Source organism: Mytilus edulis, chromosome 13 (genome assembly GCF_963676685.1).
Source record: "Mytilus edulis chromosome 13, xbMytEdul2.2, whole genome shotgun sequence".
Classification (NCBI taxonomy): Eukaryota; Metazoa; Mollusca; class Bivalvia; order Mytilida; family Mytilidae; genus Mytilus; species Mytilus edulis.
The window spans coordinates 13,953,513-14,025,601 of NC_092356.1; the positions used below are offsets into that span (position 1 = coordinate 13,953,513).

Below are 72,089 nucleotides of genomic sequence, written 5' to 3' on the forward strand. Positions count from 1 at the left end.
GTAGGGGAAATTTTGACTGCCAGCCGAGAGGAGGATAATGTTGGACAGAAAGTTAGCCTTGCAACAAGCCACATCCTACTGACACCTCAAAAGATTTGTGGCAAGGGTTCTTTAACATGCAGAGTTGCACTGTCCCTACAGAAAGGACCTATACTTTTTAAACTGCCATTCCACTTTTTGTTTTGTTTTAAATATGATAACTTTAGAAGACTAAAAGGCGGTGGTCATAAAAATATCAAAATAATCGCACCCTCAATGTTTATTATCTAGAACTCTGTTTTCTATTTTGCTTTCATATTATTTTTTGGTATTTTCTTTTTTATATATTTTTTTCTTTTTTTTTTACAGAGCTCTAGATAATAAAAATTTCAGATGTTAAAGTTTGGAGGTATTAACAAGTCATTCTAAATCAGAATATTGCACAATTTTAATGTTAGTGGATTTTCTCATTGTTGAAACCCATACAGTAACCTATTTTACATTAACATCATTTGGTCTCTGTAGGATAGTTGTCTCACATCTCTTGATATCACAACAAATCAATTTGTAGGTTCTATAAAGTGGTCCAATCCTATGGTGAAGGGAGGGGGAATTTTGACTGCCAACCGAGGAGGATATTTTTGGACAGAAATTTAGCCTATTAATTTAACAAGCCACATCCTACTGACACCTCAAAAGAGTTGTGACAAGGGTTCTTTAACGTGCAGAGTGGCACTGTCTGTCCCTACAAATAGGACCTATACTTTCCCGCTACCTCTATGTGTAGACAACATTACTGTTGTTGTGACATTCTTATTTCTAAGCCTTAATTTATGTCCGTTACAACGCCCTTAGGGAGGAAATAGTAGCAGATAGTACTACACCCTCAAATGGATTGTAGAAGTCCAGTTTACAATAATGGTACTTTCAGCACCATAACCGGCTTTGGTTGTCTTGTCCAGCTCTTAATGGTCCAAAATGCTGTACAATGGATTATGATTTGAAAATTGAAGATAAAAGATTAAGTTTTGAATATATCTACTTTTTTTCTTTGAAGATGGCAAATCAAATGATTAATTCATTAAAAATTCAGAATAACTCAAATCTTTACACCACACAAACGCGCCAACAAAGAATGTGCAATGAAAAGAATTGAGTTATTGTTTGAAACATCAAAAATGTTAAAGTTTCACGCATTGTTTTTTATTTGAACAGCAATTTTCAGATCTCAGGACAAGTTTTCTTTGGAACACACTCAGGACAAGTTATCTTTGGAAGACATTAAAAATTTCTGTTTTGCAAAAGATTAAAAGTTTTGGATACTTTCTTTTTTTCTTTGAAGATTACAAATCTAATTATTAAAAATCTAATTATTAATTCATTAAAAATTCAGACTAACCCAATCGTTTACACCACACAAACTTTCCGCAGTATCATATTTATATTTTGTCCATTCTTTTTTCTTTCTTTTTTTCTTTTTTTTAAAATATACCGCAGTGCCAACAAAGAATGTGCAATGACAAGAAATGAGTTATTGTTTGAAAATCAAAAATGTTAAATGTTCACACATTGTTTTTATTTGAACAGCAATTTTCAGATCTTAGGACAAGTTTTCTTTGGAACACATTATAAATTTTTGTTTTTCAAATGATTTCAACTGACATAAACAAGAATGGAAAGGTCGAAATTACCAAAATGCTAATTTCACTATTATTGGTCCTTTTGTCGTGCCCAGCTCTTAATGATGGAAAACCCTGTATCACAGTAACATTCCTTTAAATGAACTGGAGAAGTCTTGATTACAATAATCATATTGCTTTTTACTTTCAACACTATTGGATATTGTGTCAAACCAGCTTTAGATGGTGGATGGAGTAATTATGGAGATGTTAAGAATTGCACAAGAGGTGTTCCTGCTACCTCTCCATATGTAGACAATGTCACTGTTGTTGTGACGTTCTTATTTCTAAGCCTTAATTTATGTCCGTTACAACGCCCTTAGGGAGGAAAACTACACCCTCAAATGGACTGTAGAAGTCCAGATTACAATAATGGTACTTTCAGCACCATTGCACGGTTTGGTTGTCTTGCCCAGCTCTTAATGGTCAAAAATGCTGTACAATGGATTATGTTTTAAAAATTGAAGATAAAAGATTAAGTTTTGAATATCTTCTTTTTTTCTCTGAAGATGGCAAATCAAATTATTAATTCACGAGCTCTAGATAATAAAAATATCAGGTGTTAAAGTTTGGAGGTATAAACAAGTCATTCTCAATCAAAATATTGCAAAATTGTAATTTTAGTGGATTTTCTCATTGTTGAAGCCCATACAGTAACCTATTTTACATTAACATCATTTGGTCTCTGTAGGATAGTTGTCTCACATCTCTTGATATCACAAGAAAACAATTTGTAGGTTCTCAAAGGTGGGCCAATGATGAAGGTAGGGGAAATTTTGACTGCCAGCCGAGAGAAGGATAATGTTGGACAGAAAGTTGGCCTTGCAACAAGCCACATCCTACTGACACCTCAAAAGATTTGTGGCAAGGGTTCTTTAACATGCAGAGTTGCACTGTCCCTACAGAAAGGACCTATACTTTTTAAACTGCCATTCCACTTTTTGTTTTGTTTTAAATATGATAACTTTAGAAGACTAAAAGGCGGGGGTCATAAAAATATCAAAATAATCCCACCCTCAATGTTTATTATCAAGAACTCTGTTTTCTATTTTGCTTTCATATTATTTTTTGGTATTTTCTTTTTTATATATTTTTTTCTTTTTTTTTTACAGAGCTCTAGATAATAAAAATTTCAGATGTTAAAGTTTGGAGGTATTAACAAGTCATTCTAAATCAGAATATTGCACAATTTTAATGTTAGTGGATTTTCTCATTGTTGAAACCCATACAGTAACCTATTTTACATTAACATCATTTGGTCTCTGTAGGATAGTTGTCTCACATCTCTTGATATCACAACAAATCAATTTGTAGGTTCTATAAAGTGGTCCAATCCTATGGTGAAGGGAGGGGGAATTTTGACTGCCAACCGAGGAGGATATTTTTGGACAGAAATTTAGCCTATTAATTTAACAAGCCACATCCTACTGACACCTCAAAAGAGTTGTGACAAGGGTTCTTTAACGTGCAGAGTGGCACTGTCTGTCCCTACAAATAGGACCTATACTTTCACGCTACCTCTATGTGTAGACAACATTACTGTTGTTGTGACATTCTTATTTCTAAGCCTTAATTTATGTCCGTTACAACGCCCTTAGGGAGGAAATAGTAGCAGATAGTACTACACCCTCAAATGGATTGTAGAAGTCCAGTTTACAATAATGGTACTTTCAGCACCATAACCGGCTTTGGTTGTCTTGTCCAGCTCTTAATGGTCCAAAATGCTGTACAATGGATTATGATTTGAAAATTGAAGATAAAGGCAACAGTAGTATACCGCTGTTCAAAACTCATAAATCCATGGACAAAAAACAAAATCGGGATAACAAACTAAAACCGAGGGAAACGCATTAAATATAAGAGGAGAACAACGACATAACACTAAAATGTAACACATATAGACAAAATCCCACGAGAATAACAAATATAACATATATATATAAAGATAAAAGATTAAGTTTTGAATATATCTACTTTTTTTCTTTGAAGATGGCAAATCAAATTATTAATTCATTAAAAATTCAGAATAACTCAAATCTTTACACCACACAAACGCGCCAACAAAGAATGTGCAATGAAAAGAATTGAGTTATTGTTTGAAACATCAAAAATGTTAAAGTTTCACGCATTGTTTTTTATTTGAACAGCAATTTTCAGATCTCAGGACAAGTTTTCTTTGGAACACACTCAGGACAAGTTATCTTTGGAAGACATTAAAAATTTCTGTTTTGCAAAAGATTAAAAGTTGGATACTTTCTTTTTTCTTTGAAGATTACAAATCTAATTATTAAAAATCTAATTATTAATTCATTAAAAATTCAGACTAACCCAATCGTTTACACCACACAAACTTTCCGCAGTATCATATTTATATTTTGTCCATTCTTTTTTCTTTCTTTTTTTTTTTAAATATACCGCAGTGCCAACAAAGAATGTGCAATGACAAGAAATGAGTTATTGTTTGAAAATCAAAAATGTTAAATGTTCACACATTGTTTTTATTTGAACAGCAATTTTCAGATCTTAGGACAAGTTTTCTTTGGAACACATTATAAATTTTTGTTTTTCAAATGATTTCAACTGACATAAACAAGAATGGAAAGGTCGAAATTACCAAAATGCTAATTTCACTATTATTGGTCCTTTTGTCGTGCCCACCTCTTAATGATGGAAAACCCTGTATCACAGTAACATTCCTTTAAATGAACTGGAGAAGTCTTGATTACAATAATCATATTGCTTTTTACTTTCAACACTATTGGATATTGTGTCAAACCAGCTTTAGATGGTGGATGGAGTAATTATGGAGATGTTAAGAATTGCACAAGAGGTGTTCCTGCTACCTCTCCATATGTAGACAACGTCACTGTTGTTGTGACGTTCTTATTTCTAAGCCTTAATTTATGTCCGTTACAACGCCCTTAGGGAGGAAAACTACACCCTCAAATGGACTGTAGAAGTCCAGATTACAATAATGGTACTTTCAGCACCATTGCACGGTTTGGTTGTCTTGCCCAGCTCTTAATGGTCCAAAATGCTGTACAATGGATTATGTTTTAAAAATTGAAGATAAAAGATTAAGTTTTGAATATCTTCTTATTTTCTCTGAAGATGGCAAATCAAATTATTAATTCACGAGCTCTAGATAATAAAAATATCAGGTGTTAAAGTTTGGAGGTATAAACAAGTCATTCTCAATCAAAATATTGCAAAATTGTAATGTTAGTGGATTTTCTCATTGTTGAAGCCCATACAGTAACCTATTTTACATTAACATCATTTGGTCTCTGTAGGATAGTTGTCTCACATCTCTTGATATCACAAGAAAACAATTTGTAGGTTCTCAAAGGTGGGCCAATGATGAAGGTAGGGGAAATTTTGACTGCCAGCCGAGAGAAGGATAATGTTGGACAGAAAGTTAGCTTTGCAACAAGCCACATCCTACTGACACCCCAAAAGATTTGTGGCAAGGGTCTTTAACATGCAGAGTTGCACTGTCCCTACAGAAAGGACCTATACTTTTTAAACTGCCATTCCACTTTTTGTTTTGTTTTAAATATGATAACTTTAGAAGACTTAAAGGCGGGGGTCATAAAAATATCAAAATAATCCCACCCTCAATGTTTATTATCTAGAACTCTGTTTTCTATTCTGCTTTCATATTATTTTTTGGTATTTTCTTTTTTATATATATTTTTTTTTTATTTTTTTACAGAGCTCTGTAGATAATAAAAATTTCAGATGTTAAAGTTTGGAGGTATAAACAAGTCATTCTAAATCAGAATAATTCACAATTTTAATGTTAGTGGATTTTCTCATTGTTGAAGCCCATACAGTAACTTATTTTACATTAACATCATTTGGTCTCTGTAGGATAGTTGTCTTACATCTCTTGATATCACAACAAATCAATTTGTAGGTTCTATAAAGTGGTCCAATCCTATGGTGAAGGGAGGGGGAATTTTGACTGCCAACCGAGGAGGATATTTTTGGACAGAAATTTAGCCTATTAATGCAACAAGCCACATCCTACTGACACCTCAAAAGAGTTGTGACAAGGGTTCTTTAACGTGCAGAGTGGCACTGTCTGTCCCTACAAATAGGACCTATACTTTCCCGCTACCTCTATGTGTAGACAACATTACTGTTGTTGTGACATTCTTATTTCTAAGCCTTAACTTATGTCCGTTACAACGCCCTTAGGGAGGAAATAGTAGCAGATAGTACTACACCCTCAAATGGATTGTAGAAGTCCAGTTTACAATAATGGTATTTTCAGCACCATAACCGGCTTTGGTTGTCTTGTCCAGCTCTAAATGGTCCAAAATGCTGTACAATGGATTATGATTTAAAAATTGAAGATAAAAGATTAAGTTTATAATTAAAATTCAGAATAACTCAAATCTTTACACCACACAAACGCGCCAACAAAGAATGTGCAATGAAAAGAATTGAGTTATTGTTTGAAACATCAAAAATGTTAAAGCTTCACGCATTGTTTTTTATTTGAACAGCAATTTTCAGATCTCAGGACAAGTTTTCTTTGGAACACACTCAGGACAAGTTATCTTTGGAAGACATTATAAATTTCTGTTTTGCAAAAGATTAAAAGTTTTGGATACTTCCTTTTTTTTTTTTGAAGATAACAAATCTAATTATTAAAAATCTAATTATTAATTCATTAAAAATTCAGACTAACCCAATTGTTTACACCACACAAACTTTCCGTAGTATCATATTTATTTTTTGTCCATTTTTTTTTCTCTCAGTCGATTTATGCGGTATATATATACTACTGTTGTCTATTCATTTTGGTCTCTTGTGGAGACAATTTATTAAGGAAACAAGTACAGCACATGCTAAGAGTGGAATAATCAACATGGAGATACAAAATCCATATATTCAAGTATACCTGGATTATTGCTACATAATAATAGTAGGTTCACAAACAGAAAAAAAGAAGTCTCCTTTGTTGTAATTTTTTAAAGTTCCCAACTGACCTCACCAACGACCCCCAGGCTTAGGTCAAGATATTGGCCAGTCTTCCTATATCGGATGCTCCTTACAACTAGCTATATATGAATTACAGAAGGAATCAAAAATGTCAACAAACTTTGAATTATCTTTATATAAATGAAAACCAATAATAAAAAAAAAAAAAAAGTAATTTTGAATTTTGAAATAAAAATGCCTAAATTGGGGATTGTGAAGTAAAAGTACAATGCAAGATCCTCTGTTTTCCCTAAGAAGCACCTAAATCAAGTCTACTTCAGATGTAAAGATGGACATAGGATGGATATCTAACACCAGCAACATACTTGTACCAATGGCAATCATACCACATCTGATGTTTATATGTAAATGTGATTTGAATATGAAATGTTAGGTCATTGCTCCATTATTAAAGACCCTGCATCAATCTCTGACATGTGGATTTGATGAGAGTTTGTCTTATTGGCAATCATATCAGATCTCCATATTTGTATTGTTGAAGACGGTATGTTGTCTTAGTTATTATGTGTCTTGGCCAAATTTGGTAAGTTGCTGTCTCATTCAGTCATTGACGTTAATTACCCCACATATATCATTTAAAACATATGCCGAGTCATTTTTGGAACAGTTACTAGATAGGATGAATATTCATCTAGTCTTTTTCAAAGCCAACTTGTCTTTGCTCTCTCTCTTTAGGTTTCTTTGGGTGGTAAACGAATAGCAATACCAATTTTGAAGTCTCTAACTTTGACTCAGCAGGGGCGGGGAATAAAGGATTATTGAGACTGCTACAGGGGGATGACCAAGACTAGAAGAGGAGCATACTGTGAACCAACTCATTTTTTGGACAATTTATTAAGAAGACTTCAAAGAAAAATAGTAAGCCGAATATAAATCACGAGTATTTCAAAATAGAATTGCGAAATAATCCGAAAAATTAGATCATCACGATATTTATCCAAAAATGCTAAAAATGGCTAAATGGTCCTTAAGTGTGTTTGTTTGAATTGTTTTACATTTGTGATTTCTGGGCCTATCAAAGCTGATTATGCACTTTGGTTTTTGCTCATCATTGAGGGCCGTACAGTTACATATAGCTGTTAATTTCTGTGTCATTGAGTTTCTTGTGGAGAGTTGTCTCATTGGCAATCATACCACATCTTTTTTTTTTAATATAAAAGCAGAAAAAGTCTCGTGAAATATGATAGAAATGGCAATATGTGAAAAAAATATCAGCTGAGAAATATGATAGAAATGTCTGTATGGTCATAAGTTTTGTGGTTTGAATTGTTTTACATACATGATTTCTGTGCCTAAATAGCTATGCAGTTCGGGCTTTGCTCATCATTGAGGGCTGTACAGTTACCTATAGTTATTAATTTCTGTGTCATTTAGTCACTTGTGGAGAGTTGTCTCATTGGCAATCATACCATATCTTCTTCTATATATATATATATATGGCAAAAAATATTTCTAAGTGACATATGATAGAAATGGAGATACACAAAAAAATATCAGTTTTTTCATTTGAATTGTTTTGCATATGTGATTTTGTGGCCTTTTATGGATGACAATGCGGTTTGGGGTTTGCTCATCGTTGACGGTCGTACAGTTATTGTACCTTAAGCTGTTAATTTTTCGAGTCATTAAGTCTCTTTAGAAGAGTAAAGACTTATTGGCAATCATACCTCATCGTCTTTCTTATATTTACATGAAATTTTTTTTTAAGTGAAATATAATAGAATCGGCGATACACGGAAAAAAAATATCAGCTGCGAAATATGATAGAAATGACAACACAATTCAAAGGTCCACAAAATAAGTTGGTTAACAGTAGTTGGTTCCTATAGAAATGTCAACTGCATGTGTTACAAAAATAGGAAATTAAATTGGTGATAAATTGATTTTAAAAGGAAGATGGCCATTTATCTGTTCCCCATCAAATTAACATTGGAATATAAAAATAATGGTCAATCGAAATGAAAAGAACAAATGTAAACAAAATTCTAAACATGAATAGATCTGAATAGAGAACATTTTTCCAATTTTACATTTCATCACGGCCCAAAGAGATTCCTTATAATACAAGTTAATATAAAGGACTTGGTTATTGTGGGTTTTTTATAATTTGTCCTTGGCCATTATTAATTGAAAATGACTTTAGGGATTATGTTATTGAAACAGGAACTAAACAACACAAAAAACCGGGACCCAAGAGGTCAATATAGTCTCCAACAAAAACAAGTTTCTATACTTTAGGTTAAGTACTTAATTGTATGTTTTTGTGGGTTTCTTTACAACACAAAATTGTTTTAATAGAGTGAATTTTTTTTACTCAATTTTAATGAAAGGAATTCCGAAACACGCATAAATGTTAAAACCAAAGGTTTCTAATTAATTGTTCAATTGATATTCTAAAGTTTAAAAGGTACACTTTGGTTCTTGTTTGACGACTTTAAGAAAGACCACTCTAATGGTTAATTTGAACACTGGAATATTTTATTAAAAACTGAAAGTTTAAACCGGAATATTTTTTCATTATTATTTTTATCCAAAAGTACTGGGGTATTTGTGCTCCACAAACTTCAAAGCAACAATAAAATCATCACAACAATGTGAATACAACATTAACACATAACTTACTTCATTCAATGGACAGCAACTCTTTCCCCATTCATTCTTTTATCTCCCCCTGTTCACCAGCCCGTGGATGTAACCTTCTCCCTCTTTTATCTCTGCAAATACACCAGGCCCTGGATTTCCCCATTCCTTTTATCTCCCCACTTCACAAGTGTCACTGGGTTTCCCCTCCCCTTTCTTTAAGCCATAAAATCCCAGGCCAAGGTATTTCCCTTATTCCTCCCTACCTGCCCAAAATACCAGTCCCAGGTCAATTTTAAATAGATGTTGCTATATTGGACTAGGGGTTAATTGTATAGAACAATGAAAGAAAACATCAGCAAGCCAGCATAAGCTTTACATGTTAATTTATATATGCAATGCTAATTATCCTATGCAGGTATGCAGGTTTATGCAGATTGTGCAGTGTTAGATACATTGTTATACTCGACTTGCCAGTGTTAACTTTGGATATACTTTATATTTTTGTAAAAAAAAAGAAATTTGAAGCCAGCAAGTTATGTAATAATGTTGTACTCAGACACTATAATAATGCAATATCATTCACATCAAGTTGGTGAAAGCCCAAATCTTTTGCTGAATTAAAAATTTTAAACTTATTTAATTGCAAGAATTTTAATTATTTTTTAGATATTTAGTAAATTTTGTAGACTCTTTTCTTTATAGGTATTTAGTCATTTTTGTAGACTTTTTTCTTTACAGACATTTAGTAAATTTTGCAGACTTTTTTCTTTAGAGATATTTAGTAAATTTTGTGGATTTCTTTCATTACAGATATTTAGTAATTTTGTCAACTTTTTTCTTTTAAAAGATATTTTTATATTTAGTAAATTTTGTGACTTTTTTCTTTATAGATATAAGTAAATTTTGTCGACTAATTTTTTACTATAAACACTTAACATATTGTATAGATGCCTATCTTTGTTGAAGACTAGGTTGACCTGAAGAGAGAACATTTTTCCAATTTTACATTTCATCACCCCAAAGAGATTCCTTATTTAAAAGAGGGAAGAAAGATACCAAAGGAACAGTCAAACTCATAAATCTAAAATAAACTGACAACGCCATGGTTAAAAATGAAAAAGACAAAGAGACAAACAATAGTACACATGACACAACATAGAAAACTAAAGAATAAACAACATGAGCCCTGCCAAATACTAGGGGTGATCTCAGGTGCTCCAGAAGGGTTCCATTCTGAATTGTAGGTATTAGGTATTTATCTGAAGTTAAAATCATGTAAGACTAAATTTATGGCAAGTTCTGTCTTATGAAAGTTATTTACTAATGACAGTCAGTCTCAACCCAAAACATGCTATTCTGCACACATACTTAATGAATAAAAAGCAACCATATCCCTCCATCTGGTTAGTACCCCAAACCCTTACTAGAATGTCATACAACAATCTCTCTCTCCCTTGTGCCATCTATCACGCCACTTGAATACCTAACAACCTATTTAGGAAGTATCATGTTAGTAAACCCCCCAGGTTAGTGTTGATACTTCATAGAATGAAAAGATTTTTAAATGAAGTACTAGATATGGAGGGACATAAGTACAATTTTTTAAAGAAATTAAAATATTTTATAAACTTAAATGAATTGATGCAAAACAATTTTCAGTGTAGCTAACTGATTAGTGGAATAACCTTCATTAAGATTGACAGAGACCAAAACTTTGTGCAGCCAAAATCAAAGTTTTTCATGATCATTAAAAAGTCAAAAGAGATATAATATTTCAAAACTAATAAACTGGAAATTTAGAGGAATAAAAATAATAATTTAAATTTTTAAAGGCATTACTGCAGACCTGAATACTAATTCAGAATGAGAACTAGATGTGTCAAAGTGACACGAATGGCCCCGTCCCAAAAAGTTGAAAAATCTGCAATTTCAATATAAACACATGTAGACACAAACATGATGGTAGCTTCACATATCAAAAATCAGCTCAAAATCTGGAGGGGAAAAGAGAGAAAATCCGTATAACTGATTTTCAATAATTTATCAAAGGCCATAGACCGTAATTTCACATATCAAAAATCAGCACAAAATCTGGAGGGGAAAAGAGAGAAAATCCGTATAACTGATTTTCAATAATTTATCAAAATCCATAGACCGTAATTTCAGCGAAAATTATCAGAACGGAGCGAAACTTAAGCTTGACCTATAACTCATCATGGTTAACTAACATAGCAAATATCATCAGCCAAATATCTGAAGGTGTTTAGAAAAAAAAGTCTGTATAACTGATTTTCAACAATTTCTCAAAAGTCCAAAGCCTGTAATTTCGGCAAAAACTAGTGGAGCAGAACAAAACTTAAACTTGATCTGTAACTCATCATGGTTAACTCACATACCAAAAATCAGCCCAATATCTGAAATTGTTTAGAAAAAAAGTCTGTTTAACTGTAATTTTCAACAATTTCTCAAAGAGCAGAACAAAAACCTAAGTTTGACCTATAACTCATCATGGTTAACTCACATACCAAAAATCAGCCCAATATCTAAAGGTGTTCAGAAAAAAAGTCCGTATAACTGATTTTCAACAATTTCTCAAAGCCCGTAATTTTGGCAAAAATTAATGGAGCGGAACAAAACTTAAACTTGATCTGTAACTCATCATCAGGTTAACTCACATACCAAAAATCAGTCTAATATCTGAAGGCATTGCAGAACAACGGAATTACGAACAAGGGTAAAACTATATGGCACCGACAACTTCGTTGCAGGGCCATACAAAAGGTTATAACTAATTAAATAATGAAATAATGTTGAAGAGGGAGATTTTTTTTTAAATCTGAAAAAAGGAAAAAAATGGCATAGAAGAACTATTAAAAAATTTAAAAGAGAACTAAAATAAAAAATGTTGACATTGCTATGGGAACCCTGCCCCTTTTAAGACAGACTTCATACAGGCACTTATCAAGGATGAAAAGAATCCAGCATTATCCCTTAATTTCACATTCCACAATGTAGGCAATCTCTTTAAATAGATAACTCAAAAGTTGACCACACCTAACAAAATACCACACCTAACAAACTGAACCAGCAGAAGGATACAACACTGATACGGCGCTGTGCTTCAATACTTGCCATCACCTAGAAATCGTCAGCAAGGACCAGCTGAGAGCTATAATTTGACAAAAGAGACTTCAATTTTCCCATTGTGAACTTTTCTTGTGTAGCAGCAAACCAATTATACCTGTTAATGAATTTCATGTCTCCTTGCTAATTATTCCACTCTATGCATCTCATGCATGCAAGTAGATATTTTCTTTAAAAAAATAGTTGCTGCTTAAAAAAAACCTTCTGAAACAAGGATTGTTAATGATCGTGTTGATTGAAAGTCATTCTTTACATGTTTTATTGTTAACAAAAATTCTAGATGTGAAAAAAATAATCATATACAGTCAAACCTGCCTTAAGGTTATCACCCTTATTTAAGAGGTCAACTATCTCTAACGGTCTCTTGGATACCATATCAAGAATTTTCTTTATATATTTCAGTGGTCACCTTATTTATGGATCTAGAAATATGAAGTAAATTTGTGACTACTTGTATACCTCTCCCTTCAATTAATACCACTGAAAAGCATTTCACCAACTTATTTAGCCAATAGTATCAACACCTTTAAATGTCTTCTTCAAATTTACAGAGCAAGAATCCACCATTTAATATATTTGTCTGCTAACATATGAACAATAAATCTTCCAACTGTAACACTTAACCAAGTTTCAATCCCAGCCACGTTTTGTGTTTTTTTGGACTGGGAATATTTCAGAACCTCTTTTGACACTTTCCATCAGTGACATGCTTAAAACAGGCTCGACTGTTCATGATCCTTAATACTTAGATCTTAATATGTTATAAAGGGCCTCGGTGGCTGAGTGGTCTAATAAGTTGCTACTGTAATCAATAGTCAGTCAACACTGAGGTTGTGAGTTCGAACCCGCTCGTGTGGGTGCATTCGACTCCAATCCAATATTTCACATTTTTTTCAAAATTTTTACCTTAATTTCAATGGCTGCTTAAAAAGAATCTACGGAACAATTAGGGTTTAAAAAGATAAAAGTTTAAAGTCAATTCTATCCATGATTCATAAACTAAAATTCAGGGTGAAGTTTAAATGCAATAAATCATCTGCAGACTTCATTTCTGAGAACATGTGTATTAATAAAATAAAGGAAACAGATCTTTGGCTTTATATAACAGTTTAAAAAATAAATGTCTTGTATAACAAATCAATTTCTTTCAACTCAAATTTAGAGAAACTCAAAACCTCTACATTCCTTATGAAAAGAGAAACATTGCTGCATGTTACCTTGCGGTAAGGTTGCAGCAATCTTTTTAGTTCGCCAGAAGACCTGAAAGTTGTTCACCCGTGTTTGCCGCTAGCAGCAAACTGTCCACAAACATATGTTAAAAGTTGCTGCAAGGTTGTCACAAACTCTTAACGTTCTTAAATTTAAAGGAACTAGGTAAACAAACTTTAAAGCAGTCCTCAAGTTTGCTGGAACTTCTACACAAACTTTATAGCATACTGAGCATGCTCCCAGTACTAAAATCAGACTTCCTGTTTCTTTGATAACAGGAGGGAAGTTAATTTAATGTTCGTGTTTTCATATAAAAAATAAATGGATGTTATATATGAAATATGTCTGAGTTATATATGATTCAATTAGTTCTTGAAACAGGCCATGCATCATTGATCATGCATCTCTTTGGAAGTTAATTTAGGCAGTTTTTGTATGTAAATTTGCTATTATTAGTACAAAAATTACCAAAGTCACTTAATTTGCCAGTAGTTCACTGCAAACTATATAAGGCTTTGAAAGTTTGTCAGAATTTCACCCCAAAAATTGCCAGAAGTTCGCCACAAACTATATAAGGCTATCAAAATTTGCCAGAGATTCACCACAAATAGTCGCCAGAAGTTCACCACAAACTATATAAGGCTATAAAACTTTGCAGCAAGTCTGCCGCAACCTTCATTTGCATGGTAAAAAGTCGAATTGTTGTTGCGGCAAACTATTTGCAGCAACCTTACCGCAGTGTTTGCGGCAGAACAGTTCGCAAAAAGGCTGATTTTTCAATCAGGGATAACATAAGTTTTCAGCAGTATCATTTTTTTCTAACAGTTCTCCACAATTTTTTTTCATTTTCCTGATCCACCAAAAGATGTGTAATATAAAGGCTGCTTTTCATTTAGAGTAATACGACAACTGAAATGCATTATTAAGCTTACAAGAAAATCAATTCCCTCCCCCCCCCCCTTTTCCCCTTTTTTCTCTCTCTCTGCTTTTGTTACATTTTTAGCCTGGGAACTAAACCATAACAGATTTTCATTAAATACATGAAATATATTCACTGAAAATTCTTTCTTAAAAGTTCGATCATTCTGTAAGCAGTAGTGAACACCACATCTTTTACATAAACTTGGGCCATTTATTTGACTTTGACCAAAATTCTTAAAAAATCCACTATTTTTCGTTGTTTCAAGCATAGATATTTCTACCCATCTGGCAGATTTTTACATCTTTCTGTATAAAGTTTTCACCTAGTACGTTTCCAAAAGTCTTCATGCATTACATTTACACTAATGACTAAAACTATGTTCTATTTTTCTAACTTTATGTCTGTACAACATTTTTTCCGCTTAAACTATACATTTTTTTTCAGCATGTCGTATGACTTTTTGAGAGATACCATGTGACTTACGAAAGAGTTATTGTCCTTTAATCAAATTTTCTGGAAATTGGCCTCAACGAAATGTACAATTGATTGAAATTATACAGCCTTTAATTAGGTAGAAAAGGTAAAAAGTTATTATCCTGAAACCATCTGTCTTCTAAAGATGCTGGCATCAATAAAACATGATACCAATATACGACCAAATATTTTAAATTTTTTGCAGATGTATAAAAATAAAACTAGTTACATGTAAATGTTGACTAAAAAAATCTATACATCAGTGAAATAAGTTTAACAAGAATGTGTCCATAGTACACGAATGCCCCACTCGCACTATCATTTTCTATGGTCAGTGGACAAATTGGGGTCAAAACTTCAATTTGGAATTAAAATTAGAAAGATCATATCATAGGGAACATGTGTACTAAGTTTCAAGTTGATGTAACTTTAACAATGTTTAACTTCATCAAAAACTACCTTGACCAAAAACTTTAACCTGAACTTCCCACTATCTTTTTCTATGTTCAGTGGACCATGAAATTGGGGTGAAAACTATAATTTGGCAATAAAATTAGAAAGATCATATCATGGGGAACAAGTGTACTATGTTTCAAGTTGATTGGACTTCAACTTCTTTAAAAACTACCTTGACCAAAAACTTTAACCTGTACAGACGGACGGACGAACGGAGGCACAGACCAGAAAACATAATGCCCCTCTACTATCGAAGGTGGGGCATAAAAATTGTAGGGGATACTGATTTTTTTTTTAGAGAGTCTTATAACAACAACACTTTAGGGACTGCTGCAGAAAATTTATTGATCGACATGTTTCGGTGCCTAGGGCAGCGTCATCAGGATAAAAACAATACATAAAATCATGTTTAAAATTTAAACGTCACAGTGTCACAATGGTAAGTAACGTTATTAATAGCAACGTACTGAAAGTGAAAGTGAAAGTTCATTGTAAGTATGCAAATAAACTTTTTTTTTAATTATGAAATGAAAAAGCTTCAGCTGTTTGACAATATTCCAAGAAAAAATAAAGTAAGTAGTGCCTAAATAATAAAAGATTAAGAGGAACGTGTCTGAGGACACTCAAGCTTCGCAATAAAAATTTACCAAGTAAAAAAGGGACCTAACTCTAGAACTATAAATGACTCACTGCCCGAAATTGATCTCTGTGCATTGTGGTTCTGTTCATAGTGTATGAGTTTTATAAAATTTAAGGTAACTTAAGCAGGAGTGGGGAGTGGAAAATGGGACAGAAGGATACAGAAAGACAAACCTCAAAAGTAACACTTAATGCCCCAATTAGCTATATTGGGTGCATAAATATTAACTACATGTATATATAGTAAACTAAATTTTGCATCCTACTGTAGGATGCTGCAGGCAAAACCAAAATAGTAGGCACTTTTTTCATAAATGCATTTTTTAAATTGCACTGAAATTGAGGACAAGACTTTACATGTATGATTAATATTAAATTGACATTAATGACCGAGGTGTCCAAATAGTCAACTACTGTATACTGTCAATACTCACAGAGGTTGTGAGTTTGAATCCAACTTGTGGCAGATACACTACAAAAATATTGGATCAACAGGATAGTAATTTTTTCAACTTAGTGTTGTAGATGAATCACTCTAGGCACTTTAGCTGGCATTAAATCAATAAATTGACATTTAAGGAATAGACTTTTTTGTTTTTAACTTTATCCCTTGATTAAAATGAGGTTGAGAGACAATGAGGGAATTAATTACAAAAGATGCTTACCATTATCTTTTCTAGTGTTGCCTGCCACAATGTTTTGGCTAGTGTTGCCTGCCAGCGTGTTATCTAGTGTTGCCTGCCACAATGTTTTGGCTAGTGTTGCCTGCCAGCGTGTTATCTAGTGTTGCCTTCCTTAATAGTTTGTAAATTGCTGGACTGGAAGCCTGAAAATAAACAAGAAGTAATTGTAACAGGATGCTGTTACGAAGTCTCCCAAACAAAGCTCCCATATTTATTACTTGCCATTCATATGGTCCCATGTTCATTTGATTTGATTTTTTGTCCCATACAAGAATATATATGGCTTACGAGTAGGGATCTCCACCATTTATGTATACAAGTATTCAAACAGGAGGGGGTGGTGATGACCCCCAGGGACTTTACCTACATTTCATTTGATTTGTTTTATTGTCCCATACAAGAATATATATGGTTTAGGGGTGGGGATGTTGACCGTTTACAAGTTTTCAAACAAGAGGGAGTGGGGTGACCCCCTCGGGACTTCCCTTTTATATCATTTCATTTGTTTTATTGTCCCCTACAAGAATATATATGGTTTAGGGGTGGGGATCTGGACCGTTTACAAGATAATAGCACATTCTCAAATTGAACAGGGTGGGGGCGACCCCCAGGAACTTCCCTTTAATTTCATTTAATTAGCCTTGTTGTCCCATACAAGAATATATATGGTTTAGGGGTGGGGATGTTGACCTTTTACAAGTCTTCAAACAAGAGGGAGTGGGGTGACCCCCTCGGGACTTCCCTTTTATTTCATTTTCATTTGTTTTGATTGTCCCCTACAAGAATATATATGGTTTAGGGGTGGGGATCTGGACCGTTTACAAGATAATAGTACATTCTCAAATTGAACGGGGTGGGGGTGACCCCAAGGAACTTCCATTTAATTTCATTTGATTAGTTTTATTGTCCCATACATGAATATATATGGTTAACAATTTAGGGGTGGGGATGTTGACCGTTTACAAGTTTTCAAACAAGAGGGGGTGGGGTGACCCCCTAGGGACTTCCCTTTTATTTCATTTCATTTTTTTTTATTGTCCCCTACAAGAATATATATGGTTTAGGGGTGGGAAAGTCTCGAAGAACGGAGGAAAACAAATAGATTATGCATGCTATTTAAAATCAAGCATGATCTTATCTATATAGACCGTCACCAATATTTGACACCGAATGATAACCGGACCAGAGGTAAAAACCGCTTCTTCCAAGAAAGAACAAGTACAGACACTTACGGCCAATCTTTCTTCCCGAGGACAATCAGGGACTGGAACAACCTACCAACAACAGTTACAGCGACCAACACCTTTGAGGGATTTAGAGCTGCCCTGAAGGCATGCTCTGAAAGGAAGTAGGAAAACCCAGTTGTAAATAATTTTAATTGTATATTTTTGCGAACGTTTTAAATGTATTTGTAAATAGCCAAGAGAAAGCTTTCTGTGTTGTCTGACACTGCGTAAAGTTTTCGCACGGAACCATGAACATTCAGTATTGAATCCGGTTCCTTACCTGGAAGAAGAAGAAGAAGATCTGAAGGACATGAAAAATATGGCCGTTTTTTAACCCAAAAAATTATTATGAGTACAGACAAACTGATGCATCTATGAAAGTTATAAGGCATGGCTGGACCTAGGTATATAAAAGTTAAATGAAGTCTATGTTTCAGAACCTTAATTCTACATAATTAACCAAATTTTCCCCACGAAAGGCCTTCCCCCCTCCACTCTGGATCTGCCATGTCTAAATAATAAACATCTACTGATGCCTGTTCTATGGTTGGGTTGTTCAACTTGTTGCCTCTTTGACACATTCCCCATTTCCATTCTCAATTTCATTATTGTCCCAACAATTCAATTTGGATTTTGCCACAGTAAATGTTCCCTTTTATCTTATAAACTCACTGTAAATATGTATTTGTCACAGAATCTTCGTAATAAGTCTTTTAGCTAGGAGCAATATAACTATGGCGTCTTTCTCGTACATCATGAAATACAATCAATGAAAGCGCGCGAAACAGGAAATCCCGTGGCGAGATTACACAAAAAAAGTATTGATTGTCATGCCTTGTTTCAAGAAATGATAATAAAAAAGAATCAATTTTGCTCAAACCTATTTTTTTAAATTTTGTTTTAATCATTTTCTTTCTTTTTTCATCTTTTAAAAGAGATAATTTAGATTTGACCTTGAACTGTACACCGCTCACCTGCAGGGGCGTGTTTTTTTGTTCATCGGGAGAGAGCCAGAAGTGGTCCATTACTGTTTTTTTTAAACTCGGACATCTTCCTGTCCTCTTTTTCCTTTTCTTTGTAAAAGTGTGGTTTAGACAGCAGAGCACAAAAAACATGTAAAAACATGGCGTCGTTGAGTTTAAGAGAAATGCAGATATTATACAGTGTAAGCTTTGCGATAATTAAGCGCTTTTATGGCACGACAGCCTTTGATGGACACCCCCGCAGGAATGATAAGCTTGCTGAAGGTAAATATTTGCTTGCAATAGTGTTTTAATTACGAGACACGAGTTAAAGCGGTATATAAAAAATATAATCACGCTTTCATTGTCTTTTTTTTACTTTTCCGACGGATATTTACCCAGAAAAAAATCTACGGTGCACTCGACTCCGGTGACTTTGCACGTTTTTATTTATTCTAAATGTTGTTTAGTATTTTTCGTGAACTTCGCGCCATGGACAAGCAACTGGGTACTGTATGTCTAAAACTTGTTTACGAAAATTTCTGTAGTAAAGTCTGGATTTTTTTGTAAAATTTTTGACTCATTGCATCAAAATCCCGGCATTTTTTTTAAATGCAATATAAAACACACATTTTGACTGTGGACGACGTTTTCTTTTGGTATATACAATTATTAAAATGCAACGTTTGTTCTATTCGGACTTGAGTACTAGTATACCGTATTTTTATAGTTTTAGTATATTTAAAAAATTTCGTAATACAAATACATACAGATTGGACTCGTAATAAACCTTAAATTTGATTGATATATTGTGGCCATAATTATATTTGTCTTCCCACAACCAGTATCAACTTATTCTTTTGAGACTACCCTTAGAGATTTGTTTGTCATTTTTTGTTTCGCGTGAAGCTAGAAAGTTTCCCCTTCAGAAACATGTCAAAATTCATACAGAAAATTGTGTATTGCCTCAAGACGGTTGGACATGGGGTTCCTGATTCAAATGTCAATATCCCTTCTCAACTTTCAATTCAGTCCTTTTCCCTCAATCTTACTCCTATAGACTTAAATCGGTGAAAACAGTGGTGGATCCAGAAATTTTCATAAGTGGGGGCCCACTGACTGACCAAACCCTAAAAATTGGAGACCTTTCATGGAGATGTACCGTTAAAAATTGTAATGCAAGAATTAAAACGGACGATGAACAGCCATCTTACAGTAAGCGTACAACAAATGGACCAGAATCCTTCCATGCTCACTACAATGCACAGTTTTACATGACTCATCCTGCCATTTTTATATTATTGAAGAACATTATTGAACAACAGTCAGTAAATTATATTAAGATTCGGTACATTGATGAACAGGCTCCCCAATCAAGAATTGAGAAGGAGAAACTCGGTCATTTCTTTGAGATGTGGGCTAAGTACCAATCAGGACAGATAACAAGAGCAAAATTTGTTCACTCATTGGGCTTCAAATATCAATCTACACTGACCTGAAATTGTGATGACAGTACTTGATTTTATTTCATAAGAATGTTTACTTTTAGCTGTACATAAACTTTTAAACATATATCAACAATGTGCTATGACATGAATGTGCTATGAAATGATTTTTAAACTTTTAACAATAAAGAATGACTTTAACTCTGCCAGGTCAAACCTGCCGGTCCCAAGCCCGGATAAAAGAGGAGGGAAGTCATAGATATATATATTAAAAAAAAGCGCAAATGTCCATTTTTAAAAAGCGCAAATGTCCTATGTTTTGAAGCGCAAGTGTCCACAAAAAAAGCGCAAATGTCCTATGAAAAAGCGCAAACGTCCCGTGCCGAGATATTAAGTCATTCTCCTCATTAGTAAGTTCTTTATATTTACCATGTTTAGACAAAAATGCTACCAGTTTTGCAATATCGGTCTCTGTCATATTAGGTTCATGACCTTTAACATTACCCTCTACTACGGAACCCGATGCATTTCCTTCAGCCATAGTCAAAACAGAGTACTCAATATATAAAACGGGACACAATACAAAACGCAAACAGACACATATGAAAGACAACACAAATAATGAAAATGCTGATGATGATGATGATGAAAATGTCAACTTACCGTCAAATGATCTAATGTGCATGTGAAATCTGACAGTGCAAGGACCAGGTGTTCATGCAACAATGCGCACAATAATTCAAACTGAAAAATATAAGTAATAAGATAAACTATGACATCTTAAATATATATATATATATAAGTAATACTAAACCAATATAAAGAATATCTAATACTTAAAATCAAATATTTCTAGTAAATAATGTTAATTGTTATAATTGCTATTCTTAAATCATTTAAATTTCAGCTCCAATCTAATAAAATACTGTCTGGGTTCAATACACTATTGTTTACTTCATTGATATCAATACCAGTCGAATCCACCGCGGAATGTGTAATGAAATTGACATCTGTGATGATTGTAAACACACAACGAAAATGTGTACTATGAAGCTACTCAACTGGAACGTTATCGACAGTCACACCAACACAATATTATGAATATATTAATGGATGAAACAATTTCCTTTTGTTATCGGTGTAAAATTAAACATCCACCAAACTCATTTAATTCGTAGGTTTGCGCAAAATATTCATTACCAATATGCCTTTACATGTTTTCAATCCAACTCCGGGATTTGTTTACAACTTTTTCACTATATACCTAAACAGCGCTGTATACTTTTGGATTATCGTGTCGCCGAGTAGATATCTAGATGAACTGTTAACCAAATAAATGCAAGTGCGTACAGATTCTCCGACAACTCTAAACTACGAAAAACCGTGGCACCAAAACTAGGTCATCTCACTCTCTGAAGGCTCCATTTGTCACAGTGAACTTGACATACACCAAATTAGCTTAATCAGAGGCGGTTTTAGGGGGCCAGGGGGCCCGGGCCCCCCTTTTTTGGGGAAAAAATTTGGTTGCTTATATAGGGAATCATTGATGCGTGACTGGAGCGGGCCCCCTCTTAGGTCAGTCAGTGGGCCCCCACTTGTGTAAATTTCTGGATCCGCCACTGTCAATGGCTTATACTAGACAGTGACTTTAGTACCACTTTAAATAACTGTTAATATACATTTATTTCAACATATACAAATCTTTCAACAAATTCGGAAACAATTACATCCATTCAAAATCTAAATATAAAACCACAAACTACAATGAGACAAGAACTGACGGACTAATGAATTCGGCAAAGCACTTTAAAATTACGCCATGAATTAATATCGCCAATAAAACAATTTCTAGCTGTAATTCAGTAATTTTGAACTATACTATAAAACTATGTAAAAAGTACGGAAAAGTCGTATTGCAGATTATGATAAAACTGATAAAAATGAATGAAACTCTATCAAGAAACTAAATATTATTTTTCAAATAACAAAATTAACTAACCTGTACGTTTAAGCGTCAGCATTGAAATGAGGCTATTCAGTTAATGAAATACTAAAGCTCTATATTATATAAATAAGGCGTACATATATTTTCCCGCGCTCGTGCAATAATATTTTATTCTATTTAAATCGTTCAGGTGTGTAGTGACGTGTATATGAAATTGTGCAGTGACGTATATTAGAAATGTCGTCAGTCTCAGTCAATCGTCATAATGAGTATGATGAAACAGAAAATGGAATGAATGAATGAATGAATGAATGAATGAAATAAATGAACTGATGAATAACCAATCAACCATTTAATAATGCACATAAATACGACGGTGACATAAGGAATGACTGTAACATTTTTTCTGTCTATGAAGAAATATATGTTATTTCGAATAGACAGAAGAAATATATGTTATTTCGAATAGACAGAAGAAATATATGTTATTTCGAATAGACAGAAAAAATATTACAGTCATTTCTTATAATTTAATTCTAAATTCCATTTTTAACCGTATAGAACACCATTAAAAAACGTTAATGATGTCACGGTCACATGACTAAGTTATGTCTATGGGCTAATAACAAAATAACGTCAGCCAATCAGAAGACGAGTTACATCCAAAATTAAACTATATATTGATATAGTACATGTTGTCATGATAATATAACAATACCACAACGTCGCATCAGTGTATAGTGTACCATTTGGTTCAAAAGTGTGTTGTTTTTTTGTATTCAAATACCAAAACTTAGTGGAAAAACATGAAAATGCTCATTTATCAAACAGAGGTATATTTCACCCCTACAAAACTTTATAAATGACAATTCGATTGGTCATAACGTGTATAATGAAGACGATAAATGTGATCTCTTTAAGGGACGACATCAAAAATTCAATGAAGGATAAAAAACTTAATTCAAATAGTTTGGGGGTGGGGTGAAAATTGCTACAAGTTTTGTTTAATTGACATGAATTTTATATATATATCCTTATAGGTCAATCATTTTTTCCCAAATTAAGTTAAGAGGGGGGGGGGGGGGGTAGTGGGTCAGTGAAAAAAACCACTATATGAATTTTAAAAGTTTTAAATCCTTCGTTGAACTTTTGATGTCGTCCCTAACAATATATGATATTTGTCTTATTTCAAATTAAAAAAGGAAAACTGTCCTATTCCATATTTCCCCAACAGACATATGTCAGACATCTATGATACATTTTCTATATAATTGAATTAAATTCTTTATGTTATTCAAATACTCAATGCTTTAATTCAATATCTTTTAATAAATCACTTGAAGAAAGTACCTTTCCTTATAACTGTTTTATTGCAAATGTTCACGGTGTGTTAGCTTGGAAGTGCATCTATTTTACTTGAAACATAAGCATTTTACTTCTCTACCGTCGAAGAATTGCACTCCGTCTGTTTGTTCATTCATCAGTCCGGCAAATCAGTTTTCCACACTTTTTTGCTTGTGCTTGAAGATAGAGATTTGAAAATTAGTAAATAGTTATATCATGACAAGTTACAGATAAAATTTGAATTTTCTGTCGGTCAGTTTTTTTGCAGAGATATTGTCCTTGGACTTATATAGTTAACACCATGACAGTTATGGATAAAGTTAGAATTTTGTTCCAGTACAATTAATTTTTTCACAAGAAGATATCATGACTTAATTGGAGAATTTACCTAATCGAGAATCTAGACAGGGGATATCACTACCTTCTCAGAGATCTAGAAAGGAGATACCATTACTTTAACAGAGATCTAGACAGCAGTATCATTATTTTATCAGAGATCTAAAAGGAGATATCATCACTTTATCAGAGATCTATCATTACTTTATCAGAAATCTAGACAAGAGATATCATTATTTTATCAGAGATCTAGACAGGAGAACTCATTATTTTATGAGAGATCTAGACAGTAGATATCATTACTTTCTGAGAGATCTAGACAGGGGATATCATTAATTTCTCAGAGTTATAAGCAGGAGATATCATTATTTTATCAGAGATCTAAACAGGAGATATCATTTCTTTATCAGAGATCCTGACAGGAGACATCATCACTTTATCAGAGACCTATATAGGATATATCATTACTTTATCAGAGATCTAGACAGGGGATATCATTACTTTATCAAAGATCTAGACAGGAAATACCATTACTTTATCAGAGATCTAGACAGGATATATCATTACTTTATCAGAGATCTAGACAGGAGATATCATTACTTTATCAAAGATCTAGACAGAAGATATCATTACTTTATCAAAGATCTAGACAGAAGATATCATTATTTTATCAGAGATTAAACAGTGCAATAAAATGAAAGTTTGGATTATTGAAACAATGCATGCTTGGTAATTTACAATCTAGGTATCCTAAAATGTGCAAATCTTGTATTCTGTCTACATAGAAGAGAATGAAATTGAATTTTTTATTCTTCTAGAAATTACTGTCAATGGTTATCTATATGAAATGTGTATATTAAGCTATAATACTATGAAACTACTGTAACAACAAGTCTTTACTATTTTGTGTTAAAATAAGCTTAAACAATCATATTGCCCAGTACTGCCCAGCATTACCCATTTCAGGGAGTATTGTCCATCCCGGGAATTCCCGGGCGGCTAATACTTTGCCAACCCTGAGACAGGATATATCATTACTTTATTAGAGATCTAGACGGAATATATCATTACTTTATTTGAGATCTAGACAAGTGATATCATTACTATATCAAAGATATATACAGATGATACCATTACTTTCTCAGAGATCTAGACAGGAGATATCATTACTTTATCAGGGATCTAGACAGGAAATACCATTACTTTATCAGAGATCTAGACAAGAGATATCATTACTTTATCAGAGATCTACACAGGAAATACCATTTCTTTATCAGATATCTAGACAAGAGATATCATTACTTTATCAGAGATCTAGACAGGAGATATCATTTCTTTATCTGAGATCTAGACAGGAGATATCATTTTTTTTTATCAGAGATCTAGACAGGAGATATCATTCTTTTTTATCAGAGATCTAGACAGGTGATATCATTTTTTTAATCAGAGATCTAGACAAGAGATGTCATTACTTTATCAGAAATCTAGACATGTGATATCATTACTTTATCAGAGATCTAGATAGGAGATGTCATTACTTTATTAGAGATCTAAACAGGAGATAGCATTACTTTCTTATAGATCTAGACGGGAGATACCATCACTTTCTCAGAAATCTAGACAAGAGATATCATTATTTTATCAGAGATCTAAATAGGAGATATAATTACTTTATCAAAGATATAAACAGGATATACCATCACTTTCTCAGAGATCTATACAGGAGATACCATCACTTTCTCAGAGATCTAGACATGATATACCATCCTTTCTCAGAGATCTAGACAAGAGATATCATTACTTTATCAGAGATCGAGATGTATAGAGATTTATCACTTTATTGGAGATCTTGAAAGGACCTATCATGGTTTAATCAGAGATCTAGTAAGATTTCATTTTTTTTTTTTAAAGTTTAGTAGATTTCAATACTTTATCAGAGACAGAAAGGAGACATCGATTTATGCCACTTTATATATAAATTAATCGTTCTGCATTTGAAGAAGGTCCATACAGGACCGAGACTGGTCAGTCTAGTACTCTTCTATATGTGCTGTTAATTGTGGGTTCTGGCATTACCTTCTTTTCAATTGTCTAATTGTTTTCATTGATAGAAATGTATGAAGAAAATTATTATAAAAGGTATCTAAACCCTTTTCTCTTCTTTTTACAAAATTGCTAGCGTTAAGTTTCTCAGATACAATATGTGACTTTATTCACTGTACAGAATTAAGTTACTCAGATACACTAAGTGACTGTACTCACTATACAGACTTAGATACAATAGGTGACTGTATTCACTGTACAGACTCAGATACAATAGGTGACTGTATTCACTGTACAGACTTAGATACAATAGCCTAGGTGATTGTATTCACTGTACAGAATTAAGTTTATCAGATACAATAGGTGACTGTATTCATTGTACAAAATTAAGTTTCTCAGATACAATAGGTGACTGTATTCACTGTACAAAATTAAGTTTCACAGATACAATAGGTGATAGGGGGGCAAAGGGGGTCCCAATAACAGCAAAACAGCAAATTGATTTGGCTTATAACAGATAACAAGGAATTAAAATGGATAGAAACAGATAACAGTTAATGAAATATTAAAATAAGTCGAGTCCTTGACAAATCCAGTATTTCTTATAACGGGTATAATCCTTTGTAATGAATTCCATTTTCTATGTACCAAGTCTACTAATAAGTAGAATACATAGTTTAGTAGTGGAACGATGGCTTGAAGACGAAATAAATCTTTGTTTGTAATGAGTTATGTGCAGCTTCGGAACCCAGTACATGGTGGGAACTTTCATTGTACACTGTATTTGGTTCTATTATGAAAAGAGCTGAATCTATGTTCCATATAATATCAAAGGTTAATTGGATGCAAGGACCTAGTCCTTAATTGAGATCCTTGTCAGATATTCCTGGCCATATGTTTTCCTTTTTGTCATATTAAGAATTGTTCTAATTTAGTATGTTCGTTCGTGGCTGTCAGAAAATGCTAACATTCCAATTTTCGATAACAGTTAACAGCAAATACATTTATCACAATAACAGATGACAAAAAAACTAAAAGCCCAATAACAGCTAACAAATAATAAGACAATAACAGCTAACAGCAAATATATTTTCAGAATAACAGATAACAAAGAATTAAAATGCCCCATAACAGCATAACAGCTAAACCCCTCCCCCCCTCGGTGATGGTATTCACTGTACAGACTCAGATACAATCGGTGACTGTATTCACTGTACAGACTCAGATACAATCGGTGACTGTATTCACTGTACAGACTCAGATACAATCGGTGACTGTATTCACTGTACAAAATTAAGTTTCTCAGATACAATAGGTGACGGTATTCACTGTACAGACTCAGATACAATAGGTGACTGTATTCACTGTACAGAATTAATGCATGATATACACGTCTCTTGAACAGGATTTGTCTCCCTTGTGAACCTAATTTATAAAGCTGACTGGTCATGTTTAGTTTTCCTGATAAGATCTATTTCTCAGAAAATAAATAAAAGGTAAATTAAAATTGTTGAGAAGAATGAGTAGTACCTTTGATAACTGAGAGGTACACATATCCATCAGAACTTGACTGCTTCAATACAGTCAGGAGTCTACTTCGTCAGAATTACCTCCCCATTACGCCAGTTCAGTTTTACAATCTTAGAAATGGAAGCCATTGTAGGGATGACGCGCTACCAATTTTGCTCATGGAAACCGATAAATTTATCCACATTGCACCATTACGATCCTTAGATATGTCAGTTGTATTTTAAAAGACAAATGTATCAACTAGCTAATGAGCATCGGTTAATGATCTTGTCTGCATTGATTCAACTTAAAACTATCGTCTGATCGGTTGTCAGTTGGAATTTTTGAAAATTCATAAACATTTAAAAAAATTCTAATTAAAAATTTCGTGGAAGGGCAGACTAGATTTTTTTTTAGTGTATTAGGACTATAAACCCTAGTTTTCAAACACAAAAAATTATATTTTTTCAAAGATATGCATTTTCATCATCCAACTTGAAAGACTGTCGTCAAGTACTTTCAGTAAAAAAATAGCTATTCGAACACACTTTCTCTGTTTTTGTGACTCATTAGATAGGTATTTCACTTGACCTATATATTTCATCTTTTAGTACTGTTATTTTTTGTGTTATAAAGTCAATCTTTAGCTTTGATATATAACAATAAAAGAATCTGAAGCGAGACGATGTATCAAAAAATCTTACTTTGTACGATATCAAGACAAAATATTCAACTGAAGCACGCATAAAATAGGTGCACGCGATTTTCTCTTTTCGATACATTGTTACCCCCTTTTTTGGATTTTTTTCTTGAGTCACATAATGGAAGGGCAGACACGAAAATTTTTGAACTAATAGATTGATATGTTTTCCGTCCATGGTAATTTTTTCAAAAAAATCAGAGGTTATGCATTTTCTTTATCCAGCTTGAAAGATACCCATGTCGTCGACTTGAAATCTAATTGTTCTGCTCAACTCTGTACTAGATAAATTGAAAACTTATGCAAATGCTGTTTTTAAAATTAAACACCTCGTAATTAAGAAGAAAATTGTAATTTTGTTTGTTTCTATTAACTTTTAAAAATTTTGTCACCAGAGGATATAGTATGATAAAAATCAAAATGGAGATATTATATAGTGTCTTTAACAATATTAAGTGGGTAAAATTACTAGATTCAACTGGTGTCAATATATATCAATTAAATTAATTTACATTGAAGTCTATGGAAAATCTAGAGGATTCTCATCCGCATCACCTCTCAACATTGTTTACATAACACAAATGCTAATCATTGATTGGTCAGTTACATGTTGTGATGTCACTGCAGATCTGAGAATAGTAAACAATACAGTACACATTTATCGCCTTCTCTAACAAAGAGCTTCGATTCTTTTGTTCTATTTCAACCGGGTTTATGACTGAATATCTGGAGGTCAAATTCTGTTTTTGTGATAAAGTTCCATTTTCAGACACTATAAGTTATAGGTTTATCATATTCGTTGTTATAAAGATAAATTGAATGGTATTCACATCCGACCTTTATTGCATTTCAGCAAAATTTCCATTTTAATAACAGTAGACAGTTTCAAGACAAGATCATGCTGATTCTTTAAAAACAACAGCTAACTTGTTGTATCTCTGGTGAATATTGGTCTCATTGGCAATCATATTACATCTTATTTATATGTTTATACTAATCACAAGTGTTTACATCCGAGCTTTCCAACTTCTGTGGATTCATTAGTATTTGTTGAATTCCAATTTTGTGAATTCCATGGATACAAGGGAACCAGGATTTTAAAAGTTCATTGAGATACAAATCTTCTATATTAACAAACCCAGACTTAGACAAATTCATGAAATCGAATATACCCAAACAAGGAGGGTTAATGTCAAACCATGAAATTAAATATACACAAACATGGAGGGTTAATGTCAAACCATGAAATCAAATATACACAAACATGGAGGGTTAATGTCAAACCATGAAAAAATAAATGTCTCCATAGAATCCATCAACAACTGTCATCTATTCCAAGTCTGAGATTGCTCCATCATTTAACTGTCATCTATTCCAAGTCTGAGATTGCTCCATCATTTAACTGTCATCTATTCCAAGTTTGAGATTGCTCCATCATTTAACTGTCATCTATTCCAAGTCTGAGATTGCTTCATCATAACTGTCATCTATTCCAAGTCTGAGATTGCTCCATCATTTAACTGTCATCTATTCCAAGTCTGAGATTGCTTCATCATTTAACTGTCATCTATTCCAAGTCTGAGACTGCTCCATCATTTAACTGTCATCTATTCCAAGTCTGAGATTGCTCCATCATTTAACTGTCATCTATTCGAAGTCTGAGATTGCTCCATCATTTAACTGTCATCTATTCCAAGTCTGAGATTGCTCCATCATTTAACTGTCATCTATTCCAAGTCTAAAATTGCTCCATCATTTGGGGCAATATGCGCAATTGTTTCTCCGTAGGCCATAATGGTAACGTTTTCTTCTGTTGCTCAGCCCACATCGTAAACTTGTATATGTATGATGGCTTGTTTCGAAGCTGAGACATTTTTACATATGTGGTTAAATTTTCGGGGTACGAAGTGTGATTCATTTTTCCGTAATTTAGCAAACCCCGAGTATCCTTTTGCGATGTGGCTCCTCATGGTAAAAAATCCCAATTTTAACACAATAAGTTCTTTGAAATTTTAATACTTTGAACACATTTCATAGCTCCATGGTTTTTACACATTTATTCTGTGTTCCCTTACTTTCTAAATTAACACTAATGGTTCAGCTCAGTCATTTGTTTATCATAGAAATGTGTCAAATATCACTACACAGAGATTTTTTGTTTACACGTGACTTTTGTGTTCCTCATTTCAAGGCGCATTAGGGGTATTGTCCCATTTAACTGTCATCTATTCCAAGTCTGAGATTGCTCCATCATTTAACTGTCATCTATTCCAAGTTTGAGATTGCTCCATCATTTAACTGTCATCTATTCCAAGTCTGAGATTGCTCCATCATTTAACTGTCATCTATTCCAAGTCTGAGATTGCTCCATCATTTAACTGTCATCTATTCCAAGTCTGAGATTGCTTCATCATAACTGTCATCTATTCCAAGTCTGAGATTGCTCCATCATTTAACTGTCATCTATTCCAAGTCTGAGATTGCTTCATCATTTAACTGTCATCTATTCCAAGTCTGAGACTGCTCCATCATTTAACTGTCATCTATTCCAAGTCTGAGATTGCTCCATCATTTAACTGTCATCTATTCGAAGTCTGAGATTGCTCCATCATTTAACTGTCATCTATTCCAAGTCTGAGATTGCTCCATCATTTAACTGTCATCTATTCCAAGTCTGAGATTGCTCCATCATTTGGGGCAATATGCGCAATTGTTTCTCCGTAGGCCATAATGGTAACGTTTTCTTCTGTTGCTCAGCCCACATCGTAAACTTGTATATGTATGATGGCTTGTTTCGAAGCTGAGACATTTTTACATATGTGGTTAAATTTTCGGGGTACGAAGTGTGATTCATTTTTCCGTAATTTAGCAAACCCCGAGTATCCTTTTGCGATGTGGCTCCTCATGGTAAAAAATCCCAATTTTAACACAATAAGTTCTTTGAAATTTTAATACTTTGAACACATTTCATAGCTCCATGGTTTTTACACATTTATTCTGTGTTCCCTTACTTTCTAAATTAACACTAATGGTTCAGCTCAGTCATTTGTTTATCATAGAAATGTGTCAAATATCACTACACAGAGATTTTTTGTTTACACGTGACTTTTGTGTTCCTCATTTCAAGGCGCATTAGGGGTATTGTCCCATTTAACTGTCATCTATTCCAAGTCTGAGATTGCTCCATCATTTAACTGTCATCTATTCCAAGTCTGAGATTGCTCCATCATTTAACTGTCATCTATTCCAAGTCTGAGATTGCTCCATCATTTAACTGTCATCTATTCCAAGTCTGAGATTGCTCCATCATTTAACTGTCATCTATTCCAAGTCTGAGATTGCTCCATCATTTAACTGTCATCTATTCCAAGTCTGAGATTGCTCCATCATTTAACTGTCATCTATTCCAAGTCTGAGATTGCTCCATCATTTAACTGTCATCTATTCCAAGTCTGAGATTGCTCCATCATTTAACTGTCATCTATTCCAAGTCTGAGATTGCTTCATCATTTAACTGTCATCTATTCCAAGTCTGAGATTGCTCCATCATTTAACTGTCATCTATTCCAAGTCTGAGATTGCTTCATCATTTAACTGTCATCTATTCCAAGTCTGAGATTGCTCCATCATTTATCTGTCATCTATTCCAAGTCTGAGATTGCTCCATCATTTATCTGTCATCTATTCCAAGTCTGAGATTGCTTCATCATTTAACTGTCATCTATTCTAAGTCTGAGATTGCTCCATCATTTAATAACCCTTGTAAGGAATATTTAGGTGATAGGACATACTCGTGTATCCATATGCATACAGAATTGAAAGATATATGATCTGTATACTTGTATATCATAATTTCTAGACATACAGTAAGTCTAAATCTAAGAAGACATTTCCATGTTTTCTATATGACCCTGTGCTCTATCCGTTCATAGACACAAGTTCTTAAACAAGACTATTAGACATCAGAGCAACATGGGATTATCAAAGCCAAGCATTATTTAATCTTACTCCTAAATGATTTGGAGGAGGGGTGGTGCTCTCTGGACAATTGGTTTTGACAAGGAATGCCAGTTTTCCCATGGAAAGTCATTTGTACTCTAGTGTACTCTAACATACTTATTACTATATCATTGCTGCTAGTTTCGAAATATTGGCTTTCGGCAGGAAATCTTGCAATCCAGTCCATGAAGATGCTGAAAGTGGGATTAAAATATAATAATCAACCAACCAACCTTATAATAAGGTGAAAATTTAACAAATATCAATCACATCAATTCTAGACAATTCTAGAACCAACAGCTTTCCAACTCTTTGACTATTTATGTCCATTACATTATCAGTTCACTTCTAGCATTATCACATTTTCATGTATAATTTCATCATAAACCTCATAAACCCACTTTGACAAAAAAACTGCCAGATGTTGGATGGCTGAACAGACAGACCAAAAAATATAAGGCTCTTCTACACTTGTAGGCATTGCATATATATAAATAGGTGGTTATTTTTCTAGTTTAATATGATAAACAATTTTTTCCACAATTTTTGATTTAATAAATCTATAAACATGATAAATATCCACTAAAAAACACAGATTTATTTGTTGAGTTACTTAGAGGTTTTTCTTTATTTTCAAAATTCACATCATAATTTTCATTGAAGTTTTGTTCAACACACTGGATCACTAACCATTTTGACTAAAAAATCCCTCCACTTTTTTAATTTGTGGTCAGCAGGTGTTCAATTCACTGTTACGGTGGTTACAGGGATGTCAATTTACAAAACTTTAAAAAAGAGGAATTTATTTGTTCTTAAATCTCTCTGACATTGTTTGTTGTATATAATTTCCAGCACAGTTCAGACAAAGTCTACAAAGTTCAGACACTATTTCTTGGTTTTATACTGTTCCAGCATAGAATCAAAGTCTTTGTCAGTAATGTTTAACATCAAGTTGTTGGCAGTCAAGTACACACGGTTCTGTGACTGGGCAAGCTACAAAACAAAACAAAATAATGATAATGATTGTTCTAATAAAAATGTAAAAATTAAAATAAATTATATTTATATAATGCTTATAACATGTATAAATTTGAACTATAAAAAGTTTTATATGGTTTTTAATTTTAGTTTCTTGCGTATAATTGGGAGTTTAGTATGACGTCCATTATCAATGAACTAGTATACATATTTGTTTAGGGGCCAGCTGAAGGACGCCTCTAGGTGCAGGAGTTTCTCCCTGTATTGAAGACCCATTGGTGGCCTTTGGCTGTTGTCTGCTCTATGGTCTACTGCTTTTTGACACATTCCAAACTTCCATTCTCAATTTTATTTTACAATGAACCCATATAAAAGAGGGACGAAAGATACCAAAGGGACAGTCAAACTCATAAATCTAAAATAAACTGACAACGCCATGGCTAAAAATGAAAAAGACAAACAGAAAAACAATAGTACACACGACACAACATAGAAAACTAAAGAATAAAACATGACAAAATACCCTTTAATAAAAGGGGATTTGCAATCACAAAAAAAAATATGCCGCAGATTTCCTGTTTTAGATCATTTGGTTTCCGGTGGACAGTTGTCTCATTGGCATTTATATCACATCTTTTTCAGTGTTCTTATTTTCATAGTTTTTTACTGTCTTTTTCTTTTAAAATAAAGCATCACTTTGTGTTGTTACCCTTATTTCTTACTACATTTTTTGTACTAATGGACTTTTGTTGAATTTTATTTTATCTTTATTAAGAAGATTTTTCTGAGCTCTTGTGCAGTAATTATATTTGTTATGCATCCAAAATAAAAATAAAAGTTCTGTAGTCTTTTTTTTCAATTGCAATTTTTTAAACAACAAGAGGCTGTCACAACGACAGCAAACCGGATTTATTAACATCTATTTATGTCCTGGCAATATCACAAGAACCATAACTGATGAATGCTGAAAGTGAAAATCGTCAATATCAAATTTGACCTCCATTTTGTAGTCAGTATCAACATATTAAAATTTGAAAAGCTTAGATTGAATGGTTCATTAGTAAATGCAACAACGTGAATGGAAACACCATTTTACGATCTTTCAAGAACCATAACTCCTGAACAGTAAAAGTCAAAATCGTCATTATTGATCTTAACCTCCATTTTGTCATCGGTAACAACATATTAAAATTTGGGAAGCTTTGGTAGAACAGTTCATGCGTAAATGCACGGACATGACTGGAAACTCCATTTTTCAATCTTTCAAGAACCATAACTCCTGAACGGTAAATCGCCATTATTGAACTTGACCTTCATTTATATAATTAGTTGTCAATAACAACATATTAAAATTTTAAAAGCTTTGGTTGAACGGTTCATGAGTTAATGCACGGACAACATTTGATTGCCCCCGCCGTACATCCCCAAATCAATAACCAACATTTTTGTCACAAAAATCCGGTTAATAAAATCAGCATAGCGTTTGCAAATAGATTTCGATACATGTGGATTTATGTGGAAAGTATATCTTAAAATCCATTATGTATATCCCTGGGTCAGTGCTCAGTATATATATATATCCAGAATAAGAATTATGTCCTTTGAGACTAGATATAGCTTTTCTTTATTTTTTGGTTAAATACAAATTAACGCATAACTAATTTGAAATGCAAATTACTTCATAATTATTAATCAGTCGATCATACTGGACTATTCAAATACAATTCTAAATGATAATATATAATATTTTTACTTACCGTTCTAGATATACTCTGTGATGCTCTGATTTTTCTTAACTTCAAGTATCCAGGATTTATTGAAATAGCTTCACCAATGTATGCAAGTTAAGGAAAGCAGTCTTATAATGATTGATTGTTGGTATTTTAACAATTTTTATTTGGCTACATAAAGGTACCCTATTTTGATAGGTGAAGGTTGAAAAATTAATTCTTCATTAAATGATAACATAAAAACGTCCCTACATTGGTACCCATAAAAATATGATTTACACTATATCCCATTTGGCATCAGATTACTAAAGATAGAAATCATTTACCATTGACTGCTTGTAAAGAACCCTTCCCACAATGCATCCCATAACAATCCCTGCCCCCAGCTTTGTGCTCCATCATCCACAGCAGACTATGTCTTGAGTCAGCCATATTGAATGACAGCGCCCCCTGTATATGTCTGGCCTTACAGCAGACATACAAACTAAAATATGTCCACCAAGATTTCAGACAATGATTTTACTCTGGTTTGATAAAGCAGTCAATGGCCTCCTAAATAAGCAGTTTTCATCATTTGCCTGTTTCTATGGTGACTGAAAACAGGTACGATGGTTGAATACTTTAAGACAATTAATAGTATGCTTGTGAGTCAATATTAAATAAGAATATAGGAATATGGAAGGCACTTAAAGGGGATTTTCATTTATCAAAAATTAATAATTTAATAAGTGCCTTCATTATTTCCGCAAAGGAGTATGGTTGGTAAGGTCCTAAAATGGCCCTCTTTTTTAGCTTAAATTTCAAATTCGGATTAATTTTCAAAGTTGTATATATAAATTTATAGTAATAAAGTTGTCCAAGCTTATATAAACCTATAATATAAGTTTCATAAATCAGGCAAAAACTGTAGAGGACTAAAAATGCAATTTTCCATATAATTAATGTTTCTAAGTGGCATAACACTTTTAGAAATAATTGATCAACACTGATTTTATAACTTATATGAGACATTGCTGATATAAACCTATGATATAATTTTCATAAAAATCTTGCAACATTTGTTGAAGTGAGAGCACTAACAACACTGGACAGACAGATGGACCCACAAACAAACAACCAGTATTGTGGATTCATTATTATTCGTTGGATATCAATTTTCGTGGATATTGAGGTAACCCTATAACCACAAATTCAAATGTCCAACAAATTACAAATTGTGTATACGAGTTTAAGCAGACTTATGAAACACCACGAAATCAAATATGCAAGTTTTCCTCAATCCAAGAAAATTGGAACCACTGAAAATAAATGAATCCACAGTATTTCTTCAGTTTCCCCTGAAACACATGGTGCATGAAACAATAATTAGAGAAACATGATTCTTACATAGTTACATGTGGATTATCACATTATACAATCTGGCCAAGGCTAAAATTAAAAAATAAGACAACTTTAACCATCTCATTGGATAAATCTGGTATCCACTAGTACCTATGTAGGAATCTATATTAATATTTGATTTTGATCGAATACCCTTGAATGTAAGCAGGGTAGAACTATGTAACAAACTAGGAACCAGACACATTGGGTATAAAGGGTAAATGTGTAACTTTTGGCATCAGATTACTAAAGATAGAACTCATAGACTATTGACTGCTTGTATAAACACCCTTCCCACAATGCATCCCATAACAATCCTGCCCCCAACTTTGTGCTCCATCATCCACAGCAGACTATGTCTTGAGTCAGCCATATTGAATGACAGCGCCCCCTGTATATGTCCGGCCTTACAGCAGACATACAAACTAAGATATGTCCACCAAGATTTCAGACAATGATTTTACTCTGGTTTAGAAAAGCAGTCAATGACCTCTTACATGGGCAGTTTTCATCACTTGCCAAAGTTACCACAGGTTTAGAATACAATGGTTTTTCTTTTTTCAATAGATATTTTGATTTGTGGATACAAGTCCACAGCAAGGACACCTGGCCCAGCTCTAATTCAGACTCATCCAGTATAATACTTTCTTTGTTTAAAAGCAGTCCCAAGAGTAACCTGTGTAAAACAATCTACTGAATTGCCAAAAAAGAAGCAGAACAGCACTATTTTTAGCTAACTATGCAGTATAAGTTTTACTCATTGTTGAAGGCTGTATAGTGACCTAAAATGTTAATTTCCATGTCACTCGATCTCTTGTGTGAAGTTGTCTCATTGGCAATCATACCACATATTCATTCTTTTATATTTACAAATAAGCTATCTCAGACAAAATATCATTTAGTAATGACCTAGATAGAACCATGTGACACAATAAATTTATAATAATAAAGGATATAAGTTTAGCTGCTTCAGCTTCTCCGGAGGCTTGTACAACTTTCTGTTGTCTTTCTTGTTTGGCTTTCTCTACGACAAACTGAGCTCTCTGAGCCTCTTGTTGTGCTACCTAAAACAGTGCATGAAAAAAATCAATAAATAATCCAAAGATTAGGGAACAAAGTAACATAATGAAGCAAATATACCATTGGAGAATTCTAGTGTGTGTTAGTACAAACTTTAGTTTTCAAATTTCAGCATATTAAAAAATGTCAATTTTTTTTCACATAGAAATATTGTGCTGGGCTTGAAAAAATGCATGCTCACAAGGTAATTGTATAGGCAAGTTCCAAACATGCTTATGTAACTTGAAACATTATGAATTTTTGAAGTTTAACGGCAACTGAAGAACAATTCTGCAAAATCATATGTTCACCTCATTTTAAGCAAGGCCGATTTTGGCCTCAAATTTCAGGTTTATCTGATGAAAAGATTTTGGACACTTTTTAAACACTTAAGTGTCTATTTCAGTTGATTCAATTAGTTAACATGAACGTTTTAACTGATCTAACGTGAGGGTACCCAAATTGCACCTATTTTGACAGTTTTTTAACCTACGTTTATATATGCTTCACACAAAAGTTTTCAGTATGTGTTTATTTTGTAGATGTATCATTATTTACTATATGGTTTCACCAATTTAATTTTGAATTCATTTGGAATCATAGAAAAATTGGTCTGAAATAACCTCCAAACCATCAATGATTCTGTAATGAGGAGTACCCAAATTGCATCCATGCTTAAATTCGCATCGTCAATAGTCTGAAAATCGAGCTTTTGTTATTTCTTAAAATATTCTGAACAATTGGATATAAGTCCATGCTTACTCTTCATTTTTTACGAAATGGATACTTGTAACATATTGTACTTGCTGATTTAAAAAAGATGACGTTTTGATGAGCGACGTTTTCGTACATTTTGCTTTTTCAGTAAACAGTCCACCTGTTGATAAATACTGTGAACGTTTTGTGTATATCTAAATATTTTTACCTATGTTGTGCATAGTATCAAATCATAAAAATACAAATTGTTTAGTCTCTATGAAATCTGGGAAGATTTCCGTTGCTATTTTTGCTAAATAGGTGTAATTTGGGTACTCGGTGCAATTTGGTTACCCTCACGTTAGTCATTAAAAATGCTCAGTTTCAAGCTTAAATATGAAAAATCTATCAAATATGCCAAAAAATGCCACTTTTCAGATGGTTTTTGTCAAAAATGAAAGTGGCCACATCCATGGTCATCCTCAACCTTTATATACTGTATGTTATGTATTATCATCAAATACAACTTACATTCCAATATTAAAAATGAACACAAATGTAGCCACTTTCATTTAAGCCCATATTTATGTAGCAGAAGGATTTTACTTTCAAATAAATAACTAAAAGTTTACATTTTAATAATTTTGTAAAATTGCTATGTTTTGGGGCCAAAAAGGGATCTTACTTGACCTACTCCTTTAATCTACATGGAATTTCATAAAGTTTATGTACAAACCCATTTATACAAGAAGAAATAAACAAAGATGAAAATCACAAGAGTGGATTTGCTATGTTTGTTTTTTTCAAATTGGAGATAACAGTATTCATTTAGTTATAAGAAGTAAAGATGTCTCCCTTTTCTTTTTAGTATTTATACATATTTTGATTTTTTTCTGCAAAATTAACCTTAAAATAAAACCAAGTTGATAGAAAATAGCTAGTAAGTATGCAATTCAGGAGTGAATTTGTCTGTTTTTTGTCATAATTTGGAGATAAGGGCTATTCCAGAAAAAAATGTATGGGGGGGGTTGGAAGGCACATTATATTAATAATACATGGGTGATGGGTATCAGAGCAACTTTTCACACTATAATGCACTGTAAGTCTCAATTACAATTGTCTGGGTGGCGGGTACTGACAAAAAGTGCCTTCCAACCCCTCCATACATTTTTTTCTGGAATAGCCCTGCATTTAAATGGTTACAAGAGCGCAATTATTCGTAATGCATTTTCCATAGGGTACCACTAGTGTTCCGTATTTTTTTTCTCAAAGACTACACAAACTAGCGAAAAACGGGTGACAGTTCCTGTTACTAGAAATGCCAGTGTTGCATTACAACAACAAAAAAATATAGGGTCATGCGGCTCAAATTGACTTAAAATGCAGTTGAAAAAGATCGTCTACTTTTTTCGCTTAATGAAAAAGGCATATTTTTAATGGCTCCGACGTGCAGAAATTAAAGATATTTTCTATACTTTGTAAAATATGAATATGATTTTCGGCAATTTTTAAACCTAATTGGATAAGCTTTCGATTAAATGTAATTCCAATCCTGTATCAACCAATCAGAAGCCGTATAGGATTCTATTCTGAGTACCATCTTGGGGTAAAAAACTTGCCGGTTAAATGTAAACAAATAATTGCGCTCTTGTAACCTATACGGTAGTGAAAAAAATTTCCGAAAATTAAGCGCCCGCGCCAAAAGTCGCGCTGGCGTCTATCTAGATGATATCACATCTTCAAAACATTATCTGGTCACTCTCTGAATTTGGAGAATCACTTTTTGCCGGCCGATCAGGCCAAAAATTGGAACTGATTTTTTCGCCAAATACGGTACTGGTCAAAGACACATGAAGATAATGTAAATTTATTGGCCTAATTTTTCGAAGGTCATCCAGCACTGATCATATTGTCGACAAAACCGTTCTGATATGGAAAAGCTACATCGAATTTTGAAGAATGGCTATTTATGAAACCATTTCTTGAAAAAACACATTTTTGAAACAGACTATAGTATTTCTAAATGTTGAAAATATGATAATATTACTACTTTGGCAAGAGTAACTATTCTTGTACTACGATATTCAATGCCAAGATTAATTTTTCTACTTCGCAATTTAACTAAATCGTTGGTATTTGCTTAGGAACCCTTTTGGCCAATTTTCACGAAATTAGCTTTTTGCTAGAACAGCCACTGAGACACCGTCGTTATGGTTAAAAACCAAAATTTACCTTCAAATTCGAGCTAAATACATGCTTTCCCCGATAAAATCAGTAGATATCACAAAAACGTTGTTTTCTCTTCATACTTTGTCGACATTCAAGCCCACCCTAGATTTAGATATAGAAATAAATAAAAATAGGAAACAGACTATAGCATGAATTCACAACGATGAAAAGTCCATTTGACCCCGTTTCTCGCTGTTTCACATTTTTTCCGAGCAAAATGACTATTTTTGATATTTTTCAAAGCCTAATTAAAAAAAAATGTCATTTCTCTATAGGTTACAAGAGCGCAATTATTCGTAATGCATTTTCCATAGGGTACCACTAGTGTTCCGTATTTTTTTTCTCAAAGACTACACAAACTAGCGAAAAACGGGTGACAGTTCCTGTTACTAGAAATGCCAGTGTTGCATTACAACAACAAAAAAATATAGGGTCATGCGGCTCAAATTGACTTAAAATGCAGTTGAAAAAGATCGTCTACTTTTTTCGCTTAATGAAAAAGGCATATTTTTAATGGCTCCGACGTGCAGAAATTAAAGATATTTTCTATACTTTGTAAAATATGAATATGATTTTCGGCAATTTTTAAACCTAATTGGATAAGCTTTCGATTAAATGTAATTCCAATCCTGTATCAACCAATCAGAAGCCGTATAGGATTCTATTCTGAGTACCATCTTGGGGTAAAAAACTTGCCGGTTAAATGTAAACAAATAATTGCGCTCTTGTAACCAAATGGTTCTAATGACTTGAATTATCTCCCCTTTGTTTTGTAGGATTCTTTTAATAAATGGGAGATAACTACAGTTATTGATTCTAAGGACTTGAGTTTTCTCCATTTATTGTGTTTACCTACCTGTTTAGATTCTACAGCAGCGGTGTATTCTTTACCAAAACTTAGTTCTGTGATTGATACATCATCTAAGATCATGTAAAAGTCCTGTGCTCTCTCTTTTAATTCTCGTCTGATTAGTAAACTGACTTGTTGGCGCTGTGTGATTAATTGTGAAGCGTTGAATTTAGCTACAACTGATTTTAAAACCTGGAAAATCATCACAAACAATGTCAAGAATCATACCTTTTTGCAAAATACAATTATTACATCCATCTAAATTCTAACTTCATTTTCTCTCAATATTGAATTGATTACTAAAAATATGCAAATCAAAAGCAAGAATTTGACAAGTAGGTTAGTTTTTTGCTAACAACTTCTTTAAAGAACACTTTTGAAAAAGCATATAAAACTAAAACCGTTGAGAGAAAAACTATTATTAGCTAAATCACATTGTGGGTACTACTGATTATGATCTATTGAATAAGAGATCGCCAGGCTCTCTGCATGTCAAAATTATTTGAGTAACAAAACTTTTTAAGTCATACATATCAAGGCTTAAGAAACGCAACACCCTTTTCCTGTCTGCAGCTTTTAAAAATGTTGTCTGTCAACATCTTTTTTTGCATTTTCACAAAATTACCAAGTCTACTCCAGATTTACATACTATATCCAGTAAATCACCCATGAAAAAATGATAATTTCTAATGTTTTGACAATTTTCTTAAAGGTCACCAAATGCTGCTTCTTGAATAATTTTGGAAAAGCATATTAATTAAAAGAGTTAATGTGATCGAACTTAAGGATTAATCAACCTCGTGTGATTTTTTACCCATTTTAATCAGAACAGAGTTCCATTAACCCCATAAAATATATCTTATAATTAATAATGTGTTATTAAATTGAGCTTTCAATTTAAAAATTTTAAATGTTCAATCATGGGCATGTTTCAGCTTACTTCATTACAAATTGATGGCAATACTCTTTCATCATAGTCCAAACCCAGTTGCCTATAGATTTCTGGCAGGAATTTCTGGTCTGGTCTGTATAAAACTCTTAAAGTTATGTTCACCATCTGTAAATCTAAAATAAATTTAATCTTTTTAAAATGGTGCTATATTTTTCACATGTAGACATAGATTAGACTGTTGGTTTTCCTGTTTGAATGGTTTTACACAAGTCATGTAGACATTGATTTGACTGTTGGTTTTTCTGTTTGAATGGTTTTACACAAGTCATGTAGACATTGATTAGACTGTTGGTTTTTCTGTTTGAATGGTTTTACACTAGTCATGTAGACATTAATTTGACTGTTGGCTTTCCTGTTTGAATGGTTTTACACAAGTCATGTAGACATTGATTAGACTGTTGGCTTTCCTGTTTGAATGGTTTTACACAAGTCATGTAGACATTGATTAGACTGTTGGCTTTCCTGTTTGAATGGTTTTACACAAGTCATGTAGACATTGATTAGACTGTTGGCTTTCCTGTTTGAATGGTTTTACACAAGTCATGTAGACATTGATTAGACTGTTGGCTTTCCTGTTTGAATGGTTTTACACAAGTCATGTAGACATTGATTAGACTGTTGGCTTTCCTGTTTGAATGGTTTTACACAAGTCATGTAGACATTGATTAGACTGTTGGCTTTCCTGTTTGAATGGTTTTACACAAGTCATGTAGACATTGATTAGACTGTTGGCTTTCCTGTTTGAATGGTTTTACACAAGTCATGTAGACATTGATTAGACTGTTGGCTTTCCTGTTTGAATGGTTTTACACTAGTCATGTAGACATTGATTAGACTGTTGGTTTTCCTGTTTGAATGGTTTTACACTAGTAAATTTTTTAGACATTGATTAGACCCTTTGCTTTCCAGTTTGAATGGTTTTACACTAGTAATTTTTGGGCCTTTTATAGTTTGCTGTTCAGTGAGAGCCTAGGCTCCGAGTTGAAGGCCGTACTTTGACCTATAATGGTTTACTTTTAAAAATTGTGACTTGGATGGAGAGTTGTCTCATTGGCACTCATACCAAATCTTCTTTTATCTATTTCATTCCTAAATTCGCCCTTGGCAGATATAAACTATTGATTAAAGTCATTTCTATAGCCTTCTTTATGGCCATAAATGTAATTCAGTGATTACTACCAATTTTTAAAACTTTCCTCCAACTCAAATGATTTTAGTTTTCTACAGCATCATGGTAATAATTTGAGCTTCCTTGCCATGATGCTGTTTGAATGTTTTAAAGTGGCCTTTTTTAATTTTGAGTGAGAGGATATAAAGTAATGTTGATTTCGCCAACTTATAATGAACTAATCAACATTGATTGGTTTAATTCAAAGAAGTGATATGTCATCAATTAAAAAAAAATAATAAAAAAATAGCAAAATTTTTATTATCATTTTTATACCATGTATACTGTTGTTCTAACATCAAAACATTAGACAACCTAAGATTTAACAATGTTGTCTAAAATGTGAGTTTAGATCAATATGAGTTTTTCTGCTGTGCTTTTTCATGACACATAACCTTTAAACCAAAAGAAAGTATTTCAGAAGTCTTTCCATGATGTTCCCTGTTACATGTGCACCCTACCAATTTTTTTCTTTTAATTCGGTTCTCTCATTAACTTCAGTCTGGTGCCCTGTCTACCTTACTTGGCATCCTTACCTTTACTTCCTGTTGGTGAAGTTAGCTTCTTTGGCTTTGCTCTGATATCATATATAATGGGATAATGAAACCATGGTACTCTAAAGTGTAATCCTTCTGGATAGATTTGTTTCTGTACTCCACCGATTCTGCTAAAAATGATTGACCTATGACCTCCATCAACTGATATAGAAAAGAAGAAAGATGTTACATTTGTGTCAGTAATTTTCTTTAACAAAATGCACTGAAGTTTATACAAAATACATCAGCACTGTTTTGAATAAAAAAATATTCTGCCTAAAATTAATTGTAAGCTATACAGAAATGTTAAACTGAAGTCATATGAAACGAGTAATAATCTTTATCTTAAGTCTTCTGTGCACAAATTAATATTTTTTTACTGATCCATTTTGTATAATCGTCAAAAAACTATTTCACTCGGTCAGTGATATTGTGAAAATATGACAGCTAATTAAGGGTTGTGTTTTAAGCAAAAGTTTACTGATTGTCACCCTTGTAAACAATCAACAAAGAAGCATGGATATTCAGGTAAGCACCTGTATAATATGTACAAAACTAGAGGCCCTCAAGAGCCTGTATCACTCACCTGACTCTACTTGGGTTTTTGAAATCATATAAAAAAGATAAAATTTGGCTACAAAGTAACAACACTTGGCCAGCACCTCATTATATAAATTAAGAAAGGAACATTTATGCTATGTTTGGTTTGATTCAATTCAGTGGTTCTCTAGAAGAAGACTTTTGTTTGCATTTCCCATAGGGTCCTATGTTAAACTAAGCCCCCCGCAGGCAGCCATCTTGGATGATGGAAATTATATTAAAAAGTATAGGTCACCGATGAGTTAAAAAAGATATTTCAATTTTAAAGCCAAAAAATGGCATATTTCCACCAAAGGGAGATAATTTGGAACTTTTTCAATGATGTATACATTTTAAAAGTCATCTGGGGCCAACACGAATTGATTGTTTTGAATGATTTTTGTACCATATGATAAAGTAACAACTACAAAAGGTAATGAATAAAATTTGTAATGAAAAACAAATGTTTAATTTTTTTTTGAAATTTTTATACCCTCGAGCCTCCTTAATTGAATATTTACGATGTATTATGTTGTCTACAGCTAGCTGCTACCAGTTGAACGGCAAACGATTTAATGGCTTCTAAGTTCAAGACATTGGTCACGTGATAAAAGGTCAGAGTTTACGATTTTTTTGTAAACGTGCATGCCTCGTGGTTTTTGGACTCGTATCGTCTTATTTGTACTCGTACATTAATAAAAACCAAAGTGTTCAATTCTAGATTGAATAAGCTTTCTTATTTTATATAATTATAATAAAAAAGTATTGTTAAAATGTTATAAATTCACGAGCGAAGTGAAACTTTTTTTCTGACAATTTGCGTAGGTCCAAGGAAAATCCTTAATAAATCCTTAAATAGGTTTGGTAACGTGTTGAGAGGTATAAAATATGAAGTAAAACCATTTTTTGCTCCTTGTAGAACAATATCAGATCACAAAAACCCCGGATACGCAATTCTGTCAGATTATTCGTGGCGAAGCGGAGATCAAAGGGAGATAACTCGGTACGCGCATCGTAGGAAATTGCAAGTTCACAACAGTAAATATGAGTAAAATTAATGATTGCAGATCTATTTCGACGAGTTCTTGAATACCTTTCAATATTCAATGTTTCTCTACTGTTGTAACATTAAAATAGTCATGGAAAGGTTGAATATGACATTTTTTTCAAGTTCTTACAGGTTTTTGAACACTTCAAAGAAGACAATTACCATTTTATATCAGACTGACTCTCTGAAACTTGAATATATTGTATACATATATATATATATGTATATTCTCAAACACCCTTTTAGTAGATAGAAGGATACAAGATGGGTTTATCAGTCATTTGTCAGAAGAACCTGTGTAACAATAGAAGCAGAAGCAGAAGATTATATTTAAACAAAAATATGGAAAAAAAAGGAAATATAGTCTTTAAAATTGTGACCATTACCATAGATTGAAAATAAAATCAATCTGCAGTAGCCAGAAGTACATGTACAATTTTTGTTTTATTATAGCTGCTTTAAGGTAGATCATAAGTAAATGTTTTTTGAGACAGAATTTTCTTATAATTTGACAAAATGAAGATTTTCCTATGCTGTTTTCAAAAATATAATAAAAAGTATGGGTCACCGTGCTATTTGACAAGCTATGAGTCGTTGAAAATTGCCTAAATTTGGTTAGTTTGTTCATGAAAAAACACATAACAGTGAATAAAAAAAGTTCTATGAGACAGAATTTTGAATTTTTTTTTGAGAAGATAGGTTTTATAATATGTTTTAAAAAAATAAAAAGAAAACATGGTGTCACCGAACTTATTTTCTTGCCACAAGTAAAAATAAAAAATTTCCCTATTAGCCCAGTATAAATTTTGTGCTAAAAAAGTTATCTCCCCTTAAATGGCTCATTTGAAAAAATGATTTTAAAAACCAAAAAGGTTGATATTTGTTAAACTATTTTGAATCATACAATAAATTAGCAAGTTTTCTTTATATAAATAAACAGTCTAACCATTAAATTGCAAATCTGTTTCCAAATTTGCTGATTTGGGCAAATAACTAGACCAATTTTGTACTGTGATTGTACAATCCAAGATGGCGGTATACCATGAATCTACCTTAAGATACAGTTGCAGATCTCAGGGAGTCTGATGATTGGAACCTCCTCTTTTTATGGAAGATTAATGCATTTGAATGGGATCATGCATATAGTTGGAACCCTCCTTTTTATCCTTGGTTGAGAATAACACCACTTATGTTTAAAATTTTCTGGATTCACCCTGAGATAAGAAACTACATAAGTTGTACAAGTTCTGTTGCTTGCCTTAATCAAGAGAAAAAAATCTGAACATTCAAAGAACCAGAAAGGGATTTTAAACATAATAATCAAAATAAAGATCACTAAACAAAAGCTGTATTGTGATCTGATATATCCTGCAGTTATCATAAATTCTGTTATATGTAATATTTGAAGTTTTGCTTTATATTTTTTCTTCTTTCTTATATTTGAATTCAAAAGTCCTGCAACCAACTGTTAAGTCCTTGATAATCAATTATTGATTGGATAATAACATCAGCTGACCAGTAAATAAAATTTGAAAATGCTTTGTTGAAATAAAATAGTGGTATTATGTCATTAGATATACTGAATCAACTTCAAATTTAATTCAAATTCACATTTACCTGCTCTAAAATGCATAGTCAATTGGACTACAAAAACCAGAGACTACTTCAATGTATAACATAGAGATTGTGGTCACCTCCCATGTTATAGTAGTCTTAAACAAAAACAAAACTGACTTCACTTAAATACAGTATGTTCAGAATTTTTTGGAAAAAGGACAAAGTTCAAAAAGAAATTCATTATTCTGATATCAGAAATAATCTCATAGTATCAAAGCAGAATGTCAGTTCTTTTAATTGAGATAACCAGTTTAATCACATTATTTACTTTTATAAAAAAAAAAAAAAACTCATGATATTATCAGGATTTACAATCATTGACTAAGCTTGTCATCAACTCACTTACTTTACAAATGCTTTTAAAAGTTAACCTGTCAGTACTAAAATAAAGAAATGAGGTATAAGGCAAGATATTTTATTCCAATTAAAGGGCATATGAAAAGCAAAGTAATGTACATGTATTACAATGATTTATATATATGTATATATAATGGATCAATGATGTTGATATAAATTAGATAAATATGGAGATAACCAACTCCATTCTTAGATTTTAAACCACAGCCAGGTCAGAGCCACACATATATTTGAAAAGGCATATAATAATTATATCTTCAATTAACAGGCAAATATTCCCAAAGGCCCAATTAAAACATTATCTGTACTCTCTATATATATATTGATAACTTTCTGAGTTCAAAACATTTATTTTAAATTGCAACACTTTTCAATGCCTCTAGGTTTTCTTGAATAAAAAGCCAATTAGATTTGTCACTTGTGCTTAACTTTTCAATTTTTTTACAACTTATTATTATATTATCATTAAATTCTTTTCTTAAAAACTTATAAAGGGGAAACTGACATTTATGGTATAGTTGCCAATGACATAACAGCCTGGAAACTTATCACCAGAGTCCCAGTCTCTGTTAGCAGTGACAGTTAAATTACAAGTCACTTGACATACATCAACAATCAATACATTCCATTGTTTTAAGGCAAATGAGGAAAATAAGAGTAACAATAGCTTTTGCCTTCCTACATGCACAAGAGAATATTAGAAATTATAATATAAATTAGTAAATATCAGAGGCAAAAAAGACAGGACTTAGCCACTGGACTTTTAGTAAAGTACCCTTACTAATCCTTAGAGGAGCTGTTGTATACTAGAAAAAATTATGTTGATGATTTGACCCCATCAATCAGCATTTTAGCATTAATACATTATTGTCAATTGCTATCTGCTCTATTTGTTCCAACCTGTCATGAGAGTCAAAATGTATATCTAGGGTGGGAATTAAACCCATGTATGTTCATTTACTTTATTGTTCTTTGTGTACACAAAATGTACATGTCCATGAAATATATCAAATGCAAAAAATGCTGTAATGTATCATTACACCCTCATTAGTTAAGGACCAAGTAAAAGAAGTCCCTGCACCTACATGTACCTAGACGTATTTCTTGGGTAAGATTTATTATATAACTATTGAAAGTATAACACGATAAATGTTATTGGTAAGTATATAGTAACATCAACGTGCAATTCAAGTAAACAAACTGTCAAACATAAACAATCTACCACGTGTTTGTCTGCTGTGCTTGAATTCAAAACGACCCATCAGGCTTATTTACACGAATTTTTGCTCAAGCAGACAGTTAAATATGTCCGTTTACCTTATGGGGTCTGTTAAGAATGTATTTGCTGTTATAAATTGTGTATGCATGGAAATATAAGGAAGATAACATTGATTTTTACCGTAACTTTTGAATACATAACATTCCCAAGGTATCCCCACAAAACACATGGCTACTTTGTAACGACGGCTGGTAACGTGTAGCCACTTTCTAACGGCAAATGCGATTGGATGATCTTCAAAGATCAATAATAAAATTGCTAATAAATGATTGGATACCAATTTCTGTCAGATTATAAATAGGTGAAAAAATGTAAACATTGAAATCCGCCATCTTGACGTAGGAAACAAACTAATTTTCAGTCTTGGATTAAAGGACATTGCGCACATTGCCAGCGTATCATGCATAAACAGTCATCTGCAAATATATCTTTCAATTTGTGTTTTACACTTACTTTTCTATGTTTTATTTAATTTAATGTTTTAATTTACTACAGAATGGGACATCGTTCTCAAAGATGCCGTAGAAAAAATTATAGGTGGCGCTGTTTGTGGGCGTAAACATTTTACATACGGGTTCTTTTTTTGTCGACAAATTGACCTCTATCTGTCAGATTCAGGCGTTTGCCTTCCAACTGTACTAGGTTATAAGTTCCTGTAAATTTTAGGACTACAAGATATTGTGACTTCAAGGTATTGAGAACTAAGTTAGTATCTGTATGTGCACCGGTTCCATAATCCACTTCCATATATAACAAATTTGTAAAAACATACTTGAGATCAAAGAAGCCAAGCTGTGAAAATAATTTCCTTTTCATGCTTAACAATTTGTACATCAGTGTTTTATCCCATCAAAGCTGACTATTCTATTTGAGAAAAATGTTATTTTCATTATTAATCCATCAAAGACAATTCATATACCAATCACTCAGTGATATCAAAGATTTCAAATTATTATAAATATATATTTCTTTCATTAATGTAACATATACATATTGATGATCATAAATGAAAATAGGGCGAACGAACCCAGGGCGAACAAACTCAGTGCGAACGAACCTAGGGAAAACATGTAATCAGGGCGAACGATCCCGATACCATCACCCAATTACATAAAAAAATGGTGGGTAAAAACCCCAATTTGTGAATTCTTATCTGGAGCTCTGTAGCCATTTTTATATCGGGCATGCTATGCCTGAATTTTTTTACAGATACGCAGGTTTGTCTGTACTCAGAGTAAATTTTGAGGTGACAATACAGCCATTTTAGCCATGGCATAGGGTCCACTTGAACCTTAAGTGTATTGCATGTGCATGTGGAAGATAAAAGTTTGAGTTCGTTGACAACTATGCCAGTTTGCCAACTAGTTGTCGTTGTCTATGATGTTTCTATCATTTTGACAATAGTAGTTAAATGTGACATTATCGCAGTGTAAAATAGAGAGACAATTTTTATTTGTTTACATAACTGAAATTATTATAAGGTGACCCTTTTCTGATGTAACATTTCTAACCAGTGTAAAATGAATTTGCAATTCCAAATAAGCCCCCAGCGGCTGCTAAGAGGCCTAAACCAGCTCCTGCAAATTTGCCTCCACCGCCTTTCATGCGGCCAAGAGCTTCTCCCATTTTTTTAGGATCCATGGTCAGATTTTCTTTTATTAGCCGGTATCTTGACTTTCAGAACATGTGGTGTAAAATCTCGTGTCATCTAAATCGCGAGAGTGATTAAGAGAACGTAAATATAGGTAAGCGTTTGTTTGACATTGACGAAAAAAGAAATGAAAAATGTCATTGACATTTATAAACTTCAGAACACTTAGTAATGCAACTAGGCAATTAATTAAGACATCATTACCCGGTGTTAGTCTTCATCCTACCTCAGCTTTTAATGTTCAACACAAGAGGCCGACTATATGTGACAAGTATGAATAATTTCTAAAACACTTTTATAAATAATAAATCATTTCAGTTGACATCCAAACTGCAGTTCAGTTGTGTTATGTGTACAGATCTTCAGCAATCTTCTTGGAAAAGCCTCCTTTGGCAACAAATCGCCATGTCAATCCGTTCTTAGTTGTTCTGCCAATTTTCAAGGTTGCATTTTGTGTGCCAGCAAGTAAGACAGCTTGACGTCTGTGATTTCAGGTACAATGTATCACTATCAGGTCCATTCGCGCCCAATACACTTTCACACCTTACACGTTTGCACCTTCCACGTTCGCACCCAAGTTCCGTTCGCGCCTAATTTTAATTTAAATTCAAGTTGAATAATTGGAAAATCATGATTGTTGTTTTAAATTGCTTTGGTGTAAATACTAAATGTATATACATAGCTTGGTATGGGTAAAACATTGAAGATTTTAAAAGAAAAACACAAAAGATAATTGTTTTTAACAGCTTGGTCCCTTTGATCTGAAACAATTAAACAATAAAATATAGCTATACACTTTTATAACCAAAACATGATAGAATCCCACTTTATTTAGAAAGGATTTTTTTAATTTTTTTAACAATACACTATCCAAAACCTGATTAAGATTTATTCAATACAAAAAAAAATGCTGTCTCACTTTATTTTAAGACAATGACAACAGATATACTTATAAGAATACACTTGCCAAAACTTGATTACAAAGTTAATAAACACAAAACAAATTAAGATTGGGCGCGAATATGTAGGTAGCGAACAGACTTTGGGTGCGCACATGTAGGGTGCGAAAGTGAAAGGGGGCGAACATGAGTGGCTGCGAATATGAATGGGCGCGAACAGACCCGGATGTCTAACAGTGACGTAATTTGATATATGACGTCACTTCAAAATGACCTTTACATTTGTCATTGAAGAAAAATATAACATTGTTTAGTGAAAAAGTATAATGCCCTTTACCGTAAGTCGTCAAACAGTCATTTTCGGCTACCGTTAGCGTCAAATTGGTTAGAATTTTACTGTTATTTGTCAAAATATCTTTATCATGATTCATCAGAGGTCTCACTGAAATAGTTATCGTTACCGTCATTTTTGGAGAAAAAAAACAAATTGATTCATAAAAATCCATCGATTTTAATATCGCCCAAAAATTTACTATGAGAACAGACAAACTGATGCATCTTGGAAAGTTTTAAGGCATGGCTGGACCTAGTTATATAAACGTTATATGAAGTCTATGTTTCAGAAAATTAATGACTTACCTGGATTTTGATGTGCATTTTTTCCCAGTCTGCAGAAGATAGCAAAATAAACATGATAAACTAACACACAAGTTTCATTTGATACGGTCCACTCAGTTACACAGTATAAATCGCCTATTGTTTACAGGTGTCTATTGTCCATTTAAATCAATACTACTCACAACATCGATTATTCGAGGGGAGCTTCTCAAACGTTTTCCCAACTTAGTTTATTTTTGCACCTTCTGCAGGAATAAAAAAATATGAATGGCAAAATTCAGAAAACTTTCTGAACAATAAAATGCATTTAAAATTTAATTATCTGGGTCCAGCCATGCCTTAAAACTTTAGCAGGTGCACAGGTTTTTCTGTACTCAGAGTAAAATTGGTGGTGTAAATACAGCCATTTTAGCCAAAAGGTTATGATGAACCTTAAAGAAAGTGTAAATTTTATCATCATGCACCAAAAATTACTGTTAAGGTCATTTGGCAATTTTGTTTTACCATTATAAGTCATGAAGGTACGGTTATGCACTGCTCAAAACATTAAAGAGGGTACGGTACCCTCTTTAATGTTTTGAGCAGTGCATAACACTTTCCATAAAATTTATTTTGTATAGATAGTGTTGTGCCCCACACAGTACATTCTATTGAAAATGGGCTATCTTCCTTGTAAAATAGAAAGTGTTGTGGCGGTTAAAGTACAGAATAAACATAGAATTTATTAAAAATTTCAAGCACAAGAAATTTTGCTAATTCCATAATAAAAAATAATTTTGAGTTGATAGCCTTTTTACTACAAATGATATATACATGATATATAACATTGAAGATTATGTATAGTTAAGGATGTTTGCTACTCTATTTTAAAATAACAAGCTTTTAAAAGACTTTTATAAACATGATTAATGAATTAAAAGTATATAGAAAAGCTGAAAAAAATTAAAGGTCAGTGTGCTGGTTTTTTAGATATAATTATAAGCTATTGAAAATTTGGCAGGAATTAAGTCTCTGGTAGACATTTGTGAAAAAGAACAAGGATTTTACAGGATTTTTCAAATTTGGCTTTATAAACTGTAAAAAATTATGAAAAGAAAAGTAGTGGTTAGCAGTGATTTTTTTGCAATGGCACTACATGGATTATTTCAGACGATTCTGGATATCTGTGGCAATATGCACAATATTATAGATTTTCCTTAGGCAGAATTCAAAGTTCTGTGTCAAATATTTAATTACAATCCAAATTCAGACCTGTATCAATTGTGAATTTTGTGTCCATGTTTGCCCCAACTGTTCAGGGTTTGACATCTGCGGTCGTATCCAGCTTTACTCGGCGAAGCTATTTATTCTATGGTACTCTACTGTCCAAATCAAGACAAAGAGGATTAAGCTCAGTTATTTGTTTAAAATAGAAACATGTCAAATATTACTACACAGATATTTTTTGTTTACACATAACTTTTGTGGTCCTCAATTGGAGGTACATTAGGCATGTTAGGGATATTGACCCATCTGGCAAACATTTAAAAACAATAGGAGCAAATATCCTTTATTTCAGTTCAGTTGATTGTGATATCAATCACAGAAGCAGCTCCAGCCATTTATAACAGAGGGGTGGGAAGGGGTTGGAGATGTTCCTAACTCAGGATAAAGGGGGTTCTCAATTCAAATGCATTGATCGTCAGAAAAAAAGGGGGGAATCTATTGCCGGAACCCTCCCCCTGGATCCGCCACTGAACTAAAGGGAGAGGAATTTGTATAAATGACTTTCCAATCCATGTATTGTATTTATGTACATATTTATTTATGTTTCTGAATAAAAATACATGTATTGTTTACACTAAGTCTAACCAAACCATATCAGGAATAGGGCTATTATCTGTAGTACCTTTGAATGATCTAATTTTTCTTTTATATTGAATAACACAATTTGTACATGTTATATTATTTTAGGTGTATAGCATGTTCCAGTTTTCATACATCAAGCAAGGATTATGATTTAATGGAATTTTTCGATGACAGGGCTAACTGGAAAGAGAAAGAAATTAAAACAGGTTACTTTGTTTATCACATATGTTGCAAGAATTACTATGTTTTCCCAGTGAAATGAAAACCGATCATAGAGTAGAAATATTAGTGAGATTATGGAAATAAAAGTATGGGCAAAACAAAAATGTCAGTATTGAGATTTCTTTGTCATTGTATGTTTTGATTTGTAGCCTGTTGTTTGTCTTTTTGTATTCCTTTTACAAAAAAGAAGACATGGTTTGATTACCAATGAGACATCTCTCCACAAGAGACCAAATGACACAGAAATATATATTTTTTATTATATGACCGGTCGTATATTGGTATCACGTCGTCATTGTCAGCGTCGTATGGGTCGTCGTCGTTAGCGTCGTCCGAAGACGGATGGTTTGGGGATAATACCTTTAGTATAAGTAAATAGAAATCAATAAAATTTTTATACAATGTTCATTACCACAAAAGGAAGTTTGGTATTGATTTTGGGGGTTATGGTCCCTAAGGTTTAGGAATAAGGGGCCCAAAGGGGGCCAAAACAAGCATTATCTAGTGTGAAGACAATAAGTTGTCCATAAGTATTTCAATTGTTCTGAAATTGTACCACAATGTTAAATACCATCAGTAGAAGGTTGGGATATATTTTAAGGGTTATGGGGAAAATAGTCTAGGAACTAATGACCAAAAACAAGCATTTTTGTAGTTTCAAGACAATAAATTGGAGTTATCTTTCTTTGTTCAGAATGGTTGTTGAATCGCCTTAAATCAATGCTATATATATATATAATATACAATGCAATATTCACTTTTACTACCAACTGATAAAATTAAAGCAATCTTTACCATTCAGTGATTACAATCACCTTGATTACCATTCTAGTGTTATGCCCCTTTACAAGTGGAAAAATTGAAGAATTTTTTGTTTCTGTTCTCTTAACTTAAGTTTGTCTCAACTAAATTTAATGAAATGTGTATATAATGCTTATTACCTCTAAACTCAGACTAAGTTAATTTTTGGCAGCTTCACTTTTACAGTTCTTGAGTTATGTCCCTTTATAATGTTAAATGCTAGCGGGGGCATCATCTGTGTCCCTTTGGACACATTCCCCATTTATTTTTTTAGAACTTAATATTAATTTTTCTTATTTCAGATTTCAGAAATTAAAAAGAAAATTTCTTCAAATATTTTTTTTTTGAGAGGATTAATATTCAACGGCATAGTTTATTGCTCAAAAGCAAAAAAAATATTAAGTTCATTAGACCACATTCATTCTGTGTCAGAAACTTATGCTGTGTCAACTATTTAATCACAATCCAAATTCAGGGCTGTATCCAGCTTGAATGTTGTGTCCATACTTGCCCCAACCGTTCAGAGTTCAACCTCTGCGGTCCTATTAAGATGCACCCTGCGGAGCATCTGGGGTTTTTTTTTGCAATGGTGTTGTCAGTTTGTCTTCAACTGATAAGTATCACTTTGCTATCCTCTGCCTCTCTCCTGTAAATAAACAAAAATCAGCAAAATATTTTATAATGTTCTAAAGTGTTCTCTTTTTCTCTTTGGTGTCTTAATTTGCCAGTTTTCATCCTAATTGACTCCCTTTGCAGAACTTGCCAATTAAATCAATTGTTTTTAGATCTTGGAAATATGCATGAAATATTTGCCATTCTGGACAGAGAAAATGAAAACTATTTAACCAATTGTTTCTTAAAAAAAGAAGGGATGTTCTATTTAAACATACATGGTACTAAGGGAATGCTTTAAAAAATAGGGCAACCATCTATAGAGGCAAATTAAAATTTCACTTACATTTCCATTATGCAAAATCATTGATGACACCCATTTATAGATGAGTCCCTGCCCTAAGTCTAATTTCTCTTTTTATAGAACAACCTTGTCTGGAATTTATAATAATAATGACTGTTTCACCTCAAACCTCCACCAATAAAAACTGGCTGCCACGAAATAGACCAAAAGCAGTGCTTAAAAGTGGCTTTAAAACATAAAAAAATCAATCAAATCAATTAAACATATAAACATATGATAAAAGGGCAGTAAAATAGTTTTAAGTTCCATAACATTGTTTTGACAGTTGTAGAAATTTGAAGTTATAACCAAATAGAAATATTGATGAAGTTAAACAACTGAATCAATGAACATCTCTTTAAAAAAAAACAAGATTTCAAAATTTTATCATCTGACTATTCAAAATGTTTCAACTCAAACTAATAAAGGACAGTAAAACAGTTTTTAAGTTATAACCAAAACATGTAGTCCCTGGATAAGAGTTGTCTCATTAGCAATTTGAAACAATGGAAGTTTTTATCGACCTTGACTGGCTATACAGCCCTTGCACGGTCGGATTAGCAATCGCTATTTATTCCATTCCGGATAAGTTCTAAAATTACACAACTTTTTCATCCAGTTGAAGCTATCTGGGACCCTGTTTAAACAATTCACCATGCATGGTACTTTTTAATGAGACCTGTTTAAACTAACGTAAATACTTCAAACAAAATATTTTTTTATTTCAATTTTAATTTCGAAAAAAGTGGATCATACAATATCAAAGTTTCTGGATGATCACTTTCTAAAGTTTTTTCTTCCTCAGCTCACTACTGATGACCTCCATTTTTCAGCCAGTGACCTCAAACAGGAAGTTGTATAAATGACTGTTTTTCCCGGAATGGACTAAATAGCGATAAGGTGTATTATACCATATCTTCCAATTTTTATACCGGGTACCATAGAAATTAAAATTAATTTTATTACACAGATTAAGTTCTATGTTAATCACTTTCTTTTACAGGTCGACCATGGAATGTTGATGAATTAAGGATTAAGAGCAATGAAGATTTACATAAATTATGGTGTGTAAAATTCAATCATACATATTCATACATCTACTTCCTTACTGTTTATTCATTTATTTTTGAATGGGTACCAATTTTGTGGATTGAGGATTATCTTTATTTTCTTAGATATCTACAGGATATTTGATATCCAATGAATCATAAGTATTTGTACAACATTGTGAGAGGGCCACCCGTAAAATAAATGTGTTGAAATTGGGTTCTCATGCCTTCTTGGGTTGGAAAGCTAGGTAAAACTTTTTTCTCTGACGTACAACAAAGATTTAGACATAAAAACAATGTAAGAGCAGGAAAAAATTTGAGATGATTTGTGTCATCAATAATTTTCCAGTAGGCCTCTGTTTACTAAACTAGGTAGGTTTCAAGTAGGCTGTTGTTTACTAAACTAGGTAGGTTTCCAGTAGGCTGTTGTTTACTAAACTAGGTAGGTTTCAAGTAGGCCTCTGTTTACTAAACTAGGTAGGTTTCCAGTAGGCTGTTGTTTACTAAACTAGGTAGGTTTCCAGTAGGCTGTTGTTTACTAAACTAGGTAGGTTTCAAGTAGGCTGTTGTTTACTAAACTAGGTAGGTTTCCAGTAGGCTGCTGTTTACTAAACTAGGTAGGTTTCAAGTAGGCTGTTGTTTACTAAACTAGGTAGGTTTCCAGTAGGCTGCTGTTTACTAAACTAGATATGTTTCCAGTAGGCTGTTGTTTACTAAACTAGGTAGGTTTCCAGTAGGCTGTTGTTTACTAAACTAGGTAGGTTTCAAGTAGGCTGTTGTTTACTAAACTAGGTAGGTTTCCAGTAGGCTGCTGTTTACTAAACTAGATATGTTTCCAGTAGGCTGTTGTTTACTAAACTAGGTAGGTTTCCAGTAGGCTGCTGTTTACTAAACTAGGTAGGTTTCCAGTAGGCTGCTGTTTACTAAACTAGGTAGGTTTCCAGTAGGCTGTTGTTTACTAAACTAGGTAGGTTTCCAGTAGGCTGCTGTTTACTAAACTAGGTAGGTTTCCAGTAGGCTGCTGTTTACTAAACTAGGTAGGTTTCCAGTAGGCTGCTGTTTACTAAACTAGGTAGGTTTCCAGTAGGCTGCTGTTTACTAAACTAGGTAGGCAACATCAAACAATTTTTCCAATAATAATGAATCCACAGATTTATAATTACATGAATTGATTTACTGGGTACAATATAATTCTTCTATTTCAGGTATGTCTTACTAAAAGAGAGAAATATGTTGTTTACTATGGAACAGATATATGATGATGAGGTGCTCACAGTTCCTAATCCTGAAAGAAAGTGGAAGGTATTTATTTCATTTTTATGCTCACCTACAATCATGACCTTTGTGATTTTACCACAAACTTAATGCTCTCTAACTACATTTACACTTCAACAACATCAACAACCTAACCACCATTGTTTTGAACATGTTCAAAATTTGCCACGCTCATCACAATCTTGAAGACCTCACCACAACCATGATACAACCTTACTGCGATCTAAAAAATTGCACTACGATTGTCAAAATTTGCATTTTTTCACAGATCTATGTTCAATCGTGGCCTAGTGTGACTGCAGTTTTTGGAATATACAAGACATTTGTCAGCTGGCTTGCAACCTGGTACACCAGATATGCATTTGTTTACTTAAGATTTATCATTGGGCTCAAATTAAAAAAAGATGGATGGCCATAAAATGCTTTTTATACATTGAACCACAAAAAAAAATTTGGGATCATATAATGTATGATGTTGTCGTCTGCCTCGTCGTCGGAAAACACATTGGTTTTCCGACAATAACTGAAGTTTAAGTAAATGGATTTCGATTAAACTTTTGAAGAAAGTTCAATACCACAAAAGGAAGATTGGGGATGATGGTCCCAACCGTTTAAGAATTAGGGGCCCAAAAGCATTTATCTAGTTTCAAGACGAATAACTTTTGTATTAGTATTTCAATTGCTCTGAAATTGTACCACAATGTTTAATACCACAAGTAGAAGATTGGGATTAATTTAAAGGTTTATTGGGCTAACAGTTAAGGATTTAAGGGCCAAAAACAAGCACTTTTCTAGTTTTCAGACAATAACTTGTGTGTAAATGTATGGATCTCTCTGACATTGTGCCAAAAGGTTCCATATAACAAAGGAAAGTGTGGGATTGAGTTTGATGTTAATTGCCCAAAACATGTAGGAATTAGGGGCCAAAAAGGGCCAAAAAGAAACATTTTTCTAGTTTCCAGACAATAACTTGTGTTTAAGTGTATGGATCTCTCTGAAATTATTCTACAAGGTCCCATACTACAAAGGGGAGGCTGGGATTGAGTATTGGGGTAATTGCATTAAGTGGGGTTTCAATAAGGTATGGATGATTTTTTTGTTAACAAGTTCTTTAAGGGATAAATTAATTTTTTTTTCAAATATTTTCAAATTTCAAATTTTTGAAGAGTTTCAAGACGAATTCTTCAAATGCACAGTATTGCACAATAGATTTGTAGGATCTTTGACCACATTTATTTTGTGTCAGAAACCTATATTATGTCAAAAACTTGATCACAATCCAAATTCAGACAGTATCAAGCTGTGTCCAAATTTGGCCCAACTTTTCAGGGTTCAACATCTGTGGTCGTATCAGGCTGCCCTCAGTGAAGCATTTTATTTTTGGTTTTTAATTTGTTTTAATCTTTTTGCATGTTGGGGCCTCTATTAGCAGACTTTATGGTATTGGTTTTTGTCATTGTTGACAGCTGTACTGTGACTTTTAATTGCTTAAATCAACTTTATTTGAAATCTTTTTGATAGTTGTCTCTTGTGTATTCATACCACATCTTCTTATTTTTGTATCAGAACATAATTTTTAAGTTTAAAAAAACCATTTCCAGGTTGATGAATCCATGAGGAACATAGTGGAAGTTATTCAAGAAAGAGAGCGGGCAATTAATATGTTGGAGACGGGTGAAACAGGGGATCCAAAGGTTAGAAAGGTCATGAACTTTCTAGGAATGATAGAAGACCGAACAGAAAAAGAGCATTTGGTTCCAAAGTCTGAAAATCCTGAGTACCAATTACTTCATCCAAAATTTGAGAAGTGGATGATGAAATATTTGAAATTATACAATGAGAAACAATTAGGAGAAGAACAACAATTGAAAAAGACGAAGCGAAAATATCAGGAGAGGCTGAAGAAGAAATTCCCACACCTTACACAAGAAGAGTTAGAATTAGGTTGGGAGAAAAAGCAAGAAGAGGCCAAAAAGTTTTCTAGTTACAATGTATTTGATTAAACAATTAAAATTAAAAAAAGTTACTGAATTTTGATATATGTTGAACACCTTCATGAAGGTGGTGTTTCTGTTTCAAAAGTCATAAATCATTATATATATATTAATTATAAAATCACATAGAATAATTGTGTTTTCCATCTAGGCAAAAATTTAAACAATTTTTTTCATTGCAAATTTAATTTTTACACTATTAGCCGTTACTTTATGATAAGGTACAAAAATCAATCCCAAGAAATCATTTTGTTTTGGCCCAAGTTAACTTTTAAAATGTTTATATCATTGAAAAAGCTCCAAATTATCTCCCTTAGGTGCCATTTTCTTGCATTAAAATTGAAATATCCTTTTCAACTCATCAGTGTAATATATAAGTGATTTCTGTTATTTAGTTCCTTTTTATTTCCATATTACCTCTTTTACTCCTATTGGTTCAACAGAAAAAAAGTACCCTCAACAAAAATGCATGCTTATTTCGAAAGAAAATCATACATGTGAGCTTGAATAATAGGTGACCCCATTTTTTTATTTTATTTTTCTATTAAGTATTTGATAAAGTTCATTTAATAGATAATCCTATATTTAAAAAAAAATTGGATTTATACCCCCTTAATTTGCATGGCTACCCAAATACGCTTTATAGACATTTTTGGGTTACCTATGTAAAAAAGGACATTTTTATGCTCTGACATAGAAAATAGTTCTACTCTAACCCATCTGTACATGTATGTATGATCATACATCACAGAGATGGTCTAGGTAGCCTTAACTGAATGCTATGATACTTATACACAATGCTTATTACCACAAAGTACAGATCAAGCTTAAATTATGGCGGTGTCACTTTTATTTGTCTAGAGTTATGCCTCTTTACAAATGGAAAAATTACTGAATTTTCAGTTGCCGATTTTAAGTTGGCCACACTCAAATGTTATGAAACTTACCACAAAACTCAGATCAAGTACTAATTTGGGTAATGTAACTTTTACTGTTCCTCAGTTATATCCCATTATAACTATATGATATGCAAGCAGGGGCATCATCTGTCTCCCTTCGACACTGGACACATTCCCCATTTTTGTTTTGTTTATTTGTTAAATAGCTCCTACACAAAGTCCGAAAATATTTCCCTACAAACATAATAATGTCCATATTAAATATTTTACCTACTTACCTTTCTATTTTTTGTGCCAGGTGTCAGGAACCAAGTTATATTCTGTATCTCTTGCAGCAATGCTAAATCTAAAGCAATGGGTACATATTGAATGGGGAGTTTGTCTGTACTTTTGTTCATTCGTCCTTTTGTGACAAGACGTCATATATGCATTTCCTTTCTTTTCAATCGATGGAGACAAAGATGATTTTGTATGTAGAATCATGATCCCTGGTTACACAATCATGCTCCCTGGTTACACTTGAACTCTCTTTGTGTTTGTGTGGGGATTGTCCTTGTAAATATTGTTGTAAATACTTTAGTGACACATCTTCGTTAATCCCGAACGGAAGTGTACACAGATTCCACTGTACTTTCGCAGCTTTCAAGGGTGCTCCAATAACGGAGGAATCTACCAATACATGCGTTGCTGCTCACAAGGAAAGTATTAAACAAAATTTTCCAAAGGGTGAAGTTGAAATCATCCCTTCATATATTTAATGGACGTCATCACAAGTTGGTTGACCGTTATGCAATATCTGTTTCGTTCCTATTTCTTTTGTACTATCTTTCCTTTACAAAGCATTATAAAAATTAAGAAGATGTGGTATGATTGCCAATGAAACAACTATCCACCAGAGTTCATAATGGTTTGTACTAATTTGGTATAATCAAAATTCATCGGCATGTTATCTTCTGCATGTAAAGCAGCTATCAATTAAAAAGCCGTTCTGAACTACCTTTTTGTCGAGCCTTCGACTTTGTCGAAAAAGCGAGACATAGCGATCCTACATTCCGGCGGCGGGGGCGGCGTCCACAAATATTCAGTTTGTGGTTAAAGTTTTTGAAATTTTAATAACTTTCTTACACTATCATGGAATTGTACCAAACTAGGACAGAAGCTTGTTTATGATCATAAGATAGTATCCAGAAGTTGTTTTTTTTAATCCTGTTTTTCCGTATTTTACTTATAAATAGGACTAAGTTTTTCTGCCAGGAAATATGACATTTACTTTGTGGATAAAGTTTTTAAAAGTTTTAATAACTTTCTTAAACTATCCTGGATTTGTAACAAACTTGGACAGAAGCTTGTTTATGATCATAAGATAGTATCAAGAAGTCATGAAATATTGTAAAAAAAATCCGTTTTTTCTGGTTTTTTCACTTATAAATGGAGCTTGTTTATGATCAAAAGCTAGTATTTAGAAGGAAATTTAGTTAAAATTTTATTTCTGTTTTTCCGTATTTTACTTATAAATGGACTAAGTTTTTCTTTCAGTTAACCTTCCATACAGACTGCAGTTAAAGTTTTTAAAACATTTATTAGATTCATAATCTATCCTGGATTATAACCAAACTTGGACAGAAGCATCTTTCAATGAAAAAATAGTAATAAGAGGAATATTTTTATTTTTATTTTATCGTCGTTTTTGTTAAGGCTGCGATGAACAGCAAAAATAAGCGAGACACTGGGTTCCACTGAACCCTTACGAATTTTAGTTACCCATTTTCCTACTATTATGTTACTTTGTGGGAGTTTTTTCAACTAGGGTAGTACAGAAGCACCAAATATAATTGGGTCACTCTGACCTGCATTTTTGAATCAATAATGATTCAAATGGCTATTTTTCACATGCAATTGCATTTGTATTATATGCCCAAACTCATTTCTTCAATACCAAAGGGGTATTCATTTCGGCTGATTATAGTAACAAAATGAATTTCACTTAAAAAGGAACAGTTGAAATCCTCATCTTTTGCAATTGTTTATTGTCCTATTTTAGGGGCGAACTTTGTAATATTAGAATACTGATGACGTGCATCCTTTCATTGATTATTAAACTTTAGGGACGAGGTGAACTATTTGATCATGTTGATCAGTCTTTGAGAATCGGGGAAAAATAATAACTTTTTGCAATTTACCACTATAACAGTTACGATACCGGCTATTGTATACAACGAGAAATCCATACAACTAAACATTGACCTTGTATTGCCCTTGTGACCTTGTAAGCAAACGTCAAATATATAAATATGTAATCCTCTGTGTGACTCAGACTGCAAAATGGAAAAACATAGAATTGGAACTTCACAATATTGTTAAACATATGGCAAGCCAAAGTGGACAAAAAGAGCTATTTTTTAATATTAAGAAATCATTTTCTAATATTAAGAAATCATTTTCTTATATTAAGAAATCATTTTCTAATATTAAAAACCTAAATTAGCCCATCAGATTATGGACTCTGCAACATAGATTTGACAGTGCTGTATTTATGTGTTATTGCTGCAGTTGTACACCTAATTTTACTGATAAGAATGAATATTTATGTAATACCAGTAACTTACTGTTTGTAATTACTCAGCCAATCACTGATGGAAAAGATTTTAAAAGCGGAGGTAAACAAATTTTAATGGTTTCATTAAGTGCAGTTCGAAAATAGTTTATTTGTGTAAAATAGGACTGGAAAACCTTGTTTCTAAATTAAATTTGTTTTTGAATTTAATTTGTTGACTGCCATTTGTCTTCCTGTAAACTGTGAAGGAGGAAGTGTTCTTACTGTAATGGTATTGATCGTTACAAGGCCTCATTTAAAAAGTACAGAATAACCTGTGATTAGGAAAGAATTAGCATCATTGTCTTAGGTATAACACAACTTGAATGTTTCCCAATTTTGTGACCTTACTTTCCACACTCAAAATGATTTAGAGTTTCGCATATGAAAGAAACAATTGTCTAATGGTCCAATGTTGAAGACCATTATGTTGACCTCTAGATGTCCTTCTGTTCTTTGTGCTGTTGGATTGCTGTCTAACTTATACAAAGCATCTTCTTATTTCAACACTAAATTCACAATGGTTAGATAAAAAGATATATGGTTACAATGATCATAATGATGTTTCTGTCGTAAGTAAATCTGAGAAAGCAGGAAAATCCCTAATATTTGGAAATCCGTTCTTTATACTTATGTAATGTTTGCTATAAAAGATTTGTAGCCATAACATCAAATTAATTATTTCATAAAGCTTAAACAGCAATCTTCATATTAAGTACATATCTTATTGCCTAATGATGGTTAATCCCCAAAGGCTCCTAAACTGGTATTCCTTCACAATATTGGCTGATAAACTGGTCTTTCAAACATTTGATTTCATCTTCCATAGGCTCCTTAAATCAGTATCCCTTTAAAATGTTTTTCTAATATTAGAAAATCATTTTCTAATATTAGAAAATCATTTTCTAATATTAGAAAATAATATTAGAAAATCATTATTTAATATTAGAAAATCATTTTTTAATATTAGAAAAATCATTTTTTAATATTAGAAAATCATTTTTTAATATTAGAAAATCATTTTTCAAAGCGTCTGAATGAAAAGTAATAGCGTTTTATGACGTCATTAAATATTTATCTTTCATGGAATTTAGTACGCATTTCCAAAGTTTATTTCTTTGGTGTTGTCTCCATGGGCATTGAAACAATATAGATGATACTGGTGGATATTTCATTATTTGAACAACATGATACAACCGTGTGTTCATTTTTATTGGAATGCGAAACATTAGACAGAATGAAACTAGAATCTAAAGTATCCAAGGATCAGTCCTAGGACCCCAGTTTCTTTGTTTTTACATATACGCTGAAGGTCCACAATAAACAGCGAGACTGTTTGCGGATGATGCTGTTGTCTACTTAACCACTTCCTCAGACGACCTCGGACAACGACTGCCACGAACTACAAGAAGTCCTAGACAAACTGCCGAAATGGAAAAATGTTTGGAAAATGGAGTTCCACCCTGAAAAACGCAGCGTCCTCACAATAACATAAACAAATCCAATCAAGCGGTACTACAAACTCACGGACATACTATGGGACATGAAACATCTACAAAATACCTATAGGCTACACCATTGCAAATTATCTAGAGCATATTACATGTAACAACATCACAGGAAAAGCCAGCCGATACCTCGGTTCTTTCCATCGAAACTTCCACATTAGTTAAAGCATGTAAAGAGCATGCCTATAAAATATTCGTAAGACCGCAAATGGAATACGTCACGACATGGAACCCGTACTAGCATTACCACATTGATAAAATTGGGAAAAAAGTACAAAGACGTGCTACACGATTTGTAACCAGCAGACATAGAAACAGGTCAAGTGACAACATTATGATTACGAAATTAGGATGGAAAAGTCTGTCAACAAGAAAAAAAGAAGCTAGACTCATCATGTTTTACAAAATAACAAACTACCTTGTAGCACATGCACTTGTCTCAGAAACGTTTTCCTATATACCTTCATAGACCACTGTGTTATATCAAGGTACATAGGGGAGGGGTGGAATCTGAGACAAGTGCATGTGCGGGCTCTACCTTGTAGACATAGACAAGAGTAAACACCCACAAACAAGCTCTAGCGGGACAGGACATCAGGATGAAATTTGTAAAAAAAAATAGACAGGACGGGGGGTTAAAGTTAAAAAAAAAAGAAGGAAGGATGACAATTTATGTAAAAAAAAGTCAGGATAAATTAAATAACAAAAGGCAGGACCGAATAGAAGGAAAAATAAAAAGCCAGGACAGAGATAACAAATAGAAAAGGTTAATCCCCCCTCCATCCCCATCAAAATCAAACAATAGCTCCTTTATTGACACAATAAATAAAATAAAGAATACGAAGGAAATGATTATCAGATGCGTGGTTTTTCTTTTAGGATCGTTTTGTTTATGTAAACAAGATGGATAAATTGCCGAAAAGTGCTTTTTACTTTTTCGTAAAAGTTTACGTCGTAGGCTAGCGCGCAGTCGGCTGCGGCAAGCGCAGATGGTGATGATGCACAGACCTGCAGAATTGTTTGGTCTAAAATTGAGCCAAGCAAAGCGATGACATAGCAAGATTACTAGTAAACAACTAAACAATCATATCCCGATATCGTTTCCTGTGACATGAAAGACGACGATATAAAACTCTACTAGTATTTACTGTAATGGAGTGTGATAAATACCCATTTCTATCAATGTTCAAATATTTAATTTTATTTTCAATAAAATAACAGAGTTTCAATGTCCCCGCATTGCACATATTTTATATATCCAAGATACAAGGGTAATAACTAAAAAAAGCACTTTTTTCTTTACCTTTATTTTAATATCTCAACATGCTCAAGAGAAATAAAAGCTTCATCTAGCAAACGGAATAGGATTTCAATTATCATTTTATGTTTCATGCACGGGGCATAATTTGTTAAAAAATATTTAATTAAGACTTATTTTAGTAAGTGCCGCTGTAATGGGTCTGTTTTTGAGATGTCAAATATAAGATTCGGTGTGAAACTCTTTCATCAAATATTTCTGAATTAAATGAAGGTAATTTCGAGAAAACAATAAAATCTTTTTCGAAATATTGGTGGGTATTTTGAAATTAAACAAACATTTAGCCAGTGTCTGATTCTAGGTGAGTACACATGCATACAGGAAAAAAATCATCCGAAAAATATCATTTTCTGCATAAAATGGGCCTTGAAATTTTTCGCATCCACATCTATTTAACCCTGGATATTTTTATTTTAGAGATATTATTAAGTTTTTTGTTAAAAAGGTGTGTTTCCACATGTCATGCTGTATCTCAGAAACTATTTATGATTATTGCACACAAGACGACGGGCGTATCATGTGCTCATGGCGCAGCTGTTTATTATTTTTCATATCTCCGATATTTGTATGTGACTGAGTAGTTTTATCACTTTATTTCTGTTGGGGCAGCCCCATTATTCCGAAACCATACTACCCTGACACCCCATTTGTCCGACATCTTATTGGTCCGACACCCCATTAGTCCGACACACCAATAGTCCGATACGGAATAATTGAGCAATATTTTAAATAAATAATATTATTTCAAAAGGTTAATCCAATTACTTAAAGTTGATCTTCCTGAGAGTCCTTAAAATAATAATAACATACATGAATTCATAAAGTACTTACAATATTGTAATTGTACTCAATTTCCGGTGGCAAAATATTACATGCATATTCAAGACGAGAAAAATTTAACAATAAATACACTAGGTAGGTTCTGTAACAGTTACCATCCGGGATGAAAAAGGTCAACAAAACTTGGACTGCCACTAGACAATGAAAGTAATTATATTGAATACAGACAATATTTTGCCTTTCAATAGGCTCAGACAAGAGGCCACAGAAGGCCCCTCAAAGAGTAGGTGCCATGTTCTTAACCTGCAGGGACGTTGGATACAACGTCACATCTCTGATATTTGTTGAAAATTATACATCCCGCACAACCAAACGGACGTCCAACTTTGGCAAGGGTTTACTGCCAGTCAGAAGAAGACCAAAATTACCAAATGTCTCTTTCCACTTGAATTGTATATACATGTATTTAAAAATCAAAAACTCACTGGACCTTCCATCGAATGACTAAGAACAGATTGATTTTGCAGTTTATCAAGTTGGTTGGTGGATATGTACATTTTTTGTAACGTGAATAGTAAAAATAGTTGGATTTGTTATAACTCAGTTATCATTTTCTATATGAAATAAGTACACATTATTTTGACTATTTTTCAAATTGCAAGCGTTGAACTATTTAACCTATTGGACCAGTGTGAGACTATTTGTCCGCACGTGACATTACATTTCGCGGAATTTCAAATACAGCTATGGGATTGGATGATTTTGAAAATACCTTGGGAGTTGCAACGTGCCGTTTTACCTTTCGTATCTAGAGTTGCGGTCAGTGCAAAACATAGCCTTTTCATTTCAGAATATTAGTAAACGTGTAACAGCTGTATGGTTATGTTTCCTCTTTGTTTTTTTACAATAGTTTATTTATCTCCGGCATTTATTGTCTGTTGTCGTTATAACATAGATGAACTGAAATTAAAAAAAAAAACACGCAAGATCAACAAAGGCATGTTTACTAAATATACACGTTTAACTTCACCGCATTTATGGCCTACCCCAAGTCGGGAGCCTCTGGCCTTTGATAGTTTCATATATATATATACTCGTCTAAACATCAACCCAACAATGTTAGATCTGTAAATTTGCTTTCGCAAATTTTTTGTTCTTCCCTCGCCGGGATTCGAACCCATGCTACTGATATATCGTGACACCAAATCGCCTGCACTGTAACCGTCCCGCTAGACCACACGACCACCTGGGCTTCATTAAATATATATATATATATATATTAATTTTAGTCCAATTATAAAAATGTTTTGAAGTTAAACATGACGTCCATTTTCACTGAACTAGTACACATTTACGTTTAGGGGCAAACTGAAGACCTCCTCCGGGGGCAGTTTTTTTTTTAAGATGACCCATTGTGGGTCTTAGGCTGTTTTCTGCATTTTTTGGGGTTTTTGTCTCTTTGACACATTCCCCATTTCCATTCTTAATTACATTTGTGAAGTTTTGTCAAATAACTAAAATGATGATACGCAGCTTAATTTGTATCTCACCCAAAGTAGAGAATTAAGAAAGTTCAGGCTTCAATTATGCTTTTAACTCGATTTGTATGCTTGGTTCAGTGTACAGAATTATTGTGAGAAGAACATAAGTTTGGTTTGACTTTAAGCAACTGTGTTTGTACTTAATTCAATAGTGAATTATTTAAAGTTAACACATTCAGCTCTTAAGATATGTATAGTGGGAAAACTGGTAAACCAAATAGAACTTTGTAAAGTTTGGCGCGTTCTCCGTAAGGAACCTGTGTGAGTACGAGTTTACGACAACAGCAAATGTGCTAGTAAATAGAAAAAATGAATACAGGTACATTCGTGTGACAGTGTCAAGAGGAGTCGGACCTGTTTGCTTGAGTCCTACCCATAAGTTGTGTTTAAGAGATAAAAGAACACAAATGAAAATACTTTAATACAGAAACAAATTTTGTTGTATCATGAATCTGCAATTACATATATATGATGATGACATATCGCTTATTTAAATAGAACATACACATGGCTATTTTTAAATGATTGGTAGTTATTTGTTTGTATTATGTCCAGTGGCAAATGTTTCATGACTTTATTACGGTGGAAACTTCGATGCAAATGAATGAAATGTACCACCAGAATGATATCGAACTTAGAATGTTCAAGTTCATTCTTACAGCACATTTTGTCCATTTTTATCGAAGTTTAAAACTTACAAAAGTCTTTTTTACATAGAAAAATTATCATCGATTGAACAATTTTACTTTATATATCGATGTTATAAACTTAAACTCGCCAATGTTCGAGTTTATTTAAGAAATGAATGCTTCTTTTTGTAACTTCATTGGGGTGTAAAAGCGTTGAGCGAAATGCATTTTGTATGAAGCGCGAAAGCAATTTTGAGCTAGGAACCTGAAAACATGATTTTTCTCAAGTTTGTATTTAATTAAACTATGCACTTTATTGTGGGACCTCGTGTCATCATGAGTGGTAAATTTTATTGTGTCAATAAAGTTGTTTAAAGAATACCGCGAGATTGCAGTTTAGCCAATCAGAATAACGTATTATAATGAAACATACATCTAACAAATGTCTCATGTAATTACATGTATTATTAAATAATCTAATTTTGGATGTAACGCGTCTTCTGATTGGCTGACGTTATTTTGTTATCAGCCAATAGACATAATTTAGTCATGTGACCGTGACGTCATCAACGTTTTTTCATGGTTATCCACGGTTTAAAATGGATTTTAGAATTAAATTATTATAAGAAATGACTGTAATATTTTTTCTGTCTATTCGAAATAACATTAAAAATGTGGTGCACACTGTTAAATAACCCGCTACGCGCGTTATTCAGTGTGCACCAAATTTTTTATGTTATTTCTTCATAGACAGAAAAAATATTTCAGTCATTCCTTAATTAACAATTCGATAGCTCTCTTTTTTGTTTCTTTTTTTTGTTTTTAAGTTTTCGATCTTAAAGTTCGTATGTATAGTATAGATGAATGGAAATAATAGTCTTTCTGTATGGTAAATATGCAATGGCACTTTTTACAGTTTAATTTGATTGTATCCGAAACCTAATTACGTGAACATTATTCTTTATGATGAGAGACTGCCCTGCTGATGACATTTCCTATTTAATATTATCTGTTTCTGTTATATACTCAAAAGAAAGAGTAGTTCAAATAACTCGTCAACGATTCTACAAATGAGTGCCTGAATTAGGGCGGGAGGGAAGGGGGTATAATTGCATCCATTTTTCCTATTCTTTGTACATTTTGTCCATTACTCCCTCCATAATATAAATTTACTATTTCAGCACCTCATTTTTTTGCCCATTTTTCTATTCTTTATACTTTTGCCATTATTCTCTTGTTCTGTAAACCTCCATTCACAAGTTGGACTATTGGGGTGTCGGACCAATGGGGTGTCGGACTAATGGGAGCCGAAATATCGGGGCGACCCCTTTCTGTTAAGCAATTGGATAAAAAGTTGCTCTCTGCTCTCTCAAAGCCCTGCCATTTAAGGTCATCTTCCGTCACGGTAAACTGAATCTGCCTACAAAACTAGTTGGGATCAGATTCCTACCAGCGTAACTGTATAATTTTCCACTAAAATGAATTTGCTGTTTCCTTTCCTTTCAGCCAATAGTTCGAAGACTTTAATACATCCATTACATACAATTTTAGGTATAAAATGTCCTTCAAAAATGGAGCTTGATTATTTGGCCCTACCCCCTCAGTCATGTCTACTGAATTTGAAACTTTTGCTTATTTTAAATGTATTAGCTTGTAAGATCTTGTAATTAGTTCAGTTTAGGGGGAACTATTCGGCGGAGGACATTTTAGCGGAAAAAATGGACATTTAAGCGCCAAAGTAAAACCCATTTTAGGGCCAGATTTTAAACCCATTCAAGCGATCGAAAATTAAAATTGTCAATGCCCAATTTAAAGAGAAACATTTTTAACCCATTCTAACAAAATATATAAATCCGAATGTGTCCCCAGTACACGGATGCCCCATCCGCACTATCATTTTCTATGTTCAGTGGACCGTGAAAATGGGATAAAATCTTAATTTGGCATTAAAATTAGAAATATCATATCACAGGGAACATGTTTACTAAGTTTCAAGTCGATTGGACTTCAACTTCATCAAAAACTACCTCGACCAAAAACTTAGAGAACGTACGTTTAATGGGCTCTGGATATACCCCTGTTCAATACTGTACATATAATTGCATTAGGAACGGTTCTTTCTCTTTATCTTGTCTAGATTGTGGTGCAAATTCGTCTATTATACTTCGTATCTTTATATATGTTGTTGTTTGCAATTTGATAATTATCAAGAAAACGCGAATAGCTGGGTGACAACTATAAAATTGCTTATTATAATGGGCATGGAACGTTTCTGTCCCTTAATTGTTTGCTAAGAATTACACGGAATTTCTGCCCAAAGATTAAGTGGGAACATAGAATCTTCAGTTACATAGTATTCTGTCAGATAATCGGCGAATTCGACACATCTCTTATTGTGTTTCCATGATGAACATATAAACAGCTTAAACATTAAACCAGTAAAAATTACTGTTCATGGTGATAGTGAGGCGAGTATTATTCAACCAGGTAAGTTTTGGCTAAAATGGGCTAATAAAACAGATGAAGGAATTAATCCTGCGCTAAAATGGGTTGGCACTAAAATGTCCCCTAGTAGTTCACTAGATCGGTTTAAGATGAACAGCTAATGTTAGGTCAATGATATTTGGCATTTAAATTTATTGTCATTTGTATCATTTAGCAAAATCTGTTTCAGTTCATTCGGACATTATTGTCTTAATTCTGTTTGTAAACAGTGAGGGGTTATTGAATATAAAACAAACAAGTCAAAACTTTTTGATGA

The 72,089-nt window shown here is 33.1% G+C and overlaps 2 protein-coding genes, 1 long non-coding RNA gene and 2 other non-coding genes across 5 annotated transcripts; 1 reads left to right on the forward strand and 4 right to left on the reverse strand.

The window, feature by feature from the left end:
* Window positions 1-7,704: 7,704 nt before the first annotated feature.
* Window positions 7,705-22,496, reverse strand: LOC139501434 (uncharacterized). Its single transcript, XR_011658563.1, has 3 exons — window positions 22,414-22,496; window positions 21,078-21,158; window positions 7,705-16,924 (listed from the first exon to the last, which is right to left on the reverse strand). It is a non-coding gene; the product is annotated as an uncharacterized lncRNA (long non-coding RNA).
* A 10,296-nt stretch (window positions 22,497-32,792) lies between these two features.
* LOC139500964 (prohibitin-2-like) lies at window positions 32,793-50,464 on the reverse strand. Its single transcript, XM_071289892.1, has 7 exons — window positions 50,260-50,464; window positions 43,869-44,030; window positions 42,153-42,277; window positions 41,215-41,404; window positions 37,335-37,438; window positions 35,026-35,103; window positions 32,793-33,283 (listed from the first exon to the last, which is right to left on the reverse strand). The coding sequence occupies exons 1-7, from the start codon at window positions 50,387-50,389 to the stop codon at window positions 33,176-33,178; spliced, it is 897 nt and encodes a 298-aa protein (XP_071145993.1). The 5' UTR covers window positions 50,390-50,464; the 3' UTR covers window positions 32,793-33,175.
* LOC139502379 (small nucleolar RNA U85) lies at window positions 35,291-35,577 on the reverse strand. The gene has a single exon (XR_011658818.1). It is a non-coding gene; the product is annotated as a small nucleolar RNA U85 (small nucleolar RNA).
* LOC139502380 (small nucleolar RNA U85) lies at window positions 36,612-36,898 on the reverse strand. Its single transcript, XR_011658819.1, has one exon. It is a non-coding gene; the product is annotated as a small nucleolar RNA U85 (small nucleolar RNA).
* A 31-nt stretch (window positions 50,465-50,495) lies between the features above and the next one.
* On the forward strand, window positions 50,496-60,092 carry LOC139500963 (large ribosomal subunit protein uL29m-like). The gene is made up of 5 exons (XM_071289891.1): window positions 50,496-50,670; window positions 53,870-53,970; window positions 56,746-56,806; window positions 57,997-58,093; window positions 59,668-60,092. Exons 1-5 carry the CDS (start codon window positions 50,534-50,536, stop codon window positions 60,067-60,069), a joined length of 798 nt encoding a protein of 265 aa, XP_071145992.1. The 5' UTR covers window positions 50,496-50,533; the 3' UTR covers window positions 60,070-60,092.
* The last annotated feature ends 11,997 nt before the right edge of the window (window positions 60,093-72,089 follow it).

Excerpts from the sequence above, each read along its gene's own strand:
- LOC139500964 (XM_071289892.1), bottom strand. The coding sequence starts at position 50,389 with ATGGATCCTAAAAAAATGGGAGAAGCTCTTGGCCGCATGAAAGGCGGT. Across the intron at positions 44,031-50,259 it reads TGCAAATTCATTTTACACTG|TTGATGGAGGTCATAGGTCA; the intron begins GTTAGAAATGTT and ends TTTCTATATCAG. Across the intron at positions 33,284-35,025 it reads CACAGAGTATATCTAGAACG|CTTGCCCAGTCACAGAACCG; the intron begins GTAAGTAAAAAT and ends TTTGTTTTGTAG.
- LOC139500963 (XM_071289891.1), top strand. The coding sequence starts at position 50,534 with ATGTCATTGACATTTATAAACTTCAGAACACTTAGTAATGCAACTAGG. Across the intron at positions 53,971-56,745 it reads AGAGAAAGAAATTAAAACAG|GTCGACCATGGAATGTTGAT; the intron begins GTTACTTTGTTT and ends TTTCTTTTACAG. Across the intron at positions 56,807-57,996 it reads GAAGATTTACATAAATTATG|GTATGTCTTACTAAAAGAGA; the intron begins GTGTGTAAAATT and ends CTTCTATTTCAG.